We start from the raw sequence: 72,089 nt of genomic DNA on the forward strand, positions 1-72,089 counted from the left end.
GTGTCTGACCTATCTTATTTTCTTTTTTTCTAGAAAACTTCTTTTAATATTTCTTACACGGCAAGTCTACTGGTGACAAACTTCCCCAATGTTTGTTTGAGAAAGACTTCCTCTTCTTCCCTTTTCAAAGAGAGTTTACTAGATACGGAACTTTAGTTTGATGGGGAGTTTTTTTGTTTTATTCTTTTAACACTTTGAATATTTCAGTCTGCTCCCTTCTTGCTTATGTGGTTTTTGAAAGACAAGTCTGATGTAATTCTTATCCTTGTTCCTTTCTAGGTAAGGTGTTTTATTCTCTGTCTTCTTTCATTTTTTATTTTGTCTGTGATTTTATGCAATTTGTATATGAAATGCCCAGCAGATTAAAACTTCTCAGCCATTATTACTTCAAATATTTCTTTAACTCAGTTCTCTCTTTCTTCTCCTTCTGGTATTTCAACTATGCATATGTTATACATTTGAAATTGTCCCACAGTTTTTTGGGTTTTTTTTAAATCTTTGTTTCTCTTTGCAAATTTTCTACTAACATATCTTTGAGCTCATTGGTTCCTCCTTGGGGAGTCTAGTCTATTGATAATCCTGTCAAAGGAATTCTTCATCTTAACTTACGATGTTTTTGATGTCTAACAGTTTCTTTTGATTCTTTCTTAGAGTTTCCATTTCTCTGCTTATATTTCCCATCTGTTTTTCATTTCATCTACTTTTTTTCTCTTGGAGCCATTATCATATTCATCATAGTCATTGAATTTTCTGTCTGATAATTCTAAAACGTGTGTCATATCTGAATCTAGTTCTTATTTGCTTGTCTCCTCAGGCTGTGTGCTTTCCTACCTCTTAGCATGTCATGTACTTCTTTGTGGAAAGTTGAAAATATTTTGTGCAACATTGGGTAATAGGAAATGAGGTAAATAGGCCTTTCATGTGAATTTTATGTTGTTCTCTCTAGGAGGCGGGCTGTGTTTAATGTTTGTTGTAGCTGTAGGTGCCATAGATTTCAAATATCTCTAGTGTTCTTGTTTTTGTCTTTTCCGTGTATTGGTTTCCCTAAGAACTCCTTCTTAAATGAAGTCTGCACCTTGCAACTCTCTCAGTTGTAATCCACTGTTATTCTACTCAAGCCTTGCTGATGTGGTGGTAAGGTGTGGGGCAGGGGAGCCAGTCTATAATCTTTAGATTAAATTTCAGTCTTTTTCTGAATCTGTGCCCTAGTCTCTGACCTCTACAAGTGTTTCTTGGCTTTGTCACTCAACCTTCCTTTAGGCAAGACAGGAAACCTACAGGGGCTGGAGATGCTTAACTGCCCTTCTCCCAAGTCAGATAAGACTCTGGTTAAATCTTCTCCCCTATGGAGTAGATCTTTGTTATGTAGAATGCTTTGGATGTATTTCAAAATGGATACTTTTCCCCTCCTCCTGCAAGAAATATGAGGGGATTTTTCTTTGGCTCTTTACTCTGAGAAACTGGTAGGGAGAGAGGTGGTTCTTGGAGGTATAATCACAAAAATGTGGAGTGGGTCCCTGAGACTGAGTTTCACACCTTCATGCTTAGTCTACGTTCAGCATCCAGCAATTTTTTAAATTACCATTTAAGTGTGCATATCAGTTTATGGCTCCAGTGGCTTCTGGTCCAGGTAAACTGTTCTTGTCTGATTTTCTGTATTCACCTGTCCCTCCAGAATTTGGGGGGAGCTTTCCCTTGCAACCTCAATTTTCTGATAGGCCCAAGGAAAGTCCTTGATTTTCCAGTTTGTTCAGGTTTTTTTTCTTTTTGTAAGAATAGGGTACAACTTCCAAACTCTTTACACATCTGAGCTGAAACTGGGAATCCTGGTATCTTCTTATCTGAGACCTGTTTGTCTTTCATTCTGAGCTATTGGTTTCTGTAAACTGAGGCTATGATAGGCAGAGGTAGGAAGGGGAAAGCTAAGCTTAGCTAAGAGTAGAATTTTGGGGAACCTGAGTTTTCCCTTTTCTGAGATTGTGTTAAATATAATCAACTAGGAGTTACTCTATTCCCTGGGGATAATTAGTCTTCAACTTGAAAACCACTTAGTGTGGAGTCTTGGGTGTTTTTATTTTTGTCAATTCTCTTGATATCCCCAGGGCTGTTTATTACAGAGTAAAGACAAGGTTAGGAGATAAACCACAATTTTATGCTTCTTTCCTTTCCCTTTCTTTTTAAGAATGGTATCCTTTCATTTTTCTCTCTCTCCCATTCTCTCTGAAATTTATGGTCTGGAGTTGTTGCATTTTGTTTGTGTAATTCCTGTCGGTGATTTCTTTTCTGATTTTTAAATTTTTTGTTAGTTATTTATTGAAGTTGCAAAATTTTGTATCTACTATCATGGTGACATCTACCTGAAGTTTGCAGGGAAATTCTGAAGTAGAACATTTTAGCTAATATTTGCAAAAATGTTTGGAATTTTTTTACATGGAAAGAAAAAGATAGATTTTTTTTTCTCCAAGTAAAAGACAACCTTGGACGAAGAATTTAGTAGCAGAACCCTTGACTAGCATTCAATAGAGACAGGAGTCATCTTGGTTCTACCACCAACCCTGCCTCTATGTGCCTTTGGACAGAGGCATCTACATTCTTCAAATATTGTTTGAGTGTCTCTTATCTTCTCAACTTTGTATCACTAGGATTTACTCATGAGTAAAACAAACTCCTACCGTCAAGAGCTTGTAATTCAAAAAGTTAAACATTCCTATAAAATAGAGATGAAAATACACAGTTTCACTCTTTCTTAATTTGCTTAGAACTTACTTTCCCAGCTTAAGATGAGAGGCTTGTCTAAGTGACTAAATGACATGGTACTTTTAGCTTTGATGTTCTTTGATTCTCAAGGACAAGAATCTTAGAACTAACAAGGTATGTGATGAAAACTGGAAAGATTTCCATCATAGAGAACTTTTCTAAAGAAAACATAGAGCTGATAGGTTTGTACTTAAAACACTTTAAAAGGAATGAGAAGCTCATCAGCATACTATATGTCCGTAATTTCCAAAAATGTTAAGTTTTTAAGTCCTTGAATAGGACAATGCAAAATCTAATGTCCTTGAGCTCTATACTGTGTGGTTTCTTGGCAACTTAAATGAACAAGTTTTCATTATTTTGCACATGTAATAAATTTTTCAGTTTAAAAACTACCAAGCCTGATACTGTGTTCCATAATTCTCAGTGCTATAATCATTGAGAGAAAATATTACAGTGGTTTAACATGACAGGTAGACAAATGGCGAGAGGGATTTTATTAAATCTCCTCCTAATTCAGGGACAAAAGAGCACATTAAGAATCATTGTTCCTGTTCCAAAATTTCCTTGTGCCCAAATGACTGTTCATTAAACTCAAAGAGGAAAAGACATGGAGAATTTTACTGGGACTCTCTTCTCTTTTCTGTGCAAAAGCTGCAGTTACAAAAACAAAGAATATGTTAAGAGTACTTAACACTCAGCGAGAATACCAGGAATATGTTCAAACCTTGTTCCTGAAGCTTCTTCACCTTCAAATAATTTATTTACTCCACATAAGTTCATTAGAACTTCACTTAAAGATGAAGAGAAATAGCAAATACCAGTATCTTTCATCTAAATCAGAAAATCCCAAGTCTTTCAAAAAGTGTTACAAAAGAAATAAAGTACCAGCTACATAAGCTTTGCTTGCCTGTGTCTCAAGTCCTACTCATGTAAGTTAAACACCAAGATGTTTTTCTATAAAAACTAATAACCAACTTATTCTTTTTTACATATATATAATTTGTTCATTGTAATATTGCTAGCAGAAGACCAGAAATAACTCAGATGTCAATCAACAGAGAAATTGTTAAACTATAGTACAGCCATACAACGAAAATCTATGCAACTGATAAAAATTAAGACTGAACCCTCTTATTCTTTGTGTGTATGTATGTGTGTGTGCATGAGTGTGTGTGGTCAAGGCAGGTTTTCAGTTCAAATTAAAAGAATGTCTAAGACATTTGCTATCATATGAGCAAAAAGAGTGTTTTATAGATAGCCTAAAATAAGACAAGCAAACGCCCACTATGACCAGTGAACTTTGGATTCACATTTAAGTTCTCCAGCGGATGCTCATCTCTTAGACACTAGATGGGTCTTTGTTGCAAACTTATCTTTAGAAGTATCTGGAGCAGCACAGTAACCACAGAAATGATGTTCAGAGCTTCAAGATACAGCATTAAATCTAAGTGCAGCTCCTAGGAATCAAGTGGATTTAGAAAATGTGATCAACTACCAGGAGTTCCCAAGTAGGCACAGCAGACTCTGGAAGCCCTGGGACTGGCTCGTAACTGTTCTTAATGTCTGCCAAACTACCAGCCCCATCATCACAGCTAATACTCATTGAGTTCTTACTCTGCACCAGTTGCGTTATACTTATTAATGCATTTGTTTCTCCTAGTAACCCCATGAGGTAGGTGCTATTAATGTCCTCATTTTAAACATAAGTTTTAGGGAAAGCGGGTGACTGATTCAGCACAACGCATCCAACAAGGGGTTGAGCCAGAACTGAAAAATAGACAGTCTGACTGTAGACGCTTTGCTTCTGTTCAAGATCCTAAGGCTCTGACTGTAGACGCTTTGCTTCTGTTCAAGATCCTAAGGCTCTCTGCGAGGCTCAGTTTCAGTCTAGGAATCTACAAACACTGCTCAACGGTGCTTGCGGTTTAAAGAAAGCAAGGCTGATATGGGCCCAGATGCTCGCCCCAGGATAGTGTGGTGATGCAGCAAACTGGCACAGGAATTCGGCTCAGGAATGCCTCTCAGGACAGGTGGGATTGCATGGCTTATGTTGAATGGTTTTTTGCTCGGCTACTTTGAAATGTTTCACCAAAGCATCATTAAATAATGCCTCACAGTCATAGACTCTGGACATCTAACAGCAACAAACACACCCACTTGCAAACATTCCAAAAGGCCTCATGATTACTTTTCCTGCATCCTGCTCACTCGCCAAATAATTAACCCAGTGTTCCCACAAAAGACTCATGCTCTTCTTGACTCTCTGCTAAGACTCATACCTGGGCCTAAATGTTGCTCATCTTTCTTGGCTTAAAAGATATACAAGCTTTCTTTCCTTTTTCTCTCAATTTTGTTTGTTTCTCAATTTTCCTAAGCAGAAATCACAATTCCTTCTGCATTTTCATTGCAACAGTTATTATTCATTATCCTCCTCATCTAAGAGCTATTTTATTCCATCCTTTTTTCTCTCGCCTACTCATAAAGTCGTGGTTTTCATGCCAACTTCTGTACCCCACAGTGCCTTGCCTATAGTAGAAATTCAGCAAACATTATTTTTGAATAAATGAGTGGAGAATGAATGGCGTTGTTGAGGTACCATGATACAGGGCAATGCCAGCAAATTTTGAACAAGAGATAGATAGAAGGAAACATCCACGAAGCAATAGAATAATTTGGCATTGTCTCCATAAAGCAAGTGCAGTTACTCAAAGATCGTGATGCTTATTTTCAGGCAGCATTATCTAATGCAGATGAAATTCATCTAGCATGTCCTTACGGAGATCCAGCTATCATATTCCATTCCAATGGAGGGATATGGAGACATGACTCATAAGACAAAAACGAAATAAAATCAGCAAGGAGTGTTTAGGATTAAATAGCTGCCTTCACACGTGGACATATTTTGGGGTTTGCACAAGGACACTAACACTGAGAGTTGAGATTCCTTCACCTAATTTCACTTTCTATTTCAATAGACAGTGGCCAGACTTTCTTTCCTATCAAAGGCAGGGGTAAATCCTACTTAGACAGAGCATACGGTGGGATAATTTATCTAACAATGATGTGAATGGTACCACAATAGCTCAAAATGTTCCTTGGATTCCTTCATGGTTGTGGAAGATGCTGAGTGGCCTTTGGTTTAGGACATCAGCCTCTCAGGATTCACTCATCACTCTCCAGTATCTGAATCTCAGCCTTCTTTTTCTGGACACTTGAACATTGAATGACACGGTCAACAGCTCCTTTGGCACCGGCGTCCTGTAAAGGGATGTATAAAGCAAAATATAAATGTGTATGTTTATAATAAGGGATGTCCTCTTCTCACTCCTACCCAGAGCATATGCTTCCTGATATTAAGATACTGGAAAGCCAATTTTTTAATCAAAGACTGCTTAGTGGCTTTCAAGTCAGAGCAAGGAAAGATAAATGATGTGAATGAAGGTTACCAAGGTATTGGGAAAGTTGACTACAACCTTCCTTCTGCACTGGGAGAACACTTTTCTGGTGCAGCCTCTGGATTCGCTTCTGTTTTCACGGTGAACACTTGCATTCACAAACTCACTTCTGCTTTTCTAGGTAGACCATTCCCTTCCAGCTGACGCATTCTTTCAATAAATGGTATTGACACTGTTTCCATAACCCAGTTCCCACGGACCTGGGAGATATCCTGTGTGGGGAGATAGCCTCATGGACTGCTTTGAATAATCTAACCTTCATGAACAAGAACACTGGCTCCTGCATTCTTCGGAATTCACCCACCGTGGAGTGGAGTGCCCAATTACCTCCCGCTTTTGCTTTTCTAGTAACAATGTCACACTCAGCCAGGCAAGTCTCTTTTAAAGACTCCCTTAATTTTCTATTCTGAATTTTAACTCTTTTCCTTCCTTCACATATTTCTTCAGGGCTGAAGTGAATTACTTTCTCTGTTTGCTAAGAAACTTCCTGTTCCTCCTTCAGAGAGCTCTCGGAATCTCGCTTCTTAAGCTTTCCCAGTTAAAGATAAGATAGCAATATCTCTTTTCTTCATTGTCCCAGCAACCAATTCCCTCCCATATTGCAAATAATCCTTTGAGTCTGAAATATACACGTACAACTTTTCTATTCTGATTTGTGCCCTTGCTGGGATGTCCATATTTCTATATTAACTGAACAAGAAGCAATAAGATTTCAAATATACAAATATAAAATTCTTAATAGCATTTCAACTGGACACTGTGTGGTTCACTCAACCTCCCTTACACCTTTTCTCTATTTGGGAAGGTTGGGAAACTAAAAGCTACACTTTACAGACTCCTTTGATGCTGGGATTTGGGATTGATGCACTCATGAGAAATTTGGAAGGCAGGAGTGAGCACAACTCACTTCAACTTCCTGAAGGCTTTGTACGGTGCTGATGGCAAGCAAGGTCATGGATCTATGAAGTTCCTCCAGTAGCCAGTTGGTGTCCATTCTGTGGGCTCCTGGAGACAAAGAGGCAGTGGTAGCAGGGGAGCCAGTTTCAGCTTCTTATTTCCTGCAAAGCTCCAGTGTGGTGGCCTCAGAGATAGAAGCTGTACTACTCTGTTCTGTGTTGTTTTGAGTGTAATTCCAAGAGACTAAACCCAGACCTACTCCTTAGACCTTTTACAGATCTTACAAACACCTACCTTACTGTGTTAAATGCCTTTCTGCTTAAAATACCTGGAGCTGTTTCTGGTTCCTGCACCAGACTCTGATTGATACATTTCCCCAGGGAGTCCCAGACCAGTCTCTTCTAGAAGGCCTCCACTGGCCTTGGCAATCTCAGCTCAGCGCTCTTACTCACCAGTGTGTGTTCTCATGAATCTATTATGCTCTTCCGTGTCTTTGTGCTTTGGACTTACCATTTACTCTTAATGGTGTCCCACCCGCTTCTTCTCACCTCCTCCCTGACTTCCTTTCTGGGACCCAATCATAAACATTTTCTTCAGATTCCTTAAGCCATTAGAGCAAAGCTAACAACTTCTACTGCATCTGGTACACAGTTGTATTACTGAACTTGTCACACCACATTGCAGGATGCATTTACATTTCTATCTCTTCTTCTAGACTGTTAGTTCCCTGAGGTAGGGCACTTTGAACATCATTTGCTCTCAAATGTCTAAGAAATCAGCAATAATTACTCAATAAAGTTTTGAATGAGTAAATGGAAATTATTCATGGCTGTCTGTTGACTTCTATTATTCCTATCTCCTTTGTATTTGATATGCTTTGCAGCTGCATGCAAATAACAGTGGCCTGTTGAATGGCAATGTTGTCCAGCGATGAATGAAGTAAAGCATTAAAACTTGCCACCCTCAGAAACAGTATTTACACGTTTTATGGCTGTTTCATGCTGATTTATCCAACTCAAAGCATATACATTCGAGTATGGTCTAATTTATAGCATAAGTTCTCAAGGGGAGAAATTGAATCTGTTGTTTATTTGATGCAGCCACTATGCATGAGTCCTTCAAAAATACAACTAGAGGATAATAATTTAAATACTTGTGTTAAGTCAGGCATTCTCAGCAGAGGTTTTTCTACTCTGTGCTTGAACAGAGAAGTAGCCATATTCGTGGCTTCATGTGCATGTGTATGAAGAAAATATACACATATGAAGAATAGCCAGTAGAAACCGTCTCCCATAATGTGGGGCAAAATGACAGCAGATGTCTATGATATTGCTTCTGAAAACCAGTATTTCTTTTTATTGGGATTAATACTTGAATGTGACATGGGAGCTTTATTACAGGACTTCTGTTAATACTGAAATGGGCAGCTAAATTTCTGTATAATATTTTACTTTCTACTAACTTTCTCATTCTATCTGACCATGTTTCTTTAAAAAACTAAATATGCATTTATGGGAATGCCAAAGCAAGGAATGTATAAAAGTTTATTTGTCTTTGCTTAATGGAATTTGAGAGAATTTAGTTTTTCCAAGTATGTATTTTTAACTTTTTTAAAAAAAATATGAACTTCTTGACTATTTCTTTTTATTAAGAGAGATGTTAGCCAAAGAAACATTAAAGTAATTTTTTTAACTAAAAATTGTAACCGGCATTTCATGCTTTTATGTTTTCATTCTAATAGACCCAAAGTCAAAAGTCAGTAATGAGTGCAACGTATTTATTAGGAATGAAGGTATAAAATAGGGCTGTAATGGAATTCTGACAGATTTTATATTGTTTTCATAACCATTGCTAAGCTCCCTAAAGAAATATATATTCCCTCCAGGAGAAAACACACAGCAAATATGTTTTTGTAAATGTGTTATTTTCACATGAAGCACATTCCAAGCTGCTTTTACGAGCCAGAAATCTTTGCATTTTTGAGATGAAATTGAAATTTGCCCAGTTATTAGACACTGTTAGCATCAACATACACAGTGAATCTTGGTACATTTATATTAACTAAATATTTACTAATTGTAGGCTTCATTTTATTTATTTATTTTTGAGGAAGATTAGCCCTGAGCTAACATCTGCCACCAGTCCTCCTCGTTTTTTTGCTGAGGAAGACTGGCTCTGAGCTAACATCTGTGCCCATCTTCCTCTACTTATATGTGGGATGCCTGCCACAGCATGGTTTGACAAGCAGTGTATAGGTCCACACCCAGGATCTGACCCTGTGAACCCCGGGCCGCCGAAGTGGAACTCACGAACTTAACTGCTACACCACCGGCCCCTGTAAGCTCCATTTTATAGACAAGTTGTATTCTTTGGTTTTAATATTGAGTTGAAAATACTCTTTTAAAATCTATTTATTTAAATTTAAACATTTAGATGGTTCATCATTGTTGGGGCCACTCTGAAGGAGTAAGATGAACTTCCACACAAAATTTAGTTTGGATGTCAAGACTGATGACACCATACACACCCCAAGAGGGTATGAAAGGTTTATTTCTCACGTAATGAGACATTCTGGGAAAGGTGTGAAGAAATTCCCAAGTAGGCCCAAAAATGGCTTGAGAGAGTAGGAAAGGAGCCTGGCCTGGAGTGTTTATGGTTTGAGGGTGCCCCGGGGTGAGAGTTCCCTCGTGTAGTATATACTTCATGTTGGTGCCGAAGGAGAGAGCACCCAGACTTTCTTCTCAGCTTACCCAGATGTGGGACACAAGGGGAGGAGGCAGAAGTTGGGCTTAAAAGCTGTCAGCAGTCAGATGTGAAAAATCAAGTCAGAATCTTTAATACGATCCTGTTAGAATTTTTCTCCATTTACTTAGCATTGCACTCCCTTAGGAAATTAGCAATGGTTTGTATCACACAACCTGACAAGCATAGCAGATTGAACAAGAGCCTGGGACACAGACATGCTGAGTTCACATTCAAAAGTTGTTGCTTGTTTGTTTTCTTTTCACACGGCTATCATCAGGAATGAATGAGAATAAATGAATGCAAAATGTTTGGCACACAATAGATGGCGAATAATAGTAACTATTATTATAGTTTGCTTGAGGTCTTCTTTTTTTTTTTTTTGAGGTAGATTAGCCCTGAGCTAACTACCGCCAGTCCTCCTATTTTTTTTGCTGAGGAAGCCTGGCCCTGAGCTAACATCCGTGCCCATTTTCCTCCACTTTATATGTGGGACGCCTACCACAGCATGGCATGCCAAGCGGCACCATGTCCGCACTGGGATCCACAGTGACAAACTCAGGGCCGCTGAGAAGCAGAACATGAGCACTTAACCGCTATGCCGCCTGGCCGGCCCCTGCTTGAGGTCTTCTTAAACATTGAATCCTCTGATATTTATGGCAAATTTGGACGACCTAGTCAGAGAGTAAATAAAAATAAAATTTAACCTTTGCAAACATAAACAAGGCTGGACACAATGTTAAAGTGGTGAGGATGGATTTAATCAGTAATAGCCATAGTAACAGAGAAAAGAGTTTAGAGTGAAATGAACTCAACTTCAGTTGTACAGAAGTGACCGACACTTTAAAGGGAAAATGAGGGGAAAAGGAGGTGGGTGATCAGGGGCTTGACAGAGGGAAGTGAAAATGACAAAAAGGGGGAAGTGGAATTGGTTCCTGTGAAACCCTTCCGGGTTTGCTAACTGGCACTTACGGAAGTCAGCCCCCCACCCTCCCACAGAGGCTGGGATGCAGAGGCCCTGTCTTCAGATGTTGGCTGGAACAAACAGTAGATTCTTTTGGCAGCCTTGAGTTTTCTCAGGCAGACACCTCAAGAGGGGCTCAGGGTCATCCTAGGGATGTGGCCTTGAGCTGTTAGAAACTGTTAGCGTTTTGTCTCAAGTCTAGGCCAACGTTGAGGCTTAGTCAAGAAGAGGGTTTAGAGAACACTGGCTAGAGTTTGGTCAAGGAGAGAATCTTTGTCACCTTAAAAAGAAATATTAGAGAAATGGTTCGTGGAAATTTCTACTAAGTTTAAAAACTGCTGGGGCCCAGCCGGTGGCACAGTGGTTAAGTTCGCACATTCCACTTTGGCAGCCTGGGGTTTGCTGGTTTGGATCCTGGGCGCAAACCTACACACTGTTTGTCAAGCTATGCTGTGGTAGGCGTCCCACTTATAAAGCAGAGGAAGATGGGCATGGGTGTTAGCTCAGGGCCAGTCTTCCACAGCAAAAAGAGGAGGATTAGCAGCAGATGTTAGCTCAGGGTTAATATTCCTCAAAAAAAAAAAAAAAAAAAAAAAGCACCTGCTAAAATCATTTACCAACATAAATTTGAAAATTCTTAGTTTTGTTTAGAGGCAAAATCTCAGCATATGGAGTTATTCACATCAATATGAGACTGAAAAAACATATGAAATTTATTCTTTTTTGGAGAAGGGTTTATAAAAGTAATTTAAAAAACCGTATCTTGAAATACTCATAGAGTCACAAGAAGTTGCAAAGAGATGTACAGGAGGTCCCACGTCCTTACTCTCCACCCAGTCACCCCCAATGGTGACACGTGACATAATTATAGCACAACATCAAAACCAAGAAATTGACATTGATACAATCCACAGAGCTTATTCCAATTTTTTTGTGTTTTATTCTTATGTAGGAAAGTTGGTATTCTAATTTTACAGTAATATGTTGCATGTAAAATGTGGGGAAAAATGCCCTTTGGTCATGTCAAGCTTGGGCATGTATCCACGACTTGAGTCAAACGGTTTCTAGTGCCTTGAATTCTACCATCACTGTACCCCAGAGTCAACTCTTTCTCTCATCCTCTGTCTTGTTTCTCTTTAATTTTCATTTTGACATAATTTCAAACTCATGTAAAAGTTACAAGAACTGTAAAAAGAATTACCATATACCACTCACCCACATTCCTCAAATATTAACATTTTTCTGTTCATCTGTTCTTCTACTTCTTTCTTCATAGACACACAAACACACATTTTTACCTGTTTTCTCCTGAATACATCAGTCTTTATTCAAAGCAAAGACATTCTTTTTGCTAACCACAGTATAATTGTCAAAATCAGGAAATTAACATTGGCATACTTCTGCATACGCTACAGACCTTGTTCAAATTTTGCCAATTGTCTCAGTAACATCCTATACAGCAAATGCATTCAGTTGTCGTGTTTCTTTAACCTCCTTTAATCTGGAACAGTTCCTTAGTATTCCTTTGTCTTCCATAACGTTGACATTTTTTAAAGAGTACTGGCTAGTTATTTTGTAGAATATCTGTCAGCTTAGGTTTTTCTTCTATTTCCTCATGATTGGATTCCTGTTATGGGTTTTTAGCAAAAAATACCACATAAGTAATACTCTGTTCTTCTCAGCACTTCATATCAGGAGGTCAAAGAGGTTTATTTGTGCCATTATTGGTTATATTAACTTTGATCACTTGGTTAAGGTTGTTTAGACAGCTTTATCTAGTCTAAACTTATTATTTTTCTTGTTTGTATTTATTAAGCTTGTGAGAACGTACCCTTGCTCACCTCTCCTTTCTCAATCCTTTAAGTTTCAACTCAAATATTGCTTCCTCCATCTGACATAGTCCCCACTGTAAACCTATGTTACTAAAAACGTAACTTCATTATAGTGTTCTTTACATTGAAAAGTAACTTTTTAAAAGCATATATTTAGTACATTAGAAGCCTTTGTCTTCTGTGACTTTTATTCATCACTGTATATTCTAAAAAAATAGTAGGTTCTCAATAACTATTAATTAAACAAGCTTGTAAATGAACAAAATAGTTTAAGAGGCAGAATTAAGAGGTATTATCTTCTCCATTTTGTTAAGGAGGATAATGAAGGCCAGCACAGTATGACTAAATTATGACAGCAAGGTCTTAACATTGTTGTTCATTATGCGACGATGAATACCATTGGGCTCATTTTCTTTGAGTCCAAGAAACTACTTTAGTTTGCTGTATCACAGGAACAGAGAAGGCAGAAGACTTTTCTACATGCAGGTTCACGATCCCAGATGGATTAGGAAGTGTTTCGAGACCGCTGAAGGGACATAGGAGATGAGTTAGCTAGTGCACCAATAACACCACACACACACCACCCACGACTTAAATAAATTACTTCTTCCATTTCCATAATTCCAGGAAAGAATACTAGAAAATGTCCTGTATGGTAGGTAATTTCAAAAGCAAATCATCCTTCCCCATGATTTCAATTTTCAACAAATATTTAGAAACAAATTTTTAACGTATATTTGCTGAGTGCTATTTGAAAAACAAATTATACCTCCAGACGCAATGCAATCAAGTAAAAAACATCATAAATTCGGGTAGAGTTCACTACAAGTCTGTACCTGCAAAGATCAGATTAAAAAACCTTTGCCTCAGGTATGTTCATACTCCTTCCATTATTTGAGCCATGACTACAAAAAGTCATGGTTAGCTTTGTGGTTCTATGAGTCTTTTTGGCAACAGAAAACAAATGTTTAAGGCTTCCATATGAGCATGTGAAGTAACTGCTTTGTTCTGTCTTCTAGTCATGACAAGTCTTTACTTCAAAACAAAAAGAATGCAACCAAACAATCATTTGCCAGGTTTCTTTTATCAGGAGAAAAAAAGAACAATCATTCTTCGTTTTAAACAGAGAAAAATGTAAAGAAACTATTTACTCTACCAGATAAAAAGAAAAAAATGTACAGAAAGCCAAGGAGATGCTTTCACAGATCACAAACTCAAGAGAAGCATTTACTGTCTCCATAATCTCAATTTCCCAAATAAAAATGTGCACATTCATAGCCTTCAAATTAAAGACTGGCTTTCTGTGGTGCCAACATTCCATTCTATCTCTTATCAGCCATCTTTTTCCTTAGCCGTTTTTCTTGATCTCTTTCTCAGTGGAAGGACTCCGTAAAGGATAATAGTTTCAGAGTTTCTAAGCAGCATCTGTGAATAGATTGGCCTCTGCTAGAACTAAAAGTGCCTAAATTTGATATTCACAGACACTATTCTTGGAATAGATCTCCTAATACTCCTCCCATTCTCAAACTTAAATATTTTCATCAGGTACCATAAACATGTGTTCAAGATTGGCTTGAAACATTTTTCCTGGATTTCGTACTGATGATTTGCATTTTACAGCAAACACATCTCACGCAAATATGATGGCAAATATAACGCCTACAGTGTGTGAAGCACACCAGTCCTTCCCTATTCCATCCCAAAACTTCTCACCTGTCTGCAAGCCAATGTCAATACCCATCATTTTAAGCATACAGTATAGCTCTCCTGAACCAAACAAATCTCTGGGGAAAAATGCAGAACGAATGAAGTCTGATTCTCTTTTGTAGAGAATGAAGCACCTGGGCTTCTAGAACTACACCTTAGATCTCAGAAAGTTTGTCTCTTAATATTGTTAAGTTCCGTGTCATTTGCAGTGTGGGTGCTTCAAACGACAGTCTCTGGAGGAGTAACAAGAACGCCACGCGGTTTCTTTAAGAGCTAAGATTTGCCTTGAGGCTTTAGTCTCATCTTTCCTTCCTTCCCTGCCTCCTTTCTTTTCCTTCAAATTTAATTATGAGATCTAATTTACCAAACAACAGATTTGTTATATTCCTTGGTGAATTTGTATTTTGTTTGTAAAGAGACTTCAAATTTGTTATCATCAAACAAAAGACAGAAAGGAAATCTTGAAAGTTCATGTAAAGTCATTTTCCAGGTCAATATTACATGATTTAGGTCTGTTTGCATTGCTTTTTTTGTGCACCATCTTTTAAACTTACCACGCACTGCTTGTTTGCTGGTAGAATCCTCATAAAGTCAATCTACATACATGTGAGTTTCACTAGTCAAGGTTTCTGATATTATAATGATGTTTCAAAATGTAAAAATGGTAGATTTACTATCTCTTTTTTTATTGTGGTGAGAAGAATACATAAAATTTGTCATCTTAACCATTTTTAAGTGTACATAGTCAGTAGTGTTCAGTGTATTCACATGGTTGTGAAACAGATCTCCAGAACTTTTTCATCTTGCAAATCTGAAACTATATTCCTTAGACAATTCCTGTTTTCCTACTCCCTGCAGCTCGTAGTAAGTCACCAATTTTGTGTTTCTATGAATTTGACTACTTTAGACAGCGCATGCCAGTGAAATCATATAGTATTTGTCTTTTCACGACTATCTTATTTGACTTAGCATAATGTCCTCAAAGTTAATCCATGTTGTAGCATGTGTCAGGATTTCCTTCCTTTTTTAAAGCTGAATACTATTCCATTATGTATATCTATATCTATATATATATATACCACATTTTGTTTATCCATTCCTCTACTGATGGACATTTGAGTTACTTCTACTTCTTGTCTATTGGGAATAATATTGCTATAGGTGTACATAGTTTATCTTTTGCAAAGAACAGAACTATATGATAGAAACTTCAAAATGTTGAGTCATCTAGGGAAACTTTATAATAAGTGGATGAGACTGACAATGTCTGAGCCCGTTGATCAATCGTAACATGATAAGAACAGGACAATAGGTACCAGGGGCCTGCTGACGGGAGCCCATAGGAAGCCCACAGCTCCACCTCTGAATTATTCTTGCCAAAAATATTAAACTGAGTCTCCTTGAGCTTCCAACCTGTGTGTTTACGGGAAATGGCCAAAGAAACATTTTAAGTGACACCAAAAGGATGCCAAATCCAAAGTGTGGGAAATGTGACAGAACAAACCACTCCGTTTCTTCAACAAATAAACAAGGACAAAAGCATGTGGGAGATGACGCTTATACGTTTAAAAAGACATAAAAGGCACCTCAACCAAAAAAAAAAAAATGTTGAGTCATCTAAGTTAAGTCTGGGGGTATCTTCTCGGTTGCTGCAATACACACTAGGGAAATATTTCAGATTAAGTACTCTGCACTACAATTTGTAATAGAGAGTAACATAATTAGATTAAAAATTTATAAGTTAAAAATATAATTTACTTAGGCTTTACTTACATGGCTCAAGGCCATTCTTACAACTTGAAAGGGAAATGTGTATAAGGGAGGCACATATGAAGGGTTGTCTGGGTGCCTTCCTCCCCTATAGAGGCCAAAAACTAATGTTCACTTTCTAGACAAACTCCATTCAGAAGAGGAGTCTGGTTGGTCTCGATGGCTTCTGGGTAATGACTCTTACTTGAGTATAGTGCTTTTCTGAGCACAGAAGTGTTAAGTCCTTTTAGGAACCTTGTTCTTTGTTGTGGCTCCTGAATCATCCATAAAAACTCCTTTTCCAGTGATATTTGTGACCAGTGACTAAACTTTAGGAGTTCACAATAAAATGACAGCATACATAGAAAGGGTGGGCCTAAATATTATTCAAAGAGACGCTGACATCTGCCTCGGGGATGTCATAATAAATATTCATACAGTGATTATAATACTTGCCGCACTATACTGCAATGATCTGCTTTCTTGTTGGTTTCCCCTTTGAGACCATGAGCTCCTTGGGAACAGATTCCGTGCTTTACTCAGCTAGATATCTCACAAGTAATCTTACTGCTATTTACCCACAAGTTGTACTAATAACTACAAGATATAAATATAAAACAAATGTAAAAACCATTGAAGTTTTTAAAGGGTAAGGGCCTGCAGTATGTGTTTATTTGATTATGTATTAGTAGCAAACCCCTTATGAGGATGTTCTGACACACAATCTAGTCAGAAAATAGCAAGAGATTCCATTGCAAACGAAATTGCCTTTGGAAGACCAAGGAAGCAAATTCTCGACATTGAGTAAGAGAAAAAGTGTGCATTATTAGTAAAAACAAATCGCCCTGGGGCCCTAAAAATATTATTTTGATCCACATAAGTAACATGCGTACCTAATTATAACAAATCATATAGCTTGTAAAGTGGTTTAGATGTTATAGAAAAGTGATATTACCAAGAAGCATCTCTTTTGATGTCTCATGACTCATTTTTTTCTATATATCAACCCATAAATCATACAAATTAACTTATTAATTGAAAATCTTCATTGGTATGCATGGTTAATAGAAAAAATAAAAGTTATTTCCTTGACTCTGTCTTTGGTAATAATCCAGAACTACTACAGTCTCATTTACTCTCCTGGAGCGGGATCACCAGGGAGCCACACTTTCCGACAGGAGAAAATCCTGTCTTTACGGAGAATGCTACAGCTACTGTGTCATAAATCAGGAGGCTCTAATGGGTTGGGGGAAGTAAAGCTGTTGTCAGGAAACATAATTAAACCACTCTTTGAAGGCAGCGTGTGAAGGTAACTAAATCCATTTATCCCTTCCATGAACCTCACTCTTATGTGTGTTTGCTATGGCGGTATCAGAAAACCAATTACAGATGGTGCTTGCGCAGTGTGCTTGCTATCACTGAGGAGTAGCTAATGTCCTGTAAACACTGCTCCGTTATCTCATTAATTGAAGAAACCCAACTCAAAAGGGAAGTGTGTTTACTAAGGTAGTTAAAAGAAATATCTAAAAGGTTGGGGACTGGATATCAACCCACCAACCTTTCAGAAATAGTGAATGACCTCAAATTTCCATTTAACATTCAGATATATAAATTCTCACCAGGAAGCTCTGAACAGGTCTAGTTAAATATGTTAGATTTAAGGTTTGTTCTGTAAAGATTTATAATTTAAGGAAACATTGTCTCAAACATAAAAGAGACATTTAAATCCTCAGACCAAAGAGCTCCAAACTGGTAGCCCAGAAACATACAAGCAATCTGGGAAGTATTTTTTTGAAGGTAGAAATGAAGACTCGTGAGCAATTCAGAACAAACTGGGTAAGAGGAAAAGGAATTACTCCTCATCTACAGTTAAATGGGAAAGGCTTTGTGACCAGACACAATTTCAAGAGCTTTTTAGATGACCAGGATATGTGAATTGGTGGCTTCCATGCAGTCATCATTTATTCTAGAAAAATACAGAGATATTAAAATTTTAGACTGTATGCAGAGGCATTCTTGGAAAACAAAAATTAAAGAACACTCAACAAACTTTCCCCAAGAATAATTATGCCCTGAAACACTGCGGCAATAATTCACATGAACGGTCTCAAATAGTGAATATGCTTCCCGTGGAACCTAAACTTCGAATGAAAAGAAAATGAGATTACTTATACATCAAAGGGCTTTTGGTGTAAATTGCCAACAGTCAACTGTCCCGTGAATTACCCACGGCCAAAATATAGTATAGATTGCACTTAGTTTAACAGTCTTTTCAGTGTCTGCATTAGAATCCCAACTGTGTCCATAGAAAGAACTTTCTGGGTCAATTTACTTTAACGTCTCAATCTCGTGAAGGACCCTTTAAATGTGCAAGTCTATCTTAATTTTCTCAAATAATTTTTAATGAGTTATTTACAAAAGCAAAGAGCTAGTGTAATTTACCTGCTTCTATCTCTCATTGCACATATACAAGAATATCAAAACAGCAGTAAAATACTGAGAACTTGCAAATGCATAATTTGGGGTGCATGTTCATTCTAGTAAGGAATATCTTTAATGTTTTCTTCAAATCCTTAAGAGAATTTAAAGTATCATTCTCAGGCAGTCAAAGCACATGGTAAGTAACTAGCAAGAATTTAAACACAAAGTTGTGGTAATAAAAATGGTCACATTGCATTCCTATAAATTTGGTAAATGAGTACTGTCAAGAATAAATCTCAATCTAAATGTTTTAGAATGTCAAGACTTCACTGAAGGGTAATAAAAACTACTTGGATAATTTTCTTCTCCTATGATATAATAACGTTAGTCAACACTTGGGGTTGTGTAAAAATTAAGAAAGGTAGGCAGTGATATGGGGATTTGCCTAACTTTCTATAATTTGATTTTTCTTTCCTGGCTCCTTTGCCTTCTCTCTGGCAAATTTCATGGAGAATAGCTCTTGGATCCTTTTCAATTAAACCAGGTTTAGACCCACTTAGTAGAAAATATAGAAAATATCCCAGCAAATCATGTACTGCATACTTTGATTTTTGCAATTAAAAGCTCTAGTTACATAGGAAAAAAATAATTTAGAGGGAAATTAAGTGCTTAAATGTGGAAGAAGACAGGGATCCAGCTGGGTTTCTGGAACAAAATCTTACCCTTTGATTTACTCCTCTATTGTGAATGCTTTGGCGTGTCTCAGATTCCCCTTCTAAAATACAAATCCTCCTTGGATTGGGATATATGTTAGTACACGAAACGCTTTCATTCTGCACAGCGTTTCTGTAAATAAGGTCTTACCTCATTTCACAGTTTCAAACAGGGAGATCTAAACCCCAATTGAGTATTGAGATTTAATCCCTCTCTTCAGACTTCCCAAAATGGATTTTTACCACTATACCTGCCTTAATGCTTTAATGAGAATTGTTTAAGGGAATGGGAATTTTAGTGGAAGGATTGACACGATGCATTTGGTCTTTCCGCTATCCTCATCTCCCATCAAAGCACAAACTATAGTCCTGTTCAATTCAATTAAAATGTATAGGGCACATCCTGGGCTCGGGGCAGTGTGCTCGGTGTTGAAAGTTACAGACAGATGAGAAGATTCAGTCCCTGTCCTCAAATAATTTATATCTAACATGGAAAAAGAAAATATGATTAAATTCAACCAATCTTTGACGGTCTGATAAGTACAAGGCAAGTACTGTATCTTGTTCTGTATATATGTCATTAGAGAAACACAAAATGCTGTGGGGCTGGGAGAAAGGAAAAACTCATATCCCAAGGAGGCAGCCAGCTTGGAAGGAGCGTGATGAAGAAAGATGAGAGATATAAAAGAGCAAGTGGAAGGGAGTCACAAACAGATTTTCTTTGCTTTTACAACATTACTTAAAAGAAATAGAACTCTTTCCTTTGGTAAAATCTGGTGGTAAAGTCTTTGTCACCTAAAGACAATGTTAACAGTGATGATGAACAAAGAAAGATTGGGGAGAGTGTGGGACAGTTGAATCAAGCCCCAGGTAAGGGGTCAGAACTGAAAAAGCGAGAGATCATGGATGTTTCATGTACACTGGGAGGTAAGAAGCCATGACCTACAGCCTGGGCCTCTCCCTGTCTGCCCTCCTGTGTACTTCTGAACTCTCCCGGTCAAATCTTCCTTCTCACCTGCCCCCTTCAGCAATGCTCATAAACCTGAAGTTCAACATATTTTAAAACTCTTCAGATGGAGGATGGAGTTCATGAAAAACAAAAGACAGTATTGTTCTTGGACTCCCTGGCCATTATGAGTCGTGTTGAAAGGATTCCCTGAGGCACGAGGAGAAATAAGACAGGACAAGAAAATAACCCAAGGGGAAAAGGGAGAGAAATAAGTTTAGAAAGGCAGAAATGCCCTAGGGAAAAAGAGTGCAGAGTGAACAGGTTTAGGGGGAAGAAAAAGACAAAGTTGTCAACCCAGGGACAGTAGAAGGAATTTCCACCTGTGAGGAACAAAGAATATTTTCCAAGTTTATAGAACTCTTCAAAATACACAGGAAATGACAATCAGTTTTTAAACTGTCCTTGGCATTTCTACTTTCTAACAGTTTCTTTTGACAGATTTTCTTATTTGAAAGTTAATGTTGGTAAATGTTTATCACTTGCTAACTTTGTTTTCTCTTCCTCATTGTACTTTGAAAAAATTGGAGATCATATTACCCCATGAAATCACGTATGCAGTGTCACACTGCGTCTTTGAAATGTTGCATACAGAGCTTAGAGATAGTCCACTACAAAGCCTGGAGGACAGGATGTCTTAGTCCATTCTGCTATAACAAAATACCTCAGACTGGGTAGCTTATAGACAACAGAAATTTATTTCTCACATTCTAGAGGCTGGAAGTCTGAGATCAGGGTGCTGGCATGGTCAAGTGAGAACTCTCTTGAGGGTCACAGACTTCTCATTGTGTCCTCACATGGCAGAAGGGGTGAGCTAGCTCTCTGTAACCATTCTGTAAAGGCACCAATCTCATTCAAGAGGGCTCCACCCTCATGACCTAATCACCTCCCACGGTCGGTCCCACCTCCTAATGCCATCACCTTGGGCATTAGGATTTCAACATATGAATTTTGGAGGGACGTAAATATTCAGACCACAGCATTGCAGCACTCACAAAAGATTATTCTCCTCAGAGATGATTCTCTGTGCTTTAAGATAACTCATATAACTTCAAAAAGAATAGAATAAGGGCTACAAAAAGAGAAAGGGTAGAGAATTTGTGGTTGAGAAAACAAAATAAGAAGTGAGTTGTTTGAAAATATCAAGGAATTCTAACTGGATTCTTTTAGTTCAGTATAGAATTCATTGATAATTATAAAAGCCCCTTGACCTTTTTGTTGCCTGTTAAGTTTTGTGCCAAGGAAATAACTGCCCCAGTGTTTCATGTCTTGCCTTGTCTGAGTCGTTGGCAGAGCAAAGAGACGCATCAAGCAGTCCAGCTTCTTTTCTTTCTTTTTTTTAAATTGAAGTCATATTTATTTATAACAATGTAAATTTCAGGTGTACATCATTATATTTTGACTTCTGTGTAGGCTACATCATGTTCACCACCAACAGTCTACTTGCCATCTGTCACCATACACATGTGCCCCTTTACCCATTTCATCGTCCCCCTCCCCCCTCCCCTGTCTTAACCACTAATCTATTCTCTATATCTATGTGTTTGTTGTTTTTATCTTCCACATATGAGTGAAATAATACAGTATTTGGCTTTCTCCACCTGGCTCATTTCACTTAGCATAATATCCTCAAGGTCCATCCATGAATCAAAAATGCCTCAAAAAACAAAAGTCCAGGACCAAGAGGCTTCCCCAGTGAATTCTACCAAACATTCAAAGAAGATTTAATACTTATCCTTCTCAAATTCTTACAGGTTCTTTTCACTGCTCATTTCTCTCTTCTCATCCCCAGAACCTGATGGAAGCCGCCGCGGAAGAGTTCCTGGGTTAAGTCTGAACCTAGCATCTCTGATTGTCGAGGAGTGGAGTGGGTGGGTGTGGACAAGAGCATGTGAGCGCGCAGGTGCTGAAGAGCTGCGTATGTTCTCATTTTTGGCAATTTGATTCTGCACTTGGAGTCAGCCTGTATAGTTACTTACATCGATGTAATGATTTTACTCCTAAATGTAACATTTTAACAAATATGTGAATAAATATATAAAAATTGGTTTAAAAAATTATGCTAAATAATTACACTTGCTAAGTAAGGTACCATTTGAGAACCCACTAAGTGACAAACATTTATCACTGTTTGGTGATTTTATTAAGTTTTCTAAAAACCTAAATAAATTGAGCAATATTACTCTCATATGACAATTGAAGACATGAGTCTCTGAGAAGTTACACAGTAATTAGAAGAGTCCAGCTTTGAATCCAGCATTGTCGGATTCCTGAGTCTCTGCATTTTTATACTCCCAAGGTAACTAATTCAAAGATTTGCAAGACTCAGTCAGAAAATGTGAGGGGAGATTCAGAGTTGGGAATCCTTAAGTTGGAAGGGAGTGGGGCCTAACAGTGCTATACCTACCTAACAGTAATACAAAATTATTTTTAAAACACTAAGTGTGCCCCAAAAAAACAGTAGGGAACAGATTCGTCCTGAAGGTTGCCAGTTTGTGACTGCATCATAATATACTTCTCAATTAGTTTAATTGCTGTAATATAGACATGCCCTGGAAGTAATTTTCCCTTGGGCTTAAAATTTGTTTCTCAAATAAAAGTCTGTTTACCTTCTCTCTGTATTGCAAAATAAACGCTTTTATCCTTAGCAGAAAAACAGCTTTACGAACAGGCCAATATAGCAATGGTGTTCAGATTCTTTTCCCCACTAATATCCTTGCTAATATGTCATAAGAAACAGTGGCTGCATTAGTGTTTGGCAGAATGCCACAGGAAATACAATAGCAAATGGCTGAAGTTTAAAACCTCTACATAGAACTTCCACTATAGCCACCGCGCAGTCCTCTGAGCCATGATAGAGTGCACCAGATGCACAAGTTTGAAACCTTATATGTGTGCTGACATTATCATTGCCCTGGGACACTCTGGATTTCAAATAGAGAATAAAGAATTGCCAATGCATTAGAAATACACAAATGTTAGTTCAAAGGCAAGTGGGGGGAAAAGATGTGGATGAAAAGACAAATGTGTTATAAGAAAAGTATACAGAGTCCTTGCACACCAAATCAGCTTTTGAAGAACAGTTGTTCTTTATGTAAAACAAGACTCTTAAAGATTAAGATTTTATTTAAACGTGTTTGGTGAGATTATTGAATTTCCATAAAATATCTAATTTGGTGAACACTGGACTAGTCAGAAATGTCCACTGGAGTCAGACATGCTGTTTTGTTCACGTCCGCTACCTATATTTGGTTTGTACCTACACCTACAATCGAATACACTTTTAGTTGACTGAGGCAAGATTATATAGAAATACAACAAAAAAGGAATATTCCACACAATTTACTATCTTAATTACACAAAGAAGAAGAAGAAAATTGACTTTTCTGTCAACAATAGTCTCAGAATGAAAAAGGAGAGCACATGGGGGAAAATATACCCCTGTTCTTCATTATTGTGATCAGTAAAACATTTCCCTACTGGTTTTTTTTAATTATGTATTTTTTAACTAATAAAGGACCTTATGAGGTTAATATCCAAAATATATAAGAAACTCATATAACCCAATAGCAAAAAGACAATCTGATTAAAATATGGGCAGAAGACTTGAATAGACATTTCTCCAAAGAAGACATATAAACGGCCAACAAGTATATCAAAAAATGCTCAATATCATTAATCATCAGGGAAATGCAAATCAAAACCTCAATGTGATCTCACTTCACACCTGTTAGTATGGCAATGATCAAAAACACAAGAAAGGGAACCCCTGTGCACTGTTGATGGGAATGCAAATTGCTGCAGCCACTATGGAAAACAGTATGGAGCTTGCTCAAAAAATTAAAAATAGAACTACTGAATGATCTAGCAATTCCATTTCTTGAGATATAGCCCAAGAAAACGAAATCACTATGTAGAAGATATATCTGCACCCCCTTGTTTGTTGCAATATTATTCAGAATAGCAAAGACATAGAAACAACCTGTGTCCATTGACAGATGCATAGGTAAAGAAGACGTGGGGTATATATGTGTGTTTATGTATATGTATATGGAATATTATTCAGCCAGAAAAAAGAAGGAAATCCTGCCATTTGTGACAACATGGATGGACCTTGAGAGCATTATGCTAAGTAATTATCTGAAGTAAGTCAGATAGAGAAAGACAAATACTGTATGATTTCACTTATATGCGAAATCTAAAAAAGAAAGACCAAAAACGAATCCATAGAAACAGAACAGATTAGTGGTTGCCAGAGGTGGGGGTTTGGGGGATGGGGGAACTGGATAAAGGTGGTCAAAAGATTTAAACTTCTAGTTATAAGATAAATATGTCCTGGGGATAGAATGTACAGCATGGTGACCATAGTTAACAATACTATATTGTGTACTTGAAAGTTGCTATGAGAGTAGAGCTCAATGTTGTCAACATAACACCACAAACCAGAAAATGGTAATTACATGAGGCAAAGGATGTGCTAACTACCCTTACTGTGGTAAATATTTCACAATATACACATGTATCACATCACCACATTGTAAAACTTAAACTTACACAGTGTTATATGTCAATTATAACTCAAATACATAAATAATCTTCTCAAGCACCTCAAAGTTAACATTTCCATTCAAGCTTTCATTGTTTTTCTCTTAGAATACTGCAGTAAACTTCTAGGTGGTCTTGCCACTACTATTTTCTCCTCACCTCAATACATCCTCTATATTGATTCTAGAGTGTTCTTCCTAAAACAGAAAGCAAGACATGTCACTCCACTATTCAAATTGAGGCAGATACCAGATGTTACCTAACTCCTCAATATGACGTACAAATGTCTTCATAATCAGGCTCCCTCAATACCCTCCCAACTCCTGCCATATGTACCCCTTGTCACATGACCCCACCCCCTCTATGTTCACATCATATTATTCCAAAATATAAATGTATCTTGCTTTATACACTTCCTTTTCTTTAACATACATTGCCTCTATTGTCAAGATATTCCATCTCTTGTGTCTCTACTCCACCTCAATCCAGGGAACCTTTGTCAAAACTGGGGAACTCCTACTCATCCTTCAAGATACCGTTCAAATATTGTCTCCTCTCTTAAGGCTTCCCTGGTCACTTATCATTCCTTCCTCTTGGGTTGCCACACAACTGTTACTAAAGCAATGATCCTGTAAGATGTCTTCCTGTTTCTCCCTACTAGGGTGAGAATACTATATCTAATTTATGTTCTGTTTTTTTTTTTTTTTTTTTTTGAGGAAGATTAGCTGTGAGCTATCATCTGCTGCCAATCCCCGTCTTTTTTCTGAGGAAGACCGGCCCTGAGCTAACATCCGTGCCCATCTTCCTCTACTTTCTATGTGGGACGCCTACCACAGCATGGCTTGACAAGCGGTGCCATGTCCGCACCTGCGATCCGAACCAGCGAACCCCGGGCTGCTGAAGCGGAACGGCACACTTAACCGCTGGGCCACCAGGTCGGCCCCTAATTTATGTTTTATCTAGTGGTCTGCTGGAGCTGGCCAATACCAACTTGTGGGAGATGATCATTAAATATTCAATAATTTTACAAGCTGGTCACTAAACTGTTAGTAGCTTGAAATTGACCAGGGTAGGAGTATTTACACCACAAAATTGCCACAAACACCACACAAAAGGACTTTTTTTCCTCATAGCTGGATTCATCCCCATCGTCAGGTAGAGTCCCTATGTATTCATCAAAATTGCTTGAGTTATCAATATGATTTCAATTAGCTGAAAATTATTTGGACATAAATGAGACAAGGCTAACTATGGGAACAATGATGGAATTTCATAGACTGTTAAAATTTGAATTACCATCAGAGTACAGTAAACAAGTATGGATTTCAAGTTTATAAGCACTTGGAGATTTTTATTGTGAGACAACACGATCAGTAAGGCCAGGCAATGACTGGCTCAAGTGCAGGGCTGTTGGTTATTTATCTGTATGTCATTACACATGATGTAGAATCTGGCATGTGGCTGATCCTCATTAAATTCTTATTAAGCAAATTTCCACACGAAAAACCATAGAGCATATTTCTGTATCAGAAGGGTTGGCTATTTTTATCCACTCATAGAATCACTGCTGAAAACTGGCAGCACCCATAAAATCAAACTAGTTTAAAGCAAAAAAGAAGACATTTTCTGAAAAATAATTAGTTTCTCCAGAGCTGTTGATTTTTAAGAATATCATATATTGAGCATTTTGTTAGTGCTTATTTTTATAGAATAGTATAGTAATTTTATAAGTATATATTTATGTATAGAAACTATACTATATATAATAATCATATTTACATATTTTATTATATTAATTACTCACTATTTACATAAATTCTTAGAGGAAATATATGTGTGTGTGTGTGTGTATTGGTAACTACTGTATTATGAGTAACCACAGTTACTTATAGTAAACTTACATAATATGCTTATAGTATGCTGGAAAAAATTATTCCTTTACTAGATAACCAAAATTTGTTAACTTACATTTGTGCTTAGGTTTTTATCCATTTCAAAAGTCATATATAAGTTAAATACTGGTTGTCAGTTTCCCCATGAGTGTCACCAGAGGAGCTGTGTAAAACAGCAGATCTCGCTGCATACATGGTGAAACCCACAGCCATATGCAAACCAGCCCAGGGTTAAAATACCATTTTAGATAGACTTTGTCCAACATACTTATTTTACACATGGGAAAGTAATGTCAAGAGAGGTTGATTTTCTTCATACAACTTCAGGATTTTAACTCTGATCATTGACTTTTAAGTTGGCGTGTTTAATAGTATATATACTTGGGGGGTGTGTATATTGGCTGCAGAGAAGCTAAGAATGCTGTTTAGGACTTATTAAAGACTAAAGAACAAAAGAAGAAAGTTTTAAACTTGGGTATCTAAGTAGCAATCTGGTCTTGAACCGGGTACCCAAGGAGGGGTTATCATTAGCTGAATGACAAGCAAGTTGCAGACTCAAACCCATTGTCACATTTGGGTGAATATGGGCTTTCCCAGAGTTTTTTGGTGTGTGTGTTCTTTATATATTGTGTTCTTTAGCTATTACTGTTTCGTTTTATTAAGTAATTTTAAACTTCTACCATTACATAGCAAAGTCACTTTCTGTATGGTTTCCTTATTTCTGATTTCATATTTTCTGATTTTATAAAGTAGAGTAAGATCATTAATAAACAACTTTATCAAACTACTTTACCATTTATACATAGTGAGTGTTCGAAAAATAATTCTCAACACATAAACGATTTTACCAAACTGTATAATTGCTTCCTACTGGGTGTCCCATTTCCTCCATCTCTAACAGAAGAAATTTTGGAAATCCGTTTCAGCTAAATTTGTCTGATCATTGAAAACTCTCAGATGAGTGTTTTTCACGTATCTTATTTTGGACAAAATATTTCCCCCAAAATTTCCCCTTGATTTTTCAGGAACATCAAGATGTTCCATACAACTTAGGTTAAATATACCTAACAACTTAAATTTAAAATTTATGGGCATAGAATACAGATTCTCACTCAAGCGACATCCATAATTTATCCTAGTGGATAGCCAGTTTCAAACATTCACAGTGGCTTGTCGTAAGTAAATTTTTTGTAGTAATTGTCTTGGTGGGATTAATTTCATCATTGAAGAGGCAAACTTACTGGATTAAAGAAAAGTATTTTAAGTTCTTGTGGAGGGCAGAGACCATATCATCTTTATCTCTTCAGTTCTTAGCACAATGCCGTGCACAAATAAATTGTCAATGAATGCAGATCAAGTTGAATTAGATATAAAAAAACAAGTGATCCAAAACCAAAATGATCTCAGCTCTCCTATAGGATTCATATCTTTTCAAAATATTTTTTGGTTTATACCTTATATAATTATATTTTAATGGATATTTCTATACTACTGTTTATGTTAAAAATGTATATCTACTTATTAGGTTACGAGTTTATCTAAAATTAAAAATAAATGATTTAGAAGAATCAAATGCTTTATTTTTTTCAATACGAAGACAATTTCAGAATCTTCTTGAAGCTACTTAATGTTTATTTACCTCCTGAAAATATTTTTTGTACTGCAAAAAAGTTAGAGGGGCTAAAATGCTCCAGGAAAATAAATTAGGCACAATTACCCATTTATTACAAATTGTAACCTACTGCCATGAGAAAGCACATGCACTGTGTTGTTTGGTATTGAGAGAGAGGGAAGGCTTCATGAGATTGTGACTTAATTTACTTCTTCCTTTAACTGTCACTCTTGTGAGATTCTTGTGAAATAATGAAGGGTGGAAATAAGCAACCATCAGAAGGCCACTAGGAAAAATTTGTATTTATTTTAATGAACTGTGAATTGTTTCTATACCTCTGTGATAACCAAATAGAGATTAGTGATTAAAAAAGTAAAAGACAGGTAGGGAAAAAAATGGAAAATAAAATTATACCAAAAAATGTCTTTAGTTCATTAGTTAAATAAAATAAAAATTATCAGACATATTGAACTATTAGAAAAGATTAACAGATTTTACAGAATTTTGTTAAATTATCATTCTTTATTAATTATGTAGTTTGATCAATGCCTTCAGCAATAATGAGCATCTTAAAACTTGACTCTAGGAGTGTTCATAATAAAATGCTTTGAATACCCAATTTTACAAATATGATATATACTTTATTTTTATCTGCTAATCTTTCCTCTATTGTTCTATTAGATTCATAGTCATATTTGGTATTACTTTGGGGTGTACTTTCAAGTTTTAAATGTTCAAATATAGGTTTATACTGATTTTTAGAAACTAATGAATATTTAATTCTCAGATATTTAGATACATTATAATATCATGTAATTTATGTTGTAATAAGACAATGAAATGCAATTAAATTGAACACAAGAATCAACTGCCTATCTCTATCCCAGACAGATCATAAAATTTTTTTAAATGTTTATAAAGATGAAAATTTTAAATATAGTCTAATGAAACAAAATTTTCTTATAAGAGTATTATAAACACCTAAGCGACAATTTATTTCATTACCTGAATAAGAAATGATTGTATATAAACTGATATAACTATAAGTAAAATTACTTACATGCAAATAGATAGATAAATAGGTAAATAAATAGATATATAGATAAGACAGAGTATGTTAATCAGTCTTACTCTATCAAATCAGAAGTAGAAATCTAGAAGTTGATTGTACTTCCTGCCTTCCTGTCAATTGTTTTTGCTTTGTTTTGATTTGTATTTATAATAATCTTTCATGATAAAAATACTAGTAAGTGGTGTATGTAGTAATGCTTCGGAAAAATGATAATACCACATTCGACAAATATCTATTGAGCACCAACCATGGTCAGACGCTAAACAAGACTCTTGGATACAGTCATTCACAAAACAGATGCAGTCCTCTGCCCTCATAAAATTATCTGTATATGTGTGTGTTGAGGGAGAAGTGGGGAGGAAGGAGGGCAGACAATAAACAAGACAATTTACATATATAATATTTTATGTTGCCTACTATCATGATAAATGCTGTAGGGAATGGGGGAAAGAAATTGTCAGGAGTTGGGGGGTGTAGTTTTAATTTACGTGGTCAAGGATGGCATCTCTGAGAAGCTGAGATGTGAGTATCAACATCTAGGTGATGCATCTTATGGATGTGAATATATTGAATAAGATTATAACAGGTAGCAGGTAAGTCAAAGCCAAGGCCCTGAGGAACGTGCCCACAGGATTAAAGAATGACTCCAGCATGATTAGGACTGAGAGAATGAGTGGAGGATAGAGGGAATAACATGAAACAAGTAACATAGGATCAGATCACGTTGGCCTTTTACCCTGAGTTGCAAAACTATCTGAAGGCTGTGGGCAGTGAATTGACATGACCTATTGGTATTAACAGGGTCACTCCGGCTGTTGGTGATGAGAATAGACCACAGGAAGGTAAGAGGGGGTGGAAGTGGGAGAATCTTAAAATAATCCAGTTAAGGGATCATGGTGTTTTTAGGCCAGGGTATCACCAGGGGAGTTGGTAAAAATCAGTCAGATTTTGGATATATTTTGAAGACAGAGTCAGTCGTTTTGCCAATGGACTAAAAGTGTGAGAATTAGAAGAGTCAAGGAAGACTGATTTTGGACCCAAACAACTAGAAAGATGGACTTGTTATCAACTGAGATGAGGAAGACTGTAGGTAAATTGATTTTTTGTTTGTTTGTTTTAACAGGGGGAGAATAAAACAGCGGAGCTCAATTTTGGACATGTTGAACTTGAGATGTTCATTAGCAGAGAGTTAAGAAATGTAGTTTTATATGTATATATATACACATACATTTGGAGTCTCAGGAGAGAACCAAGTTGAAGATACAAATTTGGGAGTGATCAGTATAGATTGTTTTAAGGTTATGAGCCTGAGTAAGATCTTCACAGGAGAAAATATAGATAGCAAAACAAAATTCAAGAACCCACACTTGAGACAATCCAATGATAGAAGACCTGGGAGAGGACCCAGCAGAAGAGGCTGAGGAGGAGGAGCCAATGAGGTAAAAAGAAAACCAGGAAAGGGTGGGCTCTTGGAAGCTGAGTGGGGAAAGCGTTTTGTTAAGGTGGACGACATGCTCACCTATGTCAAATGTTACCGACAGATCAAGTAAGATGGAGACTGCAAATTAACTATAGGATATAGAATGGCACGGTCATGGGCGAGCTGGAGAAAAATGGTTTTGTGGAGTCATGGATCTAAAAGGCTCATTGGACTGGATTGAAGAGAGAGGGGAGTAGAAATTGCAAAGTGAGAGAATATATAACTCCCAAGGATTGTTGCTATTAAAAGAGGCAGATAAATGAGACCCAAAGAAGAAAATGGGGTCAAGAAAGAGTTTTGTTTTTAGATGGGAGAAATAACAAAATGTGTGAAAAATAGCTAACATGATTAAGTCAACAGCCAGGTTATAAAAATTTCAGAGTGTTGGGGAGAATAACTGACACCCTAGATGCTTTTAAAATTTTGCCCAAAGAGTCAAGGAGAATTTAATGAAAAGTGAGGAAGTGAGTTAATCTCTTTAACTATTCATGATAACATAAAAGAAAAACATGTTTGCAAGAACTAAAGTATAATAGAATAGATAATTTTAATAAAAATTTGCATCATATTTTCTAGTGGAGGATTTCCTCGTATTGCAAGTTGAAATTCCTTCTGATGATAGACTATTAAATTTATTTATAACTCCTATTTATAAACTGGGTAAGTTTTCTGTCTGTAATTTATGTGGTCTTTGTATATGTTCACACAAACTGTGATCTGTCTCTGTTTAACCTAAGGATGGAGTGAAAACATCTACTGTACGCTTAAAGACTGTGAATGATTTTCACATTTTTGTAGGACAGATTGGAGAGTGGTGCTATCTGCAGATTTCACGTTATGAAGGTTTTCATCCTGTTCAGAAAGTACTGGGCCGCTTGGAGGCCAGTGTCAGATCCCCAACACCAGATATCAAAGCTAGTGTGATGACGAGCCAGAGTCCTCATTTTGAGGGCTATGATACTCAGTCTCAAACTATGCTCAGGAATAAAATAAGAGCCCTCTTATACGTTATGGCAGGCTTCTCAAAATACCAGCCAGTAGTTGCCCCACCAACTGCCAGATGGCTTCTCCTACCTTGCTTCTCTGCGAACCGCAGGGCCATCTCTTCAGCACTTATTTGCATGCCTCAGCTCAAAGATCTTCACAGCATCCCTCTCTGACAGGATCAAAGGAGAGGGTCACCTTTCCCGGGGAGATAGAAGAGCCAAAGATGTTGCTAAATGCCCTTCATCTCAGCCTTCAGGCTATTTGCCACTCCTTCTACAAGACTGACAGAGACACAGACAACCTGGGCACAGGAGTAATGGAAAAAACTTTCACAATGACATAAACGAAATAAATATCTCCCTACAAGGGACAATCAACAACACAGCAACGCGTTTCACTTTTGGCATAAAATTATCGAACTCTTATAATGTTATTTTACGTAGCTCATCCTGAAATCTCTTTGGGTAGGCACGAATCTGTCAACCCTGCTCTTTTATGCTTACATTGGTGGCACTGATTTTTCTGAAGGTTGGGCTTCTCTTGTGGTGACAGTGGGGGTGGAGGAAGGCTGTTGATGGAATGCTAATAATAGTAAAGACACAGTTTTGTTCATATTACTAAGCCAAAATCAGGACAGATAATTTAATGAAGAATTTTGGCACCATTTCTAAGTACAAAACTAAGTTTTGGCAGATGAGGCTCAAGTGTCAATATATTGGGGTTTCCAGAATAATATTAAGGTTTATGGGACCAATAATATAAGAAAGTACTTCAGAAAACCCAGGGTCATGTCAGAATATTTTAGAGCTTATGGTCGTCATGGATATAGTAAATAGTGCAACAGCTTATTAGAGAATTGCTGTGGGATTTGCTCTTTATAGATTTCAAAGAACAGGGAGTCAGACTACTAAGTCTGTCTTGTGATTGTTCCAATGGACAAGGCCCTTCAGAGCTTCTTTTATTCACACGGTGGCAATATAAAACTACCTGGTGTGACTTGCTCAAGTAATTAGTGGTTCAAAATTAATGAAGCAAAGATTCTTCTGTATTAGAGTCTATGAAAATTAATTAAGTAAATAAAATCATACAGTACGTTTAATTTGCATTTTTTCTGTACATTCGGTATTATCCCCAGACTGCGGAGTTTGAATGGCATGGGAGAGAAAGTTCAAGAGAGTTCTACAACCTAAAACCACATGGTCAAGAGCCTAAAGCTTGCTTGAGTGACTGGAGTGCTTACTTCTCATCATATCCAGGGCGCCAAATGACACCTCTTAGGTAATAAATTTCTGCTTTTGATTTTAAGGTCCTATAGGGCAGGATAATTCTATTTGTATGGCTCCTAGAACAGCACTCTGCACATTTGAACATTTAATCAGTGCTGCTTGATAATGAATATAGGATTTTACAGCACAGATCGAATGGGGCCTGAGAGAAAAATAGCTGACTCTCGGAGCTAAGTGCTTTCTTCGTAGTTGCTGAGTAGCATTCTGCCTGGCTCATCCTGGTGAAACATCGTCAGGTAAAGAGCCGCTTTCCCTTACCTTGAACTGCCCCAAGGTCAGGCCCAGAGATGATTAAAAATAGAACACAGATTACATGGTCCGCTTCACTTCAAAACCGAGAAAACTAACAGTGATTCTTGAAGGGTCACCCATCCTTAAGGCCATTTTGCAGGAAAGTCAAGCTGCCCCCAAACTGCCGCAAATTGAGAAGCACTGAACGCCCAGAGGCCCTTAAAATGTCTTGAGAGACTATTGAAAGATAATTCACATCTAATATCTGGGCCATAATTCCTTTTACTACATGGGAGAATACAGTAAGTACTACATATCCGCTCATTAGACTCTCATTTCCAAGTGCAGTCAAAAGTCCTGACAAGGCGTCAGGGTCCAAGGGCAGCAACACAGTGCCAGTAGTGGGTGACAGGGTTGGGGAGTGTCTGAGAGATGATTCCTAAGGCTGATGCTAACCTAGTCTTCGTCTGGCTTGGTTCCTGCCTAGAGTTGTTTTCAAATTTGACTAATTCTATGAACTACCCAATATCCTTCCAATATTTTCATTTTCTCTATAAATTAGCTAGAGTCAGTTTCTATTTGTTCTTTTTTTTTTTAATTCAAGAACCTTGACTAGTAAAAACGGGTGATTTATGAATGTCTTCATTAGCAAGGCATATGGATAAATGAAGGGAAAAAATTAGAACTATGCATATTATATATACCACTTTTGTGTAAAAGATGTTAATATATGCACAGGAAATGGAAAAATGTATACCAAACATTTAACAGGGTATGGTACGTTTGGAGAGTAAATTTATAGATATCTTTGACTTATCTTCTTATACGTTTCTGTGTTATTTTTCATTTTATAATCAAAATCTATTACTATAAAATAAGATACAAAAATAGTCATTACTAGAAAACTTCATCAAAGAACCAGTGTTTTCACAATCCTTCTAATCCACAGACTCTCACAGCTCCTTCTATTAAATATGATTCTGGTTACGTGGAGAACAATAGTATATTAAATACTAATGTGCAGTGGTGGAGGCAGGGGAACAGGACCAAGACTTGTTACAATGAAGAGGGGTCAGAGGTAACAATATAAGTTGTGCATGGCTATTTACTAAAGAGAATTAGAATTAAAATCTTAGCCTGTTTTGTATATGTGCATGTGTGCGTGTGCGTGTGTGTGTGTGTGTTTGAGAGAGAGAGAGAGAAGAGAATAGCTAATAGACAAGTTGCCCCTAAAATTCAGGAGGAGGAGGATGGAATGAATAAAATCCTATCAATGAAGCTTAGATATAAACGTTCCATCAGTAATTGCAAGGTAGCTGAAATATGCTTTACTAGCACAGAGACTGTGATCCATTCAGTGTATGCAGTATAAGATGGATGACAATGTCTTAGCTATTTTGTAATCTAAAGCCGAAGACCATATGATCTTCTCAAAAAGGAGAAAAAAATTGTTAATTTATTGAGACTTTAATAGTGAAAAATTAGAAAAGAATAGTAGCAATAAAAGTTATGTTGTAGAAAAGTGACACATGTTGGAGAGGTTGTGGAGAAAAAGGAACACTTATACACTGCTGGTGGGAATGCAAACTGGTGCAGCCACTATGGAAAACAGTATGGAGATTTCTCAAAAAATTAAAAATAGAAATACCGTATGACCCAGCCATCCCACTACTGGGTATCTATCCAAAGAACTTGAAATCAGCAATTCCAAAAGTCCCATGCACCCCTATGTTCATCGCAGCATTATTTACAATAGCCAAGACATGGAAGCAACCTAAGTGCCCATCAACTGATGATTGGATGAAGAAGATATAGTATATATATATATATATATATATATATATATATACACACAATGGAATACTACTCAGCCATAAAAAAGGATAAAATTGTCCTATTCACAACAACCTGGATGGACCTTGAGGGTATTATGTTAACTGAAATAAGCCAGATAGAGAAAGACAATCTCTGTATGACTCCACTCATATGTGGAAATTAAACACGTAGACAAAGAGAACAGACTAGTGGTTTCCAGGGGAAAGGGGAGGTGGGGGGTGGGCACAAAGGGTGAAGGGGTGCACCTACAACATGACCGACAAACAATAATGTACAGCTGAAATTTCACAAAGTTGTAAACTATCATAATCTCAATAAAAAGTAAAAAAAAAAAAGAAGATGTAGGAACAATCTCAAAAGCTCAGCGGCTCACAACAGCAGTAGTTTATTTCTAGTTTATGTTATATGTTCATGGTGACGCAACTATGGTCCTTTCCCACGCGTTCCTCATTCCTAGGCTCAGGATGATGGAATCGTCTCTGGAAAATTTACAGCCTTGTGGCAGAGAAAAAACAAATGGCGAAACATTCACAGGATGGCTTCCTTTCAGAAGTGACATCTATCACTTTGCTAATTTTCCATTGGCCAAAATAAGTCATACAACCAAGCTTAATTTTAATCCCTACCCAGGGAGAGGCAGCAAATATTCTAAAACAAAAATACCTTTAATCCCAAGAGTTTATATCATTATACAGAATTATGAAATTCATCAGGAAAGAAAAACAGTGAGGTAGACTAAAAGATTATTCCTATTCTTATGCTTTGCAAATTATTAAAATTTTTTGCAGATATAAAAAGTCAAGACAATTAACATAACCATATCTTTAAAAATCTTTATTGTTTGTATCACAAAATTATAGCATAATTAAATCTAGAAAGACATTATAGTTTCTGGAAGTGTTTTAATTTTCATAATGCAATAAATCTTGATGCATAAATTTTAAGTCTGGGCTTGACTTAAAATTATAAAGTAGTCAAGTTGAATAAATAACTTCCAGGGGGATAAAGCTATGGCAAAAAAAAATATGTAGTTCTATGGCTGAGAATTCAAATTCACCTAAAAAAACTACTAACAAACATTGAAAACTAGTAGATGTCAGGTATTGCAACAGGTTGCTTTACCTACATTTTTTTCATTAACTTTTATTTTAAGATTCTTTGGTTGTGAATTTATTTATTTATCTATTTATTTATTGCCAATGAGAAAATATATCTAATTCACCAGCCCTTAAGTGTCAGAACTGAGACTTAGACCCATGATATCTGATGCTGAGTTCATTGCTTTTTTCCTATCAGTCCACGCATTTAAGGATCTAAAGGGCTGTACCTGAAATTTATAAGGAAATGCCGAGGCTTGGGATCAAACACAGAGAAAGTCTCTAACATCTGGGCTGCAGCATCCAGGAGAGAGTTGGCAGTAGATAACTTGGCAGTACCCAGGGGGCTATCATCTTCAGCTCAAGCTACTCAGCTCTTTGCTCAGCGCCACCTGCCCTGGCCAGCCTTGTGACGTAACATGCTTATCTACAATAGATCAACAAGTTCTCCTATTATCCAAACACTCCAGGAGAGAGGGGCTCACAGTTTGGTTGAAAGAATGCGCTCAAACAGGGCTTCAAACACGTCCATAGAATTGAAGCTCTGGCTCTGGAATGCCTCCACATTATTGCCATCCTTCCACATTAGGGAGACATCTCAGCTTAAGATGTATTACCATAGGTGGAATCATTGATGATTGGTTAAATAGTCTTACTACTAGGAGGGCATGTGACTTGGGAGTTTGTGTTTGATGTTTTGTTTCCAAGTTCAGTGACAGATGGGCATTTCCATTCCTATCTAGTCGCATTTATGACCACCAGAACCCATTTACAAGATGACTAAATGAAGCTAGAACCATCTTTGCCACTAAACAGAACCAGCTGGAGCCCGTGGAGTGATTTCACTACCTGAACTAAGCATATATCTACTGTACAAGTATAATTTTTTAGGTGATCAGTGATAGTATTTACTTTTCAGATTTTCCTTAAAATAAAAGGAGTCATCTTATGTTTGGGATCTAACGAGGTCTTTCATGTGCTAAGTCTTCTGTTGAAGGTTGGGTTTTCTGGGAAACAGACCTTAGATGGAGTTTAGGATGCAGGTTGTTTATTTGTGTCTTTGGCATCAACACCAGTGGAAAAGAAGGAAAGGGAAGGAAGCAGGGAGAAATTGAACTCTGGAGCTAAAATCAACTATCGGAATCCTCCCATGTTGAGGCAAAATGGCCAGGCATTTATATTATCATCTTCATTCATCGTTAGATGTGGGCCATCCTGGGAGCGATGCAACCTTGAGTGAGGTGGCTCTCTGCAGCTGAAGCAACACCTGAGAGAGGTTACAAATGGAAGCTGTCTCTGACGGTACTCTTAACATCTAGGGCAGCAAGTCTCACCTTGAAGAGATGTCTGTGCAATGGATCTCCTTGTCCACCACAGTCAACCCCTGGTGCCACTCAGATCCCTTTCTTCATATACATTTGGCGAGCAACAATTAGTTGTTACTACTCATGGGCCCCTCTGCCTAAAGGAAACTTGGCAGAGACTGGGTAGTGTCCCTGCCTCGACACCTGATACTCATCATCTCCCTCTTCTACTGCACATTCTAGATTCTCTTCATGTTCGCTGGCACCTCTGCTTGTCTTAATGGCCTACTTGACAGTATGATTATACTCTCAGCCCTGGAAGACGAAAGGAGAGCCCAAGTGGATTACCTTGTTCCATACATATTGCTCCATGTCCTACTGAGTACAGCAGTCCTACTTCCACTTGATGGTCAAATCAATCACCTTGCCGAATTTGTTTCTGCTTTTCTTAACTGCTGGTCTCTGGGCACAAGAAACGCAAAGTAACCAGGCAGCAGTCATAGCTCACAGTTGAATGGGAGTCTCATTATGTCCTCTGATGAAAATGTTACCATTTGGGGACTAGCATCCCTAACCCTGCAGAGTCCAGAGTTTGCTGGGTGGAAGCCCAAGGTCTCCTAGTGGATTGCTGAGAATGATGGTAAGCAGGGTCATCCCTGCTTCTACCTCTTGGTTTCTTGACCTATGAATTTTTCCTATTTGGGACACAGTCCTACTTAAAGTCTTTATTCAAGGTGGTATTGCATCTTGGAGGATTGTGACCCATCCTCATAAAGTACCACCACTGAGCTGGTGCTTCAGCTGGATCTTCATCAGGCCATTCTCATCCTCTACCGTACCTGCAGCTCCTGGATGGGACATTATGTAATATGACTAGTAGATCCCAGGGTGTCCTATGTCAAATTTTCTTTGCTGTAAAGTGAGTCCACTTATCTGACACAACGCTATGTGGAATCCCATGCTACTAGGTCAAACACTCTGTAAACCCCTGGAGTAAGACAGTTAAGCCTAAATCTGGACTAGTCTATTTCTGTCATAATGTATTGTTTTCCCTTCCAGGGTGGAAGGGACCCAGTGTACTCAACTTGCCACCAAGTGGCCAGTTTGTTTTCTTGAGAGATGGTGCCATAATTGGGGCTGTGTGGTGGTCTCTGTTGCTGGCAAGTTAGACGTCTGGTGGCAAAAATATTTTAATCAGCCTTGGTAAGTAGGAGCCAATGCATAGCCTCTATTTATTCTGCTGCGACATTTTTACTTGTACCTTTTGTGCCAGGACTGGAGTGGCTACTGTAGAAGCTGGCTGACGCCAACTAACCAAGTTATTTTTTATACTTGGTTGTTCCATGTCTCTTCTAGGGTAAGATTTCTCTTGTCAGTGTTAATATGTGATATATAAAGATCTTCATACTTTGTGTCCACTCCCATATGACCATCCACATACCTCTATTTCAGACTTCCTTGTCTGAATATTTCAGTCTTCCTTCTTCCAGATTCTTGCACTCCTGGGCCAGGCCACTTGCCACCGCCCATGAATCTGTGCATATTCTAACCTTGGACCACTTTTCTGCCTGCTTGAAGCTCTGCTCACTGTGGGGATTTTTCCTCATCACTTTCTTTCAAGACGACCCCTGAGTAAAACTGTAGTATAGCTGCTGTTCAATTTTGGATTTTATCCTCATTCCAAGCCAACCCATAGATGAACCAACCTTGGATTTTTTTCCCCTTCCTCTGTCAGATATTTACAAGAAATCTTCTCTCCATAGGGCCATATGTGTGACATGAGAGAAGGGTGCTACTCCATGATAATGGATGACCTCGGGATCTGGGCTACACGATTGTGCAATTTACTTATATCTCTGGTTCTGCTCATGATAGACCCTGAATATATCCCTTCCATCTTATGATGAATTGTTTCTGGGTCCACTTGACTCAGTTCACAAAGGACAGTTGCAGACATGCAAGCACTTGATGTGTCATGATCAGGTACTCTGTCTGTATCAAGGCTGAGTAATATGCCAGGAGTTGTTTTTCACAAGATATTTAGTTCTCCGCTGCAGAGAGCTGGGCCATGCTCCATACCATTCGGAGGCCTGAGCTGTGATTCTGTCACTGGGGCTTGCCATATATTCCACATGGCTTCTTTTCCTGCCACAGCAACCTCTAATATCATAGGGTTTGCTGATGTGTATAGCCCAAGTGGCAGGGCTCATTACTCCAGATTCTGACATGATGTAGAATCATATCTTGCTTTGGGCCCCACTCTAAGCTGGCAGCCCTTTTTGTCACTAAGTACGTGGGCCAGATCAATATTTCCAGGTATGAAACATGCAGCCTCCAAAACCCACAGAGGCTTACTAGGCATTGCATTTTCTAAATTCATGGTGGGAGGTGTAAGATGCCATCATTTATCTTTTACTTTGGCTGGTATGTTTTGGCATGCCCATGATCATTGGCTGCCTAAAAATTTTAGTGATGTGGAAGAATTCTGAATATTCATGAGGTTTATCTCCCACCCTGTGGAGCCCATATATCTAAACAAGGCCTCCAACATGCTGTCACTTCTTGCACATCCGACTTGATTAGCATGAGACAGTGGATCAGCGTGATATTCTGCAGGAATCGAGACAGTTCAGAACACCGTAGATTATATTGTAACAGAGGGAGTGAGAGTTAACATAGCCCCAAGACAAAAAAGTAAATCTATACTTTTGTACATTACATGTGTATGCAGACTGTTTCTGATTCTCTTCTCAGCTAGGGATAGGAAAACACGTATTCCCCAAATGAAAGGCCACATGCCGCCAGGTGTCTTAGGTCATATTAATCAAAGATAGAGTACCTGGCATGCAGGTTACAACTGGGGCTACAACTTGAGGTCTACTATCATTCTCAGGATCCTCTGGTTTCGGGGGGAGTCAGACCATCCAATTAAATGGAGACGTGATGAGAACCATCCTTTAGATCTTGTGGGGAGGAGGGGACTCTAATTTCTGCCCCTCCCTCCTCACCCTGGGGTGCAATAGTAATTTTAATCTACTATTTTGGCAGGGTAGGGGGCGACACTCAAGGGCTTTCATCTGGTCTTCCCATTCCCATAACTCTTACTCTATAGGCAAAGGACCCAGTGTGGAACGGTACCAAATACCAAATATATTTATCCCACTTAGACATTTGAGGGCCAGGACAATGATTCCTGAGCAGGTTAGCACACCATGCAAACCCACTATGAACCTAATCTTGGACAAAATATTATTTGTTACCTGGCCCCATATTCCTTACACTAACAGGGGGACTGTAATGACACTTCATGTCTCGAGGTATCAATATCAACTCAGGTTTTGTTTCTAGCATTCCTCAGGTTCAATATTTCCCTTTCTCCAGTGTGAAGTGACTGGAATAAATGGCCACAGGTCCTTGTGGGGAATGACTGGGAGACAGTAATGACTGTAAATAGTTGCCATGTTGTTGCAGGGTCCTTCCTTCTGGAGACTCAGTTCTTCCTCAATTCAAGAGGTTCTAAATCTGAAAACTGGCTCAGGTCCAGAAATTACATACAGAAAGCTGAGCCTATCCCCAAAGATGGGAGAGAGCTGAAGACTCTCTGACATCAGCATCCCAACAGGGGAGGCATCAAGGCTTTCCTTGAAGGGGGATCTGGGTGGTAGGCCACCATGTCCATTGCACCCTCTCTCAGTTATTTCTTTGGACAATAAAATTTTCTTTGAGAAAAACACATGAGTCTAAAGCAACTTCAATCAATACTACTTTTAGATAATTATAGGAAGCACCTGTCAGATTTAGCGAAAAAAGGGGCAGAGATTGAACACAGCCTCAGTGATTATTTCTGAGGTCATGGCCTCACTATTACAACTGTTAGGTGTCATTATCAAAACCTCTTTAAAGATCATCGTTAAAAGTAATAGAGAAAGTGGTTACATTGTGAGATCAAAAGTATGCTCACACAAAAATAAAGCAAAAAAGGAAACTAAAACAGTTTTAATGTTCTGGGCATTGGCAATCAAGCATTGTGACCAAAGTATCTCAAGCAGCTTAAACTAAAATAATGGCCTTGGGCTGTGGAAAAGTGTGAGGTGATTCAAGAAGTGACGCTAGTAGTGAGCAGGACCCTCATGTTAAAGATGCACATGAAGAAAATGGCTAGATGGCTTCTTCCTCCCCCCGTACTGTATACATCGTACAGTATGGTCCTCTTCTGACCACATGATGCATGGCAAGACTTCATGAAATTTTCCATGAGATCCTTTTGCATCCCTAAGTACAGAACCACATGGCAGCTTTGCTCAAAATCGTCAGTGCAATCCTTCATCATAACTAATGCAATCTATGCAGAAACAAATTTTAACTCAAATAAGGCAAGGAGTAACAATAGAGAAAATTCAGTAAAGGAGAAATTCTCAGAGACATGGAGGAAACAAGGAAGAGAGAAAAAAAAGCAAACAATTTAAATTTAGAATAAAAGAAAAGATAGATAAATACAAATTCAGTAAGTGTGGGTGTACATAACATGGCTCAGAGATGAACGCATTTTATTATTTTAGGCATTTCATTTTATTTTATGCTTTAGGCCTTTGTAGACACCTTTAGGAAATCTCATTTGGTGGACAGTTGGCCTATTTCCTAAAGTTTATCAGAATCCTATTATACTTTAATCCTCTCCTAAAGCATTTATTCTTGGCTCTGGATTGTCCACAAATCCAATTAGCACACTCTCAACTCAATTTACCAAGTATTTAATAGCAAGACTGAGTAGAATGAGATTGAAAAGGGATTCCTATAACACACAGGTTGTCATGAGGCTAGTAAGAATAACGACAACTCATATTCTAAAATTTTCCCCTTAAGACTGGGGTGAAGCCCAAACTATTCCTGTAACAGCAATAACAATAACTGACATTCATACACTACACGTATTTTTACAAAACTGGTTCGCAAACATCATTTTACTTATTCTTTTCGATAACCCTTGGAGGGCGGCTAAGCATTACCAAATAAATTCTAGATACGATATTGATCTGACTTGGGAAAAAGTGAAAATAGTCATTTATCTTTGTAGCACTGATAAGAAAACTTAAATGGCTTAGGCAGCTTGGAATACATAGTTTAAACTTTTGCTCAATATCTTAGCACTGCCTATTAACCCCATCCCATAATATCAAATCACATTGTTCTTGTTTCAAAATATTCACTCTTATCTATCATCTAACAAAAATTGGCTACTCTTTTCCCAAATATGAGGGAAGAAAAGAGTCATTGTCATTTAAATTTTCTGATAGTCAACATCTATCTATGCGCACAACAAAACTGCACCAAATCAGTATTCCAGAACATTCTGGCTTTGGCCACTGCTTTAAAAGGTTGTTACATCTCATCATCCTATCAGATGACTTCTTTTGCCTTCCACTTCCCTGAGGAAACCTTACCGAAATGGACCTCTGCTGACCATGTGATGAATGAAGAGGTTACGAGGAAGTTTTCATTTGAGCTTCCTTTGAATCTCTAGAATCTGGAACCATCAAACAGTTTTCTTTGGAAAATGCAGACCATAGCTATAATAACGAAGCCTGCTCTGAACACTTGGCACATTTACGTTCCCTCCCAGGATCAAAGAGTCGCAGGAATTGTTTTAGAAGCAATTGACCCCAAGATTTCCTAACCACAATCAGGTCTTTTAAAATTACCATGATCCCAACACAAATTTATACTGCTTTTCCTAGAAGGAACACTTTAGCGTCTGTCTGTCTAAAGACATTGTTAGGATGGTTAAATTTTAGCCGTTGTTCACTGAGATATCCACGGTGGACGCAAGGATGGCTTTTAAAACAGATGGCACACAAGTTGATGGAGCACCTGATACGTCAGCTGCCTGGCTGAAACCACTCCTGGTTTTAGAACATTCTTGCCTCACTGCTTCCTCTCCTCTTAAAAAGAAGCCTGCTGACTGAGAAAGTGAAGGCTCCCCTTTCACAGATTTCTAAGACCTCCCTGGATGTGCATGGAGCTTTTCCGGAAGGCCCCAGAGCAGCCCTACAGTTAGAGTTAGAAGTTACTCTTCTTTCCCAGAATTTCCCCCTCTACCAAAAGGAGGCTGAAGACTCTCGAGGAATCTGCTCTGAGTCTGTAAAATGAGTTCATGTTTTTAAAATGCTTTCTTAAAATCCTTGATATTTTTAACGATACTGAGTTTTTGTGAGAATATTATTTCTTCATCAATCCCTTCTCTTTTTCTTTTTCAAAATTTCCTGTCATCTTCTGTGACTCTCGAAGGAGATTTTATTCCCTTTTGCAATCAAGAGTGGGCAAGCTGCCAGGCAAACGTTATAAATGTCCCCATCTATGGAGGAAGATATATTCAGTTTTCACATGACCCAGATAAGAAACTTTTCAATATGAAAGAGAAGAGTTTAGTCATCACACCAAGCATTTATGCAAAATTTGGCAATGCTTATTTTGACTATGGGCCAAAGTGCAAAGTACAAAATAAATTTTAGTATTAATGGCTTAACTTGGGTCTTTTAAAAGCAAAGGCTGTGGTGGCCTATGCTACTCTTTTATTAGGAGTGCCATCCCAGGGACACAGGAGTGGGTGGAAAAGGGTAGTGAGTGTGAACAGAGGGAGAGCAAAGAAGGAAGCTGCCTCTCTTATCAGTCATGCTCACTGCTCAGCCTCCCACACAGGCCTGTTTTCACAGCAATCTGTGCTCACCTACTGGTAACTATCAATGAAAGAAAGATATGCATATATTTTCCAAAATACAAATTCATGTCACTCTGTAAATTGCATTCTGAAATAGACAGCACTCAAGCAATGCAGTCATAATTTTGTTAATAACGAGGCATACCTTTTTTAATTCTCTGAGAGCTGTCAAATAATTCATTTTTTTTCAGACTTGATGAAATCAATAGACTTGAATTAAGACAAGATTTTAGGCCAAATGGATAACATTTCCTCTTCTTCTCCCCCAGGCCACAAACACCCGTGCGTACTGGAAAAAGCTCCCTAGAAAATAGAAGGTATTTACAGTTATCTAAAACAAATTGGAAGAGAAAGGGACAAACACTATGTTTCTAGGAGCAATGTAGGGGGGAACTCTTGTTTCCAATGACCTTAAAGAGGAACAGGGACATATTCTGATGTCTTGTATGCAGACACCAAAGAACTGATTTAACTGATGTGCTCAATACATTTCTGAATATAATGCTTTAATTAGATTCAGTTAAATGGTCACAACTAAATTCTACAGAAATCCCATGCTTTTCTCACTAGTTCTGACTCGTTTTATTATTCACATATAACATGAAATGTAGTTATTTTATATATAAACTCAGTAGTTAACAGTTGACCTCTTTTGTTATGTTTGTTTTTCAAGCAATGAAGCATCTGTGAGCCATACATCATCACCATTTTTCTTGATTTGCAAAAAATCACTTCTACCCTTTTTAAGCTGAGACAGCCTCAAGCTAGATCAAATTTAATGAGATGACCTCTCTTGCATAATTCCCTTCAAAGATGTACAGAGAGACACTCTTTTACTACATTTGTAATTATAGACCAATTTTATAGAATCCTCAGCAACATGCCTGGAAGACAAGTCACACAGATTGATATATGTGATGAGAAATTATCCCCACAATTTTGTATTCTCACTCAATCTGCTCATGGCAACGGAAAGCATTAATATGGAGGCATGTATTTTAAAACAGCAGCAACTGGATGAATGTGTCATTTGGCTGAAATGCAATAAAACAGTGAGATTTTTGGTTCTACCATAGTAACTGCAGGAGGGTGATATGTTAAGTGACCTTGGGCTGGGTGAGCAGCAAGAGGCTCCCTCAAACCAGATGGGGATGGGTTCTGCATTTATTCAGGTCTGTCTTCACACAGCCCTCTGTCCTGTTCACTTTGCTCTCTTCTCTATTTACTATCTCTTGGAAAGTGGAGGGGAGTGGGTGGTGTTGGATGAGGGATGATGGCTATGTGGGTGGGACAGAGAACAACAGGATAATATGCCAAAGTTCAACGGCAATTACTTCGAAGGCAGATGGGACTCACAATATGGTCCTCATGATGAAACAATGGTTCCCCTGTGTTCTATTATATGTGCTTATTGCTTGATACCTGAAAGTTACGACACTTGAAATTTCTGGCTTGTCAACTCAGCATCTCCACCTGAGAAAATTCCTGGGGGATGAGCATGGTGGGGGGAAATCAACACAAAGTCAATGTGTGAAATATTTCAGAGAACAAGTTACCGGATAATAAGCAGAACGCTTTCTGAAGGTGGAGCAGAGTTGACTCCTAAAAGCCTGCTACAGTCTTGTCTCATCCTATTTCAGTGAAATCCTTGTTCAAAGGAATAGATAAAAGAAAGTTGAGTGCCATTTTGAACGTGGTAAAGACTTTGTATTTGACAGCATTAGCATGTTATTACCCAGCGTACCTCCTACATATCTGCATAGGTATGTGGTTTTTTCGAAGGCTGTCAGCAGTAAAAAGTGAGTACTCATTTTGATATTAATGTAGACTATCTGAGTTACTAAGTTCCATTGGGCATGCTTTGAAAAGGAGTATCTTCTCAACTTCTACTAAAATCTAAAATGGATTAGAGCGCTGATTCCTTTGAGGATTATATTTTAATTCTGTACTGGTCACTAATTTTAGAATTTAAAAGTGAATAAATATCCAATGAAATTGAACAGTAAAAATATAATGTAACAAAATTAGCAATGTATGAAGGATAGTATTTGGGGGGGTTTGATGTTCCGTGATTTTTGTTTGATTATTTTTAACATATGAAGCTCTTTTCTATTTTATAAGTATAGGATTATTTCTCAACTTTACTGACACTTTCTGAACAGCACTGTGATGTCAGTAATAGTTTCTATGGATTAAGCTCCCCTGATCAGAAGACCTGGCAGATTAAATATCAGAATAAATGCATATATACATATATAATTGAAAGACCAGGCAGATTAAATTCACATATATAAAATAAAATGTATTATATAACTGCATTGTGTAGAATATATAATATATATTATGTATATATTACATTATATACCCATTGCCTATGTTTTCACAGGCGATACATCTAAAAAAATTAAAAATATCCCCATAATTCAACATTTCCTAAGTGTTGCTTATATCTCCAGTGTTTATAACAAAACTGAGGATGAGGCCAATGTGGCCAAGGATGTCTCCTTCAGAGACTGTGTGAGTGACAAAAATGATCACTTTTCCTAATTTGTTCCTGGTGTGGCTGATGCTTCTCACCATCCAGGAGTCCCACTCCTGTTCCAGCTACCGGCCTTGCGGTTTCCTTGATCAAAGGCTATAGTTTTACCAGACCCAATCCTTGGACCACATTTGGTTATACAGCATGGCACTGGCTGCCTTGTACCAGCTTCCCTGGACTTCTAAAGTCTCACAGAACTTTAGTGAAATCGTTTTCCCATATATTTTGTGGCTGTCTCCCCTTTTAAGAGCTCTAACACAAGATTCGGATGTGAGTAAGGCGGGGAGAAAGTGGAGAAAAGAGACCACACAAGCAAGACCTCACTCTGACTCATTGTCCTGGGACCTGACAAGTGCCTAGAAACTCTCCCTACTACAATGAACGTTTTTTGTCTTTTTTGTTTTGTTTTGGTGAGGAAGAGTGTCCCTGAACTAACATCTATGCCAGTCTTCCTCTATTTTGTATGTGGGATGCTGCCACAGCATGGCTTAATGAGCAGTGTGTAGGGTCTGCACCCAGGATCAGAACCTGCAAACACCAGGCCCCTGAAGCAGAGCGTGCAAACTTAACCACTACACCTCTAGGCCGGCCTCTACAATGAACTTTTTTATTAGTCTCTAGTAAATGACCAAATACATCTGAATTTTCTGGGGAACAAAGCTTAGGCTCAAAACTTGAGATACTCTCACCTCTTAGCTATTTTTTCATGTATTTTTCTAATATATGATAACGAGAAAGGGAGCTATGTCTACATTAATTCAAATTTACAACCCAGACAATGTATTCTACCCAAGATTCACATATAAATCATAATGCCAAATGCCAAACCCAGCTGATTGAGGAAATTAATGAACATGGCATGAAATAATCCTTTATTTCTTCACAGTTGTGTAGTCAAGAGAGGCAAGGTGCCAACTTTGCAAGTATCTTCAAGTTCTCTAGAAGGGTGTTATCATTAGTTTCTGCCTGTGTGTATATCTACTTCTATCAAAATAGCTCCTGTTTCAGGCCTCTTATGTTGTGCTTTAAAATTCTAGCATTCATTCAATTCAGTCTTTTATTTCCTCCTACATTCATTTAAAGAGCTTTTTTTTTTATATGCCTATTATGAGGTAGGCACTTCTTTGTGCTAGGCTAGTTTCTCCAGAAATACAAATGATTATCACGCATTCTCTTTAGCACAGTTTAATTTGTCAATTTGTAATCCCCCCACAGAGAGCCAGGTCCTATGGCAGGGAATAAGTTTTGATGTGACTGCTGGAAATAGGGCTATCACTAAACACAGATTGCTTCCTAAGTAGGATGCCACAGTGAGGGATTTTGGTTAAAGGAATACCAAAAGCATATGAGAGTTGGTGTGCATCAGGAAGAAGGTAGTAAGTGGTAAGAAAAGGGAAGAAAATATGTTCTTAAGATAAATTTGCCAAGACTATAGTAGATGAGGCACAGAGTCGAAGATCTCTGGGGCCAGGTTAGGATGACCAACCATCTAGCTTTGTCTGGCACTGAAGAGTTTCTTTGGATGTGGGACTTTCAAGGCTACACTAGGACAGTTGCTCATCCTAACCCTAAAACAATTGGAAACCACAGAATCTTAGTTGGAGTTATTATGCTCAATCAGTACAAAGAAATTACATGATATGGCAAAGCAAGGACTAGTAGAATCTCTCTGGATAACAATTTTATTTTCACTTTCTTATTAAGACAATCAAAAAAGTCACGCTCTTAGAATTCTTTGTACTACTTGAAAATAATCATCACCTAAATTCACTAAATGCTTCCAAAAGTGGCTCTTTAAGGGAAAATATCCTGGCTCATTAAGTCACAAAATTAGTTGAAAGGGTTCTAGACACCCTGATAATACAGGGAAATTTAATTTTTTCTATTACTCAAATTATTGTTTTTTAGTTCAAATAGATAAAACTTTGTATAGTATTGTGATTTATCAAAAAGTACTCAAATTAAACTATTAGAGTGGAATAAAATATGTTCTAAGATCACTCGTTTACTTTTGCTCACATATTACTTCTAGTATTAATAAATGTAATTAACATTGATCTAGGGCCATGCAGTTTAAAAATGTATGGAGATCTTTCATTTGATATGCATATCAAAAAGTTTTTCTCAGGAAAAATTTAGTTTAATATCATCTAAATAAATCTCAATGTGTCTTTTACCAAATAGTTCACATTCTGCTTAATTTTATTGTCTGTTTCTGGATCAGAAGTTGCTTTTATTTATAAAAATCTATTCTTTTCTAAATACAAATGATCACATTTCACAAATTAATTAATTTTAGTACGGTCATTTAGTGAATTCAATACCCCTAAGTATAGATATTGTTGACTTAGTTTAAAGATATCTGACAAATATAAGCAGTGCCTGAAGTTTGGGGAATAGGTGAAAAAGAGTTGTCATGCAAATAGCGTAGTCATTGTGTAAAAAGTAGAGAGGCTTTCCTGAGAGCCTCAGCTGATAAGATGACATCCTAAAGTATGGGATCTGACCATTTTTACCATCTCCACTTACATATGTTCATTGTGTGGAATGCTCCAACAGCTACGGAATACAAATTCATGGCTTCCAATGGTGATGAAAACTTCATGATGGATTAAAGACATGAGATTTACTTTTAAAAACATGTTCCCTTTTTATTTATCATTAATAATTTTGATTACCCAATTTTCACATAAACCAGCATCCCAAAATAGAAAGGCAAGCTGATGCACTGAATCTGAAAGATAAAATCATTTAAGCTTTCCAAAATTAGTTTTATGGTTTTGTTTGTACTTGCTGTGTGATTCAAAAGCCATTAAAAAAAATTTTTTTTAGGAATAACCATTTGACTTTCATTTATTGAGTAACTTGGTTCAAAGAAAGGTGAAGTTATTTGGTCAAAAAAAAAGTCAAAATAGAAAGAAAGAGGCACCATAGCATCTTTGTTACTGTATATATTCAAGCCAAATTTTTATTGATGACTGGGAGTCAAAACAAATTTTTAAAAAATAGAGTGGCTATGTGGAGGAACTTTCTGGATCAGGAAAAGACAATGACCTCTCTGTTTACTACTAAATAATCTCAGAACTTTGATTAATTATTGATAATACTCCTCCTGAAGCTGGATCATAAACTTGTGAAAAATGCATTTGCTAGTCCAGTTTTATCTACTCCAGGAGTAAGTTTTCTTTCTTGGTTAACAAACTTTTGTTCAAGAAAGAGAAAACAGAAGTATACTTAATATATGGCTTCAAAAACCTCAGCTGTCTCTTGCAGGATCTAACTTGTTCTGCTTTGTAATTTTCCTTCTTTTGTGAATAATATTCATTTTAATAATTTGTCTCATTTTGAGCAGGTTGTCAAAATGAGGAGCCAAAGCATATCCCATATTTTTGGAATGCAATGGTCAAGCAGGGAAACTCGAGGAAGTTAAACATACTCGGATCATTGTTAAATGTCTGGGGATATACTGGTAAACAAGAATAACGTCCCTGCCCTCAAGTGGCTTACATTTTAGTAGGTGTATTGGTGATAAACTTTAAAGCAATAAACTAACAAAATAACTTCAACTTGTGGTAAGTGCTAATGAAGAAAGTAAACCAAGTAGTGAGATAAAAAGTGTTAGGAAAAAAGATACTTTAGATAAAGTGATATAGAAAAACCATCCAGAGAAGGCAAGTACCTCCGAAAGAGAAAGAACCAAAGACATGAGTATACAGAGTGGGGAAGAAGATCATCTTTCTGCCTGAGGCAGTCAGGCTGGGCGCCTGAAGAGATTGAAAGGAAGCTGGTATGGCCTGAGCAGTGTAAGTCGGGAGCTTGATTGGTAAAGAGGAATTTGGAGGCGTTTGCCAACGTGCCACAGCAGGCAACAAAGTCAATAGCTTCTTTCAGGTTGTGCTCAGCCTGAAAGTCCTCAACAGCAAAAGCTGTCTATAAAGTCATTCCCGGTGACACCAAAGAGTAAGAGCGAAGATGCTCAGAATAGAGGAGTCAGTGCAGCAGGCTCTTCCAGGGTACGCGAGAAAGACATCACTTCCAGGGTAACCAGCCACAGGTCATACTTGCAGGTGCACATTGAAGTCAAGACTTCTGTGGTATTTTATAGGCTGGATCAGCAGCGGTTACAAGAAACAGCAATAGAGATGTAGTTGATGAAGAGTCTGTGTTTAACTTTGGGTCACTACAGATGGGGAGGCTGAATGCCATGCAGGCATGATAAACGCCCCGAAATAAGTGTCATGTGAGAGCAGCTGTGTGAATGGCCCCTTTTCAAGGCCCACCTTCCGCAGTCACAGAATCTTTCTTTCCCTCCTCTGTGTCGGATCATCTCTCTCCAGGACTTGAAAATAAGACTGGCTTTCTTCCATCTGCTTGCAAGTCTGTCCACCTCAGCCTGCTTTTCCACTCCAGCCTGGGCCGTGACCATCGCTCTAAGCTCAGCCTTGGGCCTCTGCTGGCTTTGCTGTTGATCACAGTCTGCACTCAAGGAGTCCTGACTCCTTCTGCATTCTCAAGGTGCCATCAACACAAGACAAGTGCGTTTCTTTGTATGTTTTACCGAGAATGTTTAGAAAAAATAGCAGAAGTTTACTTTTCCTAGAAACGTATTAACCTGTCTCTGCTCAAGGACATTTCATGCCCATGTCGCTCCAGGAGTTAGGGAATCCTGCCATCTTGCTGAATCCCTTTCCTTTCTCCTAGCTACTGTTCCAAAGTCCTCCCTCCCGCCATGCATTCACAGCTCCTGGCACCATTAGCAAACTCCAAAGTTCTTATTACTTCATTTGGCAGCACGAGATCCTTCTTTATCTAAAATAGTCCCACTTAGTTCATCCCAGGATCTACTACACAAAAGGAAGTCATCACACTCATGTGTTGTCATGATCCATATGTAAGCCATTCAAAGAGTAAAACATGATCTGTGAAATTTTCTCATCCTAAGAAACACTTTCCATAGGCCAGATTTGGTGATCTAATGCAACCTTATTATCCTTAGGGCCTAAATTTAATGGAATATAAAAGAAAACCAATGTTTGAATAGCATTTTTGTTTTTTTTCAAAAGCTCTTCAAACGCGTCACCGCATCAAGTCTGGAAAGCATGCAGGGATTATCATTCAGTGTTTGAGGACACTGAAGATCCGAGAAGTTTGTAAAATGCCTGAGTTCCCCCCATGGAGTTAAAGACGAGAAATGAACCGGTTAGTGCACGCACCTATACCCCCAAGGCCAGTTAGCTCAATGAAACGCGTCTCTATTCCCCAAAGACATTCTAGTCCCCAAGCAAGCAGACCGTTAGGACTATGTGCTGGGGGCAGGGGGTGATGTGATGTGTATTCACCAGCTGCCCCTCATCTTCTCTGAGGGGAAGAGTTCCTTCCCTGTGTTCAAAAATACATGGCATTAGGGTTTGGGATATTGTGATTTCTAATAAAATATATATATTTGGTCTTCTTCCTCATTTCTGGCACAGAGGTCCTTAACAGTCTTGGAATTTCCTAATGATGAGAGCAGTGAAGATGTCTTTTGTTATATTAATGAGGTGACTTTTGGACACAAATACAGATGGGGGCTGATTCCCAAGAGAACCAACCATGCGATGGGAGGGTTGGAACTTTCAGTCCCACCTCCCTGACCTCTGGGGAGGGCAGAGGGGCTGAAGGTTAGCTCAATAGCCAATGGCCAATGATTTAACCAACCATGCCTATGTAATGAAGTCTCTATAAAAACCCAAAAAGGTTGAGATTCTAAGAGCTTCAGGACTGGTGAACATGTGAAGACGTTTGGAGAGTAGTGCACTTGGAAAGGGCGTGGAAGCTCCATGCCCTTTCCCCATATTTTGCCCTATTCATTTCTTCCATCTGACAGTTCCTGAGTTATATCTTTTTATAATAAATGGGTAATGTAGTAAGTGAAATATTTTTCTGAGTTCTGTGTGCTGCCCTGGCAAATTAATTAAACCCAAGGAGGGGGGCATTGGAACCTCCAACCTATAGGCCGTGGGTCAGAAGCACAGGTGCCAACTCAGGTTTGTGATTGGCATCTGAAGGGGAGGAGGGCAGTCTTGTAGGACTGAGTCCTTAACTTACAGGCATCTGACACTGATGAGGATCAAGGCTGCCCCAGGGAGAGAGGCCCAAGGCATCCTGCCCTACATACTGATCTATATCATCCTCCTGAAGCATAGGACGTCCTGACTTAATCCAATCTGATTCTTATCTAAAGTTATAGGACCACCCAATAACCAGATCCCACCTGCACTGATAACATTTTAATGATTTTTTTTCATGATCCTTCCTTTGTCTTGTAAAGAAATAACTCATATACCTATGCCTTATAAATTTAGCTCTAACCCTCAGCACATTGCAGCTCTTACTGCCCATGTGTCCTGTCCCCATGCTGTTCTTGGAATAAAAGAGCACTACTGCCAGACCTTGAGAGTCCAAGATATCTTTCTTTTGACTCCTCTACTCACCGAGCCCGCATCAACACTATCTCCAAATAGAGAATGTCAGAATTGAGTTGAATTGTAGGACACCCAGCTGGTGTTGGAGACTGTACGGTATAGGGAAAAACTCACACATTGGAATTGGGTGCAAAATTTTAGACTTCTTTCTGGGCTATCATTATATAACTGTGCTCTCAAGGAGATTCTCATCTTCAGCTGAAAATAAGCTGAAAGATAAAGCTTCTTTTTGTCTGGGAGGCAAAATAGAATAGTGATTAAAGGCTTTAGCTTTGGAGTCAGAATGTCCAGGTATGAATTTTGGATCTGCCAAAATTTTATGACATTAGGAATTTAAACCCTCTAAACTTAGTCCTCTCCTCAGAAAATGGTGATAATGATTGCATTTACCTCATAGGATTGCTGTGAAGATTAAATAAGACAAGGAACGCAAAGAATTTGGCACAATGCAGGATATAGAATAAGCATAAGTAAATATTAGAAATTATGTGTAAGGATCTTATCTACCACTTTTTAAGTTTCTTAGCGAAGTCTGAGTTGTTCATGTCCCACTTTATTAAAAAAGAGACAATTTTGGTCTAACAAACTGAATTAATGACTTTGAGCAGAAAAACACAGATCAGTTTTAACTAAAAGTTTGCAACAGTTGGAATGTATTTCCTGTCTTCAGAGTATAGACTTTTTAAAGGTAACAGGAGATTTTTTAACTGCAGGATTCTGAGTCACTCTCCATTTTTCCTTCCAAACACACAGCTATCCTTTAAGATTTTTAAAAATTCCACAGCCAAAGTTATGTCATCTTGAAGAGATAAAGAGCTCTTCTCATAGATTTTTTTCTGTGTAAAATAAATAGTTCTAAAAGTTAACTCTCATCATTATGAAAGTAGAATTATTAATGGACTCTTGAAGATATAAGGAAAAATAAGCCCATGTTCACATTTCTCAACTGGCCTCCAAGGAAAGATCATTTGGTCACAGCTTGGAGTCAGCCATCGGCTCCACCATGGAAAGAAATGACCTATTTCACTTTGGTATTTCTCACTGGTGATTAAGATATATAAAAGTTTAAAGGATGGTGTTCTGGATAGATCTATGCAAAGAAATCCGTATAAATATAGAGGTGTATATATATATACATATATATATATGCTTAACTTTACAAAACTGGATGAAAAATTATGATAAACACATTTCAAATGCATGCATTGTACTTAGAATTTAACATATTAAAATTCTATAAACATTTTATTATAACTTTTGCTCTACCATTTCCAGAAAAAATATATATATAATTGAAAGTCAGTCATCTTAGATGTGTGTTTCATGTATGTTTCACTTCTTTTTTCCATCTGGATTGAAACTAAGGACCAGAGTTAATTCTATTTTAAAAATAACTCCTCAAGTAATGAGATTGTAACAATGGAAAGCCCTAAATGGATTACAGGCTGTTGTTCTTCTCTTTACTTCCTCAGCCCTGACTTCTTGGGACCCAGCCAGGACGGGAAGATGATAACAGCAGAAGCTATCTCTTGGTAGGGTGGGGCTTGAACATCTGTAGGGTGGGACAGCTTCTAAAAGGAGGAGTAGGTATTGCTATCCTTGCTGGAAATCAGCTGATTCTAGAGTTGGCTTCTACTTTCACTCATCCCAGCCCACCTGGCTTCGCACCCGGGAAATGGTGCTGTTAACACTTCAATTGTTTCTGAACTTCACACTGAGCCCTTCATTGTTTACTTGTTTAGTGCTTCCAGAACAGCTATGGGAAACTGAGCGACACAGAAAAAAAATTACACACTAGCATCATACTACAAATGGATGTAATGAATACCTATGTACCAAAGTAAGTGCTAAATTAGGGAGTTGAGTGTGTAAGGACCAAGGTATTCTTGAGAATGTTTGATCTTTGAACTGAGAGAGTTGCTTGAAGATGGGTTAAGGTTAGCATGGGGGAACAGGAGGAGGGCTGAACTAGTGTGCTCACTGGGAAGTCAAAGAATATGTCATTTGATGAATAGAGGAGAGCCTGATTGGAGAGGGCATTGACAACCAGACAGAAGAGTCTGGGATTGATAATGTCAAAAATCGGGAGAACTCAAATGTTTTTGAGTAGGGGAAAAGCCTGATGAAAAGCCACATGCCAACATTATCACTAAAACCTCAGTTTTCCAATGTGTAAATACTGAAGTGTTTGTGCATTCATACATTACAAATATATTATGTAAGGAAAATTTTGTTTGGGGAGGAGGAAGTCAACAAATGTGTTATGGACATTCTTAAGTGAGAAACTCATAATATCTCAATTTGCATCAACATTAACTTTTCAAAATTTGCTTATAATCCTTCCAGTCACTTGTTAATCTGGCAATGGGTATGACAGCTCCATTTACGACATGAAAATGACAAGGTTACACAGCATGGCAGGTACTGGATCTGTGGGCATTTAGGTAAGATTGCCTCTGGTAGCATTTTATTTTGTGTTTGAAATTATATCCTTATTTCTGAGGTCCTAAGACACACAATCTGAAAAACCTAAAGGAGACTATAATCAAATGGAGTCTGATAGGAAAGCTTAGGGAAACTTGCCATTCATGTAAGCTGCGACTGGGGGCTGGCTCCCAGAGGGGATGATGGGGTACATGTCGATGCTGGACCAAATTCAGGACTGTGACAAACAGAGGAATATGAGTCACCAAATTCGTTGTGGGCCAAAAGGCATCGTCATCACATTGTAAGGTCTGGCTCATCCCTATATTTGCTGAAACAGGACTCTGACCAAATGTGGAGGGACTTTCTGGAATTTCTGAGGGTTTCAAAAACACTTAAATTAATTTTTTTCTGAATGAATACTTTTAAAAAGTTATAAATGGATGACATATTATAAAAACATCCCGCCTAATATGTATATGTATTTTAATTACTTTTTACACACCTGTCAAAATTCAAATTTTGTAGTTTAATTGCTTAATGTGCCTAAGATTCATATTTCATTAAACAGGACTAATGTTAATAGGCATTTGCTACTTAGAATGCTCTCTGTTGTTCCCATATTAAAGGGAACAACTGAAATTTACAGTCTCAAATCAAGGCAAAAATACCTTTGAGACAGTAGTGATTATTATGCAGGTTATCTCTTTTTGCATCCTTTTTAAAAGGCACTGCAGTTTGTCTTTAAAAATTAAAGGCCACTGACATGCAGAATGATAATAAAATAGACGTTTCATTGTTAGTGTAGAAAGTTTCTATAATTGGGTTTTAATTAAGTTGTTTTAAACAGATATTTCAAACCCTGAGTGGGTGTTCCTAATGTGCTTATATATGCAACTGATGACATCTCTTCTCCTATTGGATTGTCAATGAATGTAAACTTTTATCAGGATTTGCCCCTGTCACTTCTTCCTTGACACCTTTGTCTTGTTCCCTGCACAGGTGTTCTGGTGGTAACCTTGAAAATACTAATAACCAGGAAGCAAAACTGTAAAGCCCCACTGCCTGGCCTTAAATCAAAAGTTCCACTGTCCATCTTTACATATCGTGTCCACATTACTTGGAATGCCAAACAGCACTTATGATTCAAAAGGAAGCCTACTGTATGCCATCTGAAGGTCAGGCACAAGAGAAATTGCTCTGAACACAGATCCTCCTGTTTAAGACACAATCTACGTGCTTGACATATTGGAGGAGGGAATGATCTGGTGAATACCAAGTAGTCTGCTGTCCAGCAAAAGTCCAGTGCCTCAATCATTTCATTCTATTTTTATTACCAGGAACTCCGGGTTCTAAGTGGTATCATACAAACTCTGAGTGGGATCCACTCCAGATCTCTGAAGACGGAATTTGGACTTACAAAGAAGACTCTGCTGTAACTACTGCAAGCACTGGATTTGATAATATTGTCACCTCTTGGGAGTGCCCCCATGGCTGGCCCATAAACCCAGCCTTCTGACTCCAAACTATGTTTGCAGTTCATTAACAAGTATGACAAGCTTCAGTTCTAATAGCTGCCTTCTTGTAATCTCTAATAGCTACAGCGAGCTCCCACCAGATGTCTACCGTGACTCTGGGCTTCTCGTGCTTGGTGTACATCTCGTGCCCATGTCAGCCTTCTCACACTTCCAGGCATCTTCTCCTTATGGTTTGCCTGCAGCGGCACATTGCTCTTATGCACTCTACCCAAAGTTGTGGCATTGGAGAGCATTCAAGGCAAAGCAAGACAGCTGTGAGTTGGATTTAAGCCAACATTGGTATTTTCTTATACCTTAAAGTACTGTGCTAGAGGGTCAGGAAAAGAAGAAATAACCATGTTACTCTTTAACCCACTGGCCAAATTCGGTTGGCTCAAGGTAATACATTCAGTTTTTATGCTTAGATGCTACATTGACATTATGATAGAAGCACATCGATCTGTAGGAATGGATTAGATGACTGAAACTTCAGAATATAAGAAAAGATACATGTGGTGTCCTGAAGTTAAGTTGCAAGCTCTAGAATACCATATAGAATTTCAATGAAGTGATGTGCTAGTCGATTTGATAAAGTAGTTTACAAGCAGGTAACCCAGAGCTGGACTACCCAGGTTCAAATGCTGGTTCTACTGTTTTTACTACTGTGCGTGATATTGGTCAAGTTCCTGAACTTCTGTAAGCCTCAGTGTCCCCAGCTGTGAAATTGTAATGTTGACCCTCCCGTATGATTGTTGTGAGAGTTTAGTGAATTGTTATGTGATTAGAAAAGCATTCAGGAAGTCCTCCCTATTACTGTTATTGGATCAAACAGTAATGTTTCAAAGGATCAGCATGAACCACTGCTAGAGAAATCACTGACTCAATAAAAGGCAAGTAAAATGCATATTGAAGAAAAGCGTACTCAGTCTATCTTCAAAACAGATAAGAATCAGGCAAATATGCTCAATATACAAATCACAAATGGAGAATGCAAATTCAATTCCAAATAAACGCATTCGGTAAATTTTGTTCTACCCAGCTTCTAGTATCAGAATGCTTTAAACATCCCTTGTTAAGCTCCTTCATTGCTAAACCTCTAAAGCTGATTTTACAAACTTGTTCTTTTGTCCTTTGTTCTCAAATTTCCCACATGTACGGAGTCTGCGATGCCTACCAACCTTCCTTTAATCTGCCAGTGCTGTCCCTACTTTCTTCCTATGTCTTTACTAAGACAGGGACTTGGAAACTAGTATCTCCAAACAATTCAAAATAAAGATTTCACTCACCTCAGGAAAATGCCTACATTATCTGTATTAAAATGGCACTCGCTTGGCCCCAGCACAGAACCCAGAATGGACAAAGTATTTGAAAAGTTTATTAATAAAGATGGACTTAGAATTTAGCGGGAAGAAACTACACATAAACAACCGCTGCAGAATTAGACTAAGTTTCTGATTTATTTAGCCAAAGATATAGATGTTGTTCTTGCCAGGTGGGGTCTTGGCCAGAACAAAGCATTTCTGTTTCTCAATGTTTCACAGCCTTTTCACTCCCATTCAGGAAAAAAATGCTGAAAAATTACACACATTTGGGCAGCCATCAGAACCCCTCTTGATTCTTGATGGACACCAGTGATCAATAAGGTACATCTTCATTTAGGAGGAGAAGGCAGAGCTGTTAGCACGGTACTCCTGATCTATATCACCCACTCTCCATCATTCGCATCTTCCAATCTCGAGCCTTTTTTTAATCTCTTACTCTGCTGTTATCTTGGCAGCTGGGTTCTGAATTTTGTCTGATCAAGAATCCAATTACCCACAAAGGGCTACACCCGTTGAAAAAGAAAATACAGTAGGTGATGTCTTTACTCTAAATATGAGCAGTATGTCAGAGTAATTTCAGCGCATAAAGAAAAAATACGTGAACGAGGTGTTATACATGTATTCAATTATGATTATGGTTATGATTATATGTATTAGTCTTTGCAGGCTGCTATAACAAAAGACCACAGACTGGATTAAACAATCAAAGCTTATTTTCTCATAGTTCTGGTGAGAGCTGTCTTCCTGACTTGCAGATGGCTACTTTCTCACTGTGTCCTCACATGGCCTTCCTTGGTGAGCGAACTTGGAGAAAGTGGCGGGGGGGAGGGGGGATATCTTCTTCTTCTTGTGTGGACACCAATCCTATCAGATTAGGTTTCTACCCTTATGACCTCATTTAACCTTAATTACTTCCTAAAAGCCCTATCTCCAAATATAGTCAGTTCAGAGGTTAGGCTCCAACATATGAATTGGGGGGAGCGGACACAATTCATTCCATATTATATGACAACCATATTAACACCACTTTTACATAAATTTATGCAGGAAATTAGTATAATCTATTATAAATAATTGTCAGTCATTGTATTTACTCTATAGCCCTTACCTGGCACTCTCTCTTCCTTTTCTAGGCCTATCTCAATAACTAGATTGCTTTTCTTATCACATTTTTCTCCTGGTGAGTTCAGTTAACACATATGGCATTATTTCAGCCTTGGTATATGAAATCAACAACTCCACTTTTCTCATGCCAGCCAGTTCCTTACCTTGTGCCAGTTCTATTTTATGAGATTTGAGCCTGTGGTGCTTTTCCTATTCAGCTTCTCTAATACCACCTGAATTTCACACTAAGATTACTAAAGTTGTTTATCCTCCCACCCTTCTTGAGTTCTGGAAGCTGCACCATCAGGGCCGGTCATTCACAGCCACATGTGTTTGTCTTACATGTCTGAAACCCAAGCCTCACACATTTCTGAAAGCTCACTGCTTTGTTGAGGGAAAGGAGAACTTCTTTCATTTATTTATGGTCTTCATATTTTCCTCTGTCTCCCTGAGAGTTTTTGGTTTCCAGCCAGTATATCACTTCTGATTTCCCTCTCTTACCGTGAAGTTTTCTGAGTACATCACTTCCTGTCATGCCGATTAACACACATACCACCTCTGACCACCACCTCACCTCCAAGCCCACATACACCCTTCTTTCCAGGGTACATTCCTCCATTACTGCTGTGTAGCGACCTCTTTTCAGAAGAAAGAGACCATATGTCACAGGCCCCATAGACCACTTCCCCAATCTATTTTCAGAAAACTTCACATGCCTCAAAGGAACCTTGAGACCAAAGCCTAGTGTGTTATCCTAATTGCAGGCAATACAGCTTGGAGTTTTCTTAAAGATTTTCAAGGAAAGTCACTGCAACCTTGACAGTCCTCACAGGCCCTCACTATGATAGCAGGACACTAAAATTGGTAGCTAAATTATTTAAGTGTCTGGTAAATGTAAATCTAGAAACCATTTTACATAGCTTTGAATAATTTGGGGAATAGTTTTAAAAACTTAATTGGTTTCTCAGTCAACATTGGCAAGAGTATAAAAACTCCTTGTTTATCATTAATCTTCAGGTTATTGCAACTTTATTTAAGGCCTCTCCCTTCGTGGATGTCACGTACCTGTCCACGCTCCCAGCTATAGCTGAAGGGACTCTTGACAGAGGTTTGATCTCAAGTGGCCCATGAGATTGTTTTCTTTTAGGAATTTAGAACTGAGACTGAGAGAGGTTAGTCACTCTCTGTGGACCTTGAGCTAAAGGCATACAAGTCTAACATCTCCAGGGTTCTCTTCTGGCATAAAGACAGCCAGGCTATAGAGAAAAATGATTGACGCTGATGTGCAAAGAGAAGCAGAATAAGGATCGAGGCAGCCCGAGAGAGAGACAGAGAGAGAGAGAGAGAGAGAGAGAGAGAGAGGATGACTGAGAGACTGAGCTTGGTTTCCAAGGGGTTTCCCAGTTGTTATTTCCAGTGGGTTCTGAGGCCCAGCTACTATTTCTTCACTTGAGTTCCAGGACCTTCTCCCATGTAGTGGGTAGAATGGTGTTATGGACTGAATGTTTGAGTGCCTTCCCCCGAATTCATAAGTTGAAAACCTAATCCTCAATGTGATGGCATTTGGAGGTGGGGCCTGCGGGAAGTAATTAGGTCATGAGGATGGAGCCCTTATGAATGGGGTTAGTACCCTTATAAGAAGAGATGTTAGAGAGCCTGCTTCCTCTTTCTGCTCTCCACCACGGGAGGACACAGTAAGAGAGCCGTCTGCAAACCAGGAAGCAGGCCCTCACCAGACATCAAATCTACTGACACCTTGATCTTGGATTTCCTAGCCTCCAGAACTGTGAGAAAGAAATGTTTGTTGTTTAAGGCATCCAGTCTATGGTAATTAGTTATAGCCGCCCAAACTGATTGAGATAAATGGTAACTCTCGAAAGACATGTCCACGCGGAACGTCAGAATGCAACCTCATTTGGAATAAATGTCTTTGAAGAAATAAGTAAGTAAGGTAAAGATACTGAGATAAGATCATCTTGGATTAGAGTGGGCCTTAAACCCAATGATAAGTGTCTTTTTAAGAGACAAAAAGGAGAAGACAGACAGAGACACAGAGAAGACAATGGCAAAGATTGGAGTGAGGCCTCGACAAGCCAAGAAACAGCAAGGATTGCTGGGTAGCTGCCAGAAGCTAGATAAGCATCAAGCAAGGGTTTTGCCGTAGTGTCTTCGGAAGGAGTGTGGCCCTGCTGACACTTGGTTTCAGACTTCTGGCCTCCACAACTGCGAGAGAATACATTTCCATTGTTTTCAGCCACTTGGTTTGCGGTAATTTCTTACAGCAGACCTGGGAAACTAACACATCCCATAACGCTTGTAATTCATTCTGCTTCAACCAACATGTGTAATATTTCATTGTACTAATAAACGGAAGTTATTTCACTGACAGAAGTTATTTATAAAAGAGTTATTTCTCAAACACAATTTAAAAGTTGTCCTTGTTATTGTAGGACAATTAAAAATATTAAAAATAATGTTAAAAAGCTTCAATAAACTATGAACCATAATAAGGAGATAATATATAACCAGGACAAGAACCTCCCATAACTGTATGTTTGGCCATTTGACATAAGCTCAATATCCAATATGAATATTTTGCCTAATATTCTAAGATGGGAAGATTCTTGCTTGAATTTGATTTTTCAAAGTTTTGTTTTCTAATCATCCACGGGAACGATAACTGCTTTTTCTCAATATACCAAAGTGCAGTACAGATCTGTAGAATACTAAACTGAAAACAGGAAAAAGCCATCTCATGGGAGAGTGAAAAAGAGGCATTAGATTCTGAGGACTCAAGACTAGAGTCACCATCCAGAGTCTCGTTCCAGTCGATGGGAATGTTCTCTTTGGCCGAAGCCCATTAACTGGCGATTCTGTAGTATTTGGGGCTGTACTAAGAGAGCCCATCTCCCCACAGGTGCATATCCAAACAGTAAACCCATATAGACCTAGAAAACAGACCAAACCACTGGAGCAGGAAAGGATTTAGTCAAATCCTCTCAGTTTACAGAGAGAAAGCCAAGGCCCAGAGAGGTGACGTGAATTCCCCACCGCTGCATAGCTACTTAATGCATCCTTACTGCTAATAAATACAGGACTAAGGAGGCAGCAGGACTGGCTTACTTAGAAATGCACAAGCCTGCCAAGGAAAAGAAAAAGAAATCCAAACGACAGCCAAAACAAAACACAACAAGATTTTTAAATGCTATTTTGGGGTCACTGGAGGAAATTCTGAATTCTGCCTTCAATTCAATTTCTCTTTCTTGAAGTGAATAAGAACGAGAAGTTCATGGTTCTTTTCAAAGCTATGGGGTCCATTCAATAAAGTCTGAATTGTAAGAAAATTAGATTCTGCCCAGCCCTTGTCTATATTTTTCAGCTGGTTTATAGTCCCAAGGGATGTCACACATCTGCAAGTAAATTAATCCAAAAGAAAAGAAAATGGTGTTTATTTAAAGTTCAAGGCATTTCTTAAACATAAGCATTCGGTCTGATGGGTCACTGATTCCATTTTCACACACTGATAACAAAATCAGTATATTTAAACATGAAAAAAATAATAGTCAGGAAAACCTTTTACTTGTTTTTGCTTCTTCCCCATGACATTTCTTGAGGGTTTAGGCATTTGGCCCCTAATTTCATTTGCACTTCACTGCTCTGACAGCTGAGCTGCTTTAAAAAAAAAATCAGTATGAGTGGTTGAAATATGTAATTTCTTGGTTTGGGAAGACCTGCAATGCCTGGTCACTTATTTGCCAGCCATTTTTGTTGGTTTCACTGACAGGTTGGCTCATACATCTTTGTGATGAAAGACAAATTGGGGCAAAAAGAGGGAGTATCATTATCTGTTCTCAGAGTCCAGTGGACTGGAGACATCCTGGATAGTTTAGCACTAACTCGAATCCTTGTCCTCGTCCCCACCCCAGGACAGGAATGTCAATTGGTTGATATCCCTGATTTAATATTCTTGTCATTACTTAGGGAAAAAAGTTTTTTTTTTTAAAAAAAAGAATAGGAAAAGTAGTTTAAAAAAGAAAACCAAACAGGAAAGTAGTTTTTAAAATATTGCTACACTGTTTTCTATAATTTTTATAATCCTTTACTTCTAATCTCCTCTCAAATCCTGGAAATTCAGTCTTCTGATTTACCAGTAAAATCTTCATCCTTATCAGCCGGATTATTTTACACTTTTCCAGCTGACGGCTGCTACCTGGGCAGCGTTGCTTCCTCCGGCCATTCACAGATCAGTCCTCACCTGGGTTCCAACCTCTCTGGAAACAACTTTCAAGTGAGACGTACAGATTCCAAGGAAATCGGAGGCTCCATCCTGCCTTCCTTTAGCTGTATCTATGCCTGCTATTGTCTCTCCCAGGGAAATGGCAGCTTGAGCTGAAATCACTCACTTCTTGGGAGAGAGTATTGAATAATCTCAGAATCTTTAGTTACACTGTTTGGAGGAAAGACCGTTGCCTTTCAAGCCCAAACAGAAGCCATAAGGAGCCATTTTCTTAACCAGATTTGAAAACAAAAGTGCAGGCAATGCCCAGGAGTGCCTTCATTTGCTGAGTTTATAAAGTGTGGATGAATTGCATATGTTTTACATTGTCATCGAAAAGAAAAATCTAAAATTTGAATATCTACTCCTTAAAAATAAGCCAGAGAAAGGATAATCAAGAGAAAAATCAAAAGAAAGATGAAATAATTTCTTTTGCTTTCTACATGGCCTAATGCAGGGTGGCACACATAGCTGTGTGGGCTGTGGGCTTCACGTAGACAGAGGGCAAGACGTGTGGTCCTCCCCGGAGTTGTTCCGTGCAGTGGCCTCACCTCTGGGGCAGAGCCCTGGGAGAGCTGCTAGACGAGTAGGCACATAGGGAACAGATACCTTCTCACCTTAAACTTGCCTGAATGACGATTAATAAAAGGGTCTTGCTAGAACTTTCTCAAAGCAGCCTCAGGACTGGGACAGACCCCACAACCCCACTATTGAATTGGAGCACTGACACGTATTTTTCTCCGGTCACCCACTGTATTCTGCTTGGAATTGGTTTACCCAACATTTAATGCCCCCTCACCCTTTTAATGTAAGAACGTATATATGTTATTTATCTCTTTTCTCCATTCTTGTATATTCTAGCCTTTCCAGCTTATTGCCATTATTTATGGCTCTACTAAAATGTAAAGCTGGCTTCGGAAATGTCAAACAGAATAATGAGAATGGAGAAATCAGAGACAGAAGTCGGTTATAACCAGTCCCATAGCTCCTACTCCTACATGGCAAATGTGAATTATTTTCTTATACGGAGAGGTTTTATGGCAATGTGAAAATGCCATTTTTTTAAATGCACACACACGCATGCACCAACTTGTCCACAGAGGTAAAAAGACCATTTGCTGAGATGTCAGTTTAATGAATTAAACCTATATTTAGTACTATCTCAGTGACATGTGAAAGGGGCTAGCATGCTCTTTTTGGAGACGATATTCAGTACAATCCAGTGTAAACTCATTTTGATAGGCTGTATTTAAATCAAAAGGGAAAAATGGAAATGAAAAAGAAAGAAAAGCTGAATTATTCAAAAAGGAAAGAATGGAATACGTTTTACAAAACAACGAATACTAGTAGGTAGGGATTACAAGTCAAGATAATTTGACCAAATTTCTGTTATCCCTATAAATTAAAAAATTGTGTGTGTGTGTGTGGGGGGGGGGTGCCGGCCCCTTGGCGTAGTGGTTGAGTTGGAGCACTCTACTTTGGCAGCCCAGATTTGCAGTTTCAGATCCCAGGCGTGGACCCATGCTACTCATCAGCCATGTTGTGGTGGCAACCCACATACAAAATAGAGAAGGATTGGCATGTATGTTTGCTCAGGGCTAATCTTCCTCAAGCAAAAAAAGAGGAAGATTGGCAACAGATGTTAGCTCAGAGCAAATCTTCCTCACCAAAAAAAAAAAAAAAAAAAAAAAAATTAGTAGAGAAATGGGGAGCCCTAGCTTCTAGTTGTGAATCATTTTCTAACTAGTCATATAACAATAGACACATTCTTCAACATTGTGGTACCTTATTTCCTTATGTGGGAGGAGGAGAATTAGAATAGACAATGGCTAACGTCTTCGGAGACCCTAGGTTTATACTTTTCGAAGTCACTTATACAAATTCAGTTTGAAAAATATCAGAGGGGGTTAAAAAGGGTATGGCTGTGAAAAATTCACTGATTATTTTTATTAATGATATTTTTCTCTTTAAAATATAATTGTGTTTATAAATGAGAACCTAGTTCTAATTTACCAATTCCTTTTTATGTGTCTAATCTCATTTGGAACATCATCAGAAATCCACAGGGTAGATGCCATTAAACTGACTTTTAAGTGTAGACACTGAGGCACAGAAAAGTTAAAAGACTAAAAATTATAAAGTCCACACTCAAAATCCAAGTGTCCTCAGTCCTACTACTATGCTTATTCTTTTAAGCCAAGCTACTTCTACTTTTCTAAAAGTACAGGAAACATAAATAACTTTTTAAAGAAACATTGAAGACATCTCTAAAATACTGAGATTAATTCCAGTATATTTGAAGAAGATAGGGAGAAACAGAAAAGAAACTGAGCTCTGAAACGCTCAAAATATCACGCATATAAATCTCTCCCGTATGCAGGAGCAAGAGTAAGAACAGGCTGTTATTAATGCCTGTTATGAATATACGCTGTCTTAGCTTGGTTCCCTGGAAACAGACTCTAAATTGGAGATTTGTGTGCTGAAGATTTATTGGAGATTGGTCTTGGGAATTATAGACGTATGGGAGTGAAAGAAGCAGGATCCAGCACTGGGCAAGGCTGAACCGCGATGTAGTGGCAACACAGACCTTAAATGATTCTTCAGGGAGTGCTAGAGCTGAGATCCCTTACACAGCTGTCCCTTTTTGAAGCAAAGGGAACAGTCCTCTGGGTCCCCACATTGCTCGGTATTGGATGCAGGCCTCCCCTAGGATGGAGACATAACATTAGATGGAGTGGTTTCCTTCTGTCAAGGGAGATTTTCCCATCAGGATTCACCGTGAGATGGTAGCACCCAAAAGCCACAGTAGTTAAGGTAATCAGTCCTCTCCATCCTAATGGAGGATCTAGGTGGCATATCACAGCATCCACTACACCTTCCATCTCTTTTTACCCAGCCACTAGGAGCTCAGTCTAAAAAAACGTATTTGGAAGAACTGAAGGGAGGAAGAAAGAGACATCTCCCAAAAGTCTGTCATCTGTCTATCATTGCCAACCCAGTAAATCCTCCAATGAGATTCTCTTTATGTATAAGGCACACAATAGGAGAGCCTTCTGTTTGTAAAACATGAGGGACTGACCAAGAAATCTCTACTCATTAAAGTATCTGAGAAAAAAAATGGAATCTAGGGGGTGACTGCTGCTCCTCTTCTCTGTAGGAGTTAGTGGGGAATGGTATAAAGATGTGAGTATGGAAGGCAGATTTAGTCTAATTCCATGAACCTCTTTCATCATGTTGTTCATCCTTCTCATCAAAAGCATTCTGTATGTTAATCACCTAATTAACTAAGAAACATTTATTGATAACCTACTGTGTACAGTATGGCGCTTGTCTAGGCAATGCAGGAGAGAAAAGAAACATAAAACCCAATCTTGCCCTTCTTTTGTATAAAAAATGAAAACATGTCCCTGCATAGATGACTCAAAGGGGTGATCACAATGTAGACTTAGAAATACATCGAAAATATTTTAAGATAGGAATTATGTGAAATACATAAAGAACCATGAGTAAATTAGTCATATTATAGCATGGAGATTACACTGGGAATGGTGGGTAGTGGGAGAAATAGATTTAAGGTTAGTTATGGCAAGATTGTAGAAGGCCTTGAATGCCAAGCTAATAAATGAGGACTCTAGTAAATAGGTTTTAAGAAAGGAATATTAGCAAATTGGCCTTCTAAGAGGCATGTAAGAAGCATGCAAAATGGATTGGGTTAAGGGGACAACTCAAGGGTCTGAAAATAGTCTTTGGCGTTCAAGGGCAACTTGACTTTCTCACCCATCAGCTTGACAGGTGTGGATAATCAGGTTGTTATGGAAATGGTGTAGCAGATAAAAATCATCAAAATCAAAATGTCTGCACACATTTTTACCTCTATATGATATGCCTATTGAATTACTGATCAAAAAAATTTATATGCTTTCTAAAAGATGGAGCACTTAGCAATTATTTTATGTCTAAGCCCACGGTATTCATTAATTTTCCCAAAATCTAACCTTTCTTTCTCTAGAGTTTTATTGAAAATAAAACACTTTGAATGCATTTGCCTAGACTGTTTGAAGGTTTTTCTAATATTTTCCAAGATGGGTTACCTTTGTTTCTCTATTTGTTTAACTTCTATTCTCTCTGACAATTTTACATCCAGCTGGAAATCTAAACAGTTCTTTCCTCTCCAGAAATATATTAAACTGTAAAAACATGATATCCAGGGTTTGAACAAGACAAAACAAACCAACCTCAAGATATTCATGAACTTCAAACTGTTCAAAATTCACAAATCTGTATACACTAGGCTGCAGAAATTTTAGCAATCTGTGTAACGTGACATGCTGTCTGCTTTACATCCAGACAAAATAAATAAAAAAGGTAATGGTTTTGTGGAAATCTTAATACATACGAACATTATAAGATACGTTAGGTAGGAAGTCTGCTATGAACATTAAAACAGCATCTATATATGACTTTTGCAATAAAAACCCTGATCCAAATACCTGGTGGGAACGCATAATCACATCTCCTCTGTTTTCTCAAGCATCCACCTTTTAGACAGTTCTTAGTAAAGAGAGCGTTTGACTTCAACACAATTGTTTTCAGTCACTGTCATTTGGATGCAGACTCTAAGCATGAGCCTCTCTTCCTCTCCTTAGCTTTTAAATATCAAAGTTTGCACAACTAGGTTCTAAGCCCTCTTTTCTTACTCATATGTGCTCTTTTCCAGTTGATCTCAACCATTCCCATGAATGTAGATGCCATCGATAATCTGATAAATGCTAATTATATCTTTAACCCAAATGTTTCTCCTAGATCCAGGCTCATGTTCAACTGTCCATTTGAAATCCACATTGCATGCCTCTTAGGCATCTCAAATAGCTTGGTCATCTCAACTATGTTTTCTGACCCTCCCAGACATATTCCTGGCATAGTCATCCACATTTCAGTTAATGGTGCCGTCATTCACTTACTTACCAGCCAAGAACCTAAGATGCACCTTGACCCTCTCTTCTGTCATCCCTCACACCCACCCGTCAGCCTGTCTTGGTGCTCCCATATAGATCCTCTCCTACTTTCTTTCCTCCACCTCCACTCCCACCACTCAGATTCAAACCACAATTTTATCTCTTGCCGGGATTACTCATTAATTGCTCTCCCAGTTTCCGCTTTTAACCTTTCAATCTGCTCTCCGATGAAGCCACAAAAATCATCTTTTAAAAATGTAAATCCTATCCTAGGAGCGAGACATTTCCCACTGAAAATCTTTGGCTTCCTATGACCGAGAGGGGCCTGCAGTGCTGGGCCCTTGCTGTCCTTTCCAATGGCCCATTTCCCCAGCCACGGGACTCACTGTACCAGCCATACACCAAACTCTTTCCCATCTCAGGGCCTTCAGATTTTCTCTTTTCCTGTCCTTTCATGTCACTGGATCTTCCTTATCCATTGAGTCTCAGTTTAAATTTCACTTCCATAATGGGTTCCCCACCCCAAGCCATCTTAAAATAGGTTCTCTAGATGTTTTTTTAAAAGACCCAATAATTATCATTATATAAAGATCCAGAAACCACATTTGTCCTCTTTATAACAGTTTTCACAGTCTGGATTTTCCTTTGTTCATCTTATTACTTGTTTGTCTCCCCCACAAGAATATGAGTCAAGAGTCAGGATCTGTTCAAATTAGATTCCTAATACTAAACACAATGCCTATCACCCAGAAGATAAGCCAAAAATACTCTGGAATGAGTGAATAAATACATAGGTGAATGAAATTTGCAATTTGAATGGAAAATGTCAACAGTACTAAAACTACAAATTCCTTTCTAGAAATAATTTTCTGATAATTTAGTAGTTAGTATAATGGTAGCACTGTCAAACAGCCACTATCTCAGAACATGGAAAAATATAGGGAGCAAAATATTTCCATGGAAAAAAATAGACCATTTGTAATAAGGTTGCCACAAATTTCTGGCTGTTTCGGAAGGAATTGGCAGTCTCCAGTTGAAGTCAAGCCAAGGACAGTAAATAGGGTGTGGTAATATATCTCAGGAATCGTGTACATTGGCAAAGTTGGAGGAAGATAATTTGTCAACTGCTGGTTCTACTATATTTGGGCATGGGATAGTATCATTAGTCTTTTTCTTCCTTTCAAGAATGACACAATTTACAATTTTAAGAAAACTAGTTTTTGATTCCTAAAAATGAGCTCTAATTTCATAATCTTCACATTTAATAAGGTGTGAATTAATAGTGCCTTAAAACGATGTCATAATTTGGAAATTTATGAAACACTCCAATTTTATTCAAATTTTCTACAAAATCTCTATTATAATTAAAACACTCAGGCTTAGCTTACCTGGCATTGCAAAAGCTGACTAAATAGTAAGACATATTTCTAAGCATAAAAAAAGAATAATCTTTGATAGCTCATTTTATAATTTTGGACAAAGACTAGGTTTCTTTTTAAAGGGAGAAATTTTCTTCTGACCTCTAACATTATCCCTGTTCACTAGGATTTTAACTCCACTGCCAAAACTCCAGTCCCCACTCGGGATTTTGACAATGATGTATTTTGCTTGCTTGGGCAGAGACAAAGCTACATGTGCACCAAACCTTCTTTTATTTTTCTCCTGGGCACACGAGAAGACTGTTTCCCAGCACTGCTTGTGCTTAGGGTGGGGCCATAGGACTGAATTCTGGTCAATGTAATGTGTGTGGAAGTGATTTATGTCACTTCCAGGTTTGACCCCTCCACCATCTTACAAGATCCTCTGTAATTCTTCTCTTTCCTTCTCTACTGAATAAAGGTGGGATCTTCCAGTGGGGGTGGGGGGGTCCGAAGCTTTCAGATCCACTGCGTAAAAGGAATCTAGGTGAGTGAGTAACTTTGTGGAATAGAGCCACTAGCTTTGTCTTACCCTGCTGATCACCATAGGACTATGATGCGTGCAAGAATTAAACCTTTATTTTGTTAAATGACTGGCATTTTGGATCAGTGTTTTTCTAGCAGTTAGCTTTCCTGACTAAGATATCTGTAAAATCCAGCTTTTCCAATGATTCAGTTGAAAGTTGTGACTACTCTTTCTTTTAATTATATGAAACTGTTGGTACTATATTGAGCACTTTCTGAGAATTGCCTTGTTTAAACAGATGAGGATAATAATTTAAGTATCTTTCTTCTTTGCCAGTTATTTTTATCGTTTTATTATTAACTGCTTTATTTGGAAGAATACAGTTTTTGAAGTCAGGCCAACAGAAGTTTAAATTCTGGTTCTATCACTATTTCTGCTATTGTGGAGATGCAGTGGTTGAAATGCCTTTCTGAGCCTCTGTTTCTTTATAATATGGACCTGTCGATACCTAACATACTTGGTTCTTATAAGAATTAATTGAATACTCTATGGAAAACACTTAATCTAGGACCTGACACACGGAAGGTACTAAACAAAGAGTGACTTAGAAATATGTGGTAGCATGTATATTGTAAAATAATGCTTTTTACTTCTTGGATTATTTACCAATCATGATAAGAAAAATATAAATAAGGGAAAAATACGCCAGATAACTTTTTTTAAAGATACCTTTCATCAGTTCATCACTAAAAAGCAGAATCTTTTGGATCAAAAGAGCTTTCCAGACTAATTAACATGGGGAACCCTGATACATAAACAACTATTACAATCTTTGGATCCTGCCATAGAGTTTATAGTTGTGCAATGAATATATCAGAACCAGCAACAAACAAATAAAGATCTTCTAGAGGGGTCCTTCTGATTTGAGGGAGAATTTCCCCTTATTTAAGATTATATGGCCTAAAGGAGGATCCTAATATTTAATGACAAATTAAGAGAGAACAACTAAGGAGAATAAAAGTCAAATCACAAGAATAAAACAGTTAAATATCAATGCAATACAGTAGGAAAAAATAATTTCTGCTATTATTTATAAATCATGGATGTAATTTTTGTGCTTCAGTTGATTTCCTATTGATTAAGGTAATCAAATTATAAAAACATTTTTAAAAGTATAAAGTATTACTTTAACTTATAAAATCTCATTATATAAAAATCAGACATTCTTCCACAGTAAAGAAATGCATGCAGAGCACTGAATATTTGCTCTGAAGTACCAGAATAATTTTCAGGAATCTTGAGAA

General features: G+C 38.0%; 1 long non-coding RNA gene across 1 annotated transcript; it reads right to left on the reverse strand.

Moving 5' to 3' along the window:
* Positions 1–5,117: 5,117 nt before the first annotated feature.
* LOC138921024 (uncharacterized) lies at positions 5,118–32,299 on the reverse strand. Its single transcript, XR_011433186.1, has 3 exons — positions 31,919–32,299; positions 7,120–7,217; positions 5,118–6,015 (listed from the first exon to the last, which is right to left on the reverse strand). It is a non-coding gene; the product is annotated as an uncharacterized lncRNA (long non-coding RNA).
* Between the last annotated feature and the right edge of the window lie 39,790 nt (positions 32,300–72,089).

The sequence above is a fragment of the Equus caballus genome, chromosome 27, assembly GCF_041296265.1.
Source record: "Equus caballus isolate H_3958 breed thoroughbred chromosome 27, TB-T2T, whole genome shotgun sequence".
NCBI classification, from domain to species: domain Eukaryota; kingdom Metazoa; phylum Chordata; class Mammalia; order Perissodactyla; family Equidae; genus Equus; species Equus caballus.